At 47.5% G+C, this 72,089-nt stretch overlaps 4 non-coding genes across 4 annotated transcripts; 2 read left to right on the top strand and 2 right to left on the bottom strand.

The window, feature by feature from the left end:
• Positions 1-10,581: 10,581 nt before the first annotated feature.
• Positions 10,582-10,653, bottom strand: trnaq-uug (transfer RNA glutamine (anticodon UUG)). The gene has a single exon. It is a non-coding gene; the product is annotated as a tRNA-Gln (tRNA).
• A 16,272-nt stretch (positions 10,654-26,925) lies between these two features.
• On the top strand, positions 26,926-27,013 carry trnap-cgg (transfer RNA proline (anticodon CGG)). The gene is given in 2 exon segments: positions 26,926-26,961; positions 26,978-27,013. It is a non-coding gene; the product is annotated as a tRNA-Pro (tRNA).
• A 22,439-nt stretch (positions 27,014-49,452) lies between these two features.
• trnai-uau (transfer RNA isoleucine (anticodon UAU)) lies at positions 49,453-49,525 on the bottom strand. The gene has a single exon. It is a non-coding gene; the product is annotated as a tRNA-Ile (tRNA).
• Positions 49,526-55,775: 6,250 nt separating this feature from the next.
• trnaw-cca (transfer RNA tryptophan (anticodon CCA)) lies at positions 55,776-55,847 on the top strand. The gene has a single exon. It is a non-coding gene; the product is annotated as a tRNA-Trp (tRNA).
• The last annotated feature ends 16,242 nt before the right edge of the window (positions 55,848-72,089 follow it).

The raw sequence follows: 72,089 nt of genomic DNA on the forward strand, positions 1-72,089 counted from the left end.
TTCAGTTTACAGTTTTTTCTGGAAGTGTGGGTTCAAATCCCACTTCTTCATTATCGTCATTGAGCAAAACTCATTTGCTTGGCAACACGAATAATGCCTTGAAAGTGGAATTCAGCAGTTCACCTGCTCGCTGAACATTTCCGTCTGACCTGGTGCTGAAAGTGGAGATGTTTCCGCAGTGTTGCGGTAAACACGTTCGCCTCACACGCGAAAGCTCACCGGGTGGGAATATTGAATATTTTCTGGAGCTTTCTCCTCATACATGCTCAGGGACGGGTTTGTTCTCCTGTGGAAGGTCATAAGATCATAAACATGTAAGGATCAGGAGCAGGTAAAAATGCATCTCCTCACCACACATCCCCTGCCCCGGATTATTCCTTTTACCAATTATCTTATGTCTGCATCCTCTGGTTAACGACACTCCTGCCCGTGGAAACAGTTTCCCCATAATTCTGAAAATCTCTATTAAATCTCCCCTTGACTGTGATTACTGGGGTTCAATGTGGGGAAGGGTCAGTTCATCCACTTTGCCCCGATGAAAGATCGACCAGTACATGATCTAAAAACATTATGTTCGAGAAGATTTTTTCTGTGAAATAGTCGGTCCTGTTAATTTTAACAAAAGTTGCAATGGATTCCTGGAGTCACAAGTGATATGTCCTTACATTACAGTATAAATGCACACGAGGCCCATGCTTGAGAGAAGGTCAGTCTGTGACCTGTCCTTTTTTCCTTAGCACACAAGTGATGGAAGTGGGTGGAGCTTCCCCTTTTATACGTGAAGGTCCAGGTTAGGAGTGTCTCCCACAAGTTCACCACCTAGTGGTCATTGTTCTCACAGTGTACAACTTGTCAGTTTATGCATGGGTGACAATGCTGGTTGAATACATGACATCACCTTCTACCCCAAAGTCTTATTGGGATCACAGGTTGAGTCTTTCTGGTGGTTTACGCTCTCTTGTCGAGCGTCTGAGTTGGGGCTCCGGTTGTTGGGCGCTGGCCTGTGTGTCTGCTGTTTGCGGTGCCTCAGGCCGATCCGGACTGCCCACAGTGACTGGGCTCTCCTCCCTTTGGTACCGGTGTTCGGTCACCTGTGCTGGAGTGAACTCTATATCGTGTTCTTCCTCTGCTTCTTCTATGGGGTTACTGAACCTCCTTTTTGTTTGATCCACGTGTTTGCGGCAGATTTGTCCATTGGTAAGTTTAACTGCCAGAATCCTATGGCCCTCTTTGGCAATCACAGTGCCTGCGAGCCATTTAGGCCCTGCAGTGTAGTTATGGACAACAACAGGGTCGTTTACACCAATATATCGAGCCCTCGCATTCCTGCCATGGTAGTTATATTGTGATTGGCGCCTGCTCTCAAAAATTTATTTCATGGTGGGGTGTATAAGGAATAACGGGTTTTGAGCGTCCTTATCATTAGCAGCCCTGCGGGTGGAACCCCTGTGAGCGAGTGTGGTCGGGATCTATTGGCCAACAGGAGGCGTGATAAGTGGCTTTGTAGGGAACCCCCTTGGATTCTGAGCATCCTCTGTTTGATTATCAGCACTTTTTGCTCTGCTTGGCCGTTTGAAGCTGGCTTGAACGGTGCCTTTCTGACATGGTTAATTCTATGGCCTGCCATGTAGTCCTGGAATTCAGTGCTTGTGAAGCACGGGCCATTGTCGCTGACCAAGATGTCCGGTAGACCGTGGGCGGCGAACATTGCCCGTAGACTTTCTACCGTAACAGAGGATATGCTTGAATTTAAAATGTCACACTCGATCCATTTGGAATGGGTGTCTACTGCAACCAAAAACATTTTTCCGATGAAAGGACCTGCGTAGTCATCATGGATGCGTGACCAAGGCTTGGTGGGCCATGACCAGGGGCTAATGGGGACTTCCCTGGGCGCATTGCCCAGCTGGGCACACGTGTTGCACCTGCGAACACAAATTTCCACATCTGCATCTATCCCTGGCCATCAAACATGTGACCCGGCAATTGCCTTCATCATGACAATGCCCGGATGGTCATTGTGGAGTTCTCTGATGAACACCTCTCTGCCCATCTGGGGCAAGACTACGCGGTTTCCCCATAGTAGGCAATCGGCCTGAATCGAGAGTTCATCCCTGCCCCTGTGAAATGGTTTAAATTCCTCAGGGCATGCCCTGTACGTGGCTGCCCAGTCCCCATTCAGGACATATTTCTTGACTAGGGTCTCTATTTTTCCAGACTTTAATCTGACGGGCTGCCACATGTGAGCCTTCGCTTGTGAAAGCTTAAACAGCCATGACCCTCTCAGCAGCATGCTCGGTAGCCCCCTCAGTGGTGGCTGGTGGGAGCCTGCTGAGTGCATCGGCGCAGTTTTCAGTGCCCCATCTGTGCCGAGTTGTGTAGTCATAGGTGGCTGACGTGAGTGTCCACCTCTGTATGCGGACCGATGCGTTTGCATTTATGGCCTTGTTGTCGGCCAAAAGTGACGTTAGGGGTTTGTGATCTGCCTCCAGCTCAAATGTACTGGTGCATTATCTTTACCGAATATACACATGCGAGCGCCTCCTTTTCTATCATCCCGTAGCCCCTTTCTGCCTGGGACAGATTTCTGGAGGCATAAGCTACCGGCTGTAACTGACCCTTGGCATTGACATGCTGCAACACACACCCGACACCATAGGACGACGCATCGCACGTTAACACAAGTTTCTTACATGGGTCATAACAAATTGTGTGCTCTATTAAAAGCCCTTTCTTGGCTGTCCCCCCAGACCCAGTCGCGACCTTTGCTTAGGAGCACGTGTAGCGGCTCTAGCAGCGTGCTCAATTTGGGAAGAAAGTTACCAAATAGTTGGGGAGCCCCAGGAACAAACGCAGCTCCGTCGTGTTACGGGGTCTGGATGCTCTCTGGATCGCTTCCGTCCTGGACGCACTCGGGCTCATCCCGTCTACTCCTACCCTCATCCCCAGGAATTCTACCTCTGGAGCTAGGAAGATGCACTTCGTCTTTTTCAGTCGCAGCCCTACCCGGTCCAGTCTGCGTAGCACCTCCTCCAGGTTGTGGAAGTGTTCTTCAGTATCGTAACCCGGGATGAGGATGTCGTCCTGAAAAACCACCGTCCCTGGAATCGACTTGAGGAGGCTTTCCATATTTCATTGGAAGATCGCGGCGGCCGAGCGAATCCCGAACGGACATCTGTTGTACGCAAACAACCCCTTGTGTGTCATGATGGTGGTCAGCTTCTTCAACTCACTCGCCAGCTCCTGGGTCATGTAAGCTGAGGTCAATTTTGAAAAAACTTTGCCACCGGATAGTTTCGCAAAGAGGTCCTCCGCTTTCGATAACGGGTACTGGTCTTGGAGTGACACCCGATTGATGGTGGCCTTTGTAATCACCATATATCCTGACCGACCCAACCGCCTTGAGCATCGGAACAATCGGGCTCGCCCAGTCACTGAATTCGACTGGCAAGATGATGCCTTCCCTCAGCAGGCGGTCCAATTCGCCTTCTATTTTTTCCCACATCACGTACGGCACCGCTCTGGTCTTGTGGTTCACTGGCCTGGCGTACCCCAGGTTCCTTGTCTTCTGAGCAATGAACATTTGAAATCAATTTCAAAAATTCAGAGTGTGTTAAGTCATATAGGGTGTAAAATATCATCTATGATGAAAGCTCCTGAAATTATTGCAGTTCAGTTATTGAAGTATTGACTGTAAGTCTGCAAAACAATCTGGGTGGAAATATTGGCCCAAAAATTCCGGTTGGAGGCTTCCCGCGGGCAATTCCTTTCTGATCGGTGATGTTTTAATCACCCCACCTCCCACAGAGTTTAATTAATTGCATGTAATTATTTGAAAAATGTTTGAATTAAAAAGTTACTTTCCGAACTCGGACTCCCTCTGTGAATGCCTAACCACTAAACGAGCAGGACACACATTAAATAATTGAATCCCAGACTTAATATTTTCTTTGCTGTTTCACAATAACCAGACCGATGCTCCAAAATCTGTCTCACCGTTACCCCGGTGTCAGTCAGAGAAGCACATGGGACTGAATCAGTGATTTTGCTTTTTCGTCCTGTCTTCTGAAGCGCCGCACGGTCCCACTCCGACACTCAATGAGCTATTGGGACGTTAGTGTATCCAGGTTTTGGGTGGCCACCCCGAGCGCAGCAGAGGGGTTTCTGCATTAGTTCTGGGTGGGACAGTATTTCCCCTTCTCTCTTCCTCTTGTCTATATCCCTCTGCTTTGTTTTCTGTATTTATTCCCCCGGCCTCATTTTATGTGTTTAAAAGGGAACAAAAGATGAAGTGGGCGACACTCTGGAACAATTTCTCTCACTCAAATATATCTATTTTGTGAAGTGAAATAAAGAGTAATTAAAGAATAAGGGACAAGCCACTGTCGCCCTTTTGACAGGAGAATAAACTCGCCCATGACTGTTCATCCACAGCAAGTTTAAACATAATCTTCCTGCACGGGATCCTTTCACGTGGAAAGCAAACGTGATAACGGCTCCACTGCGGAAACCGCTCTGACCAGAAGTACAGCAGAGGGCAGCTGACCAGTGAATGCCTTCTGTGCTGATCGGGAATGTGTTGGCTCACCTTAAACAACTTCTGTCCCTCACTGACAGCGGTCAATCCTTCTCCTCCGCTGCCCTTTACACAAACATGTCACTGATCCCCACCCACCACCCCACATCCCCATCGTGTTATTTTCCATGTTAGCACAGTGAATCCGCGGTTAGTGAACTCAGTCAGTCTGTAAAATTAAAGGGGAACAAGTGTCCCACAAAGGGCAGGTGAAGGGAGAGAGTCTGTAACTTGGGTTTAATTGTTTGTCAAAGGCTACCCGTCCTGTTGTGTATTTCCAGCAGTTTCCTGCTTTCACAGGTGGAGATACCGGGGCTGGACCATGCTCCAAAAATACAATGAGATCGGGATAAAAGTTTCTCACATACTCAGGGCAAAATAAATGATTGAAGTTCTACAATGGATTAATTAATGATGTTTAAATCAATGAATCTTTTTTTCACATGAGATGCATGTAACTCTTTCATATAAGGTTTTAATTTTAATGGAAGTGCAATTTCCCTGCCCGGAAATTGACCCAGGGCCGCGGTGGTGAGAGCGCCGAATTCTAATCACTGGACCACCAGGGAACGCGGCATTGCTGCATCGCTGCATCGTAATGCTTGGTGTAATTATTGTCCTTTTCAATCCACTTGTTTCACAACGAAACACATCGCAACCTTGATCTGAATTTAACTTCACGTGATTCTTTGAAGTAACCTTTAAATGATTGGGTAAAACCACTCCTTATACCACCGAAAAACAGCTTCGATTCCAGGTCAGGGCGGTAACTTCTGTAACAGCTTTTTTCAATTCAAAACCTTATAAAATTGACGACATGCAGCTTATATGAAAAAATAAGAATTAATTTAATCACCGTTAAATAACCGATACCTTTTTCACGATGAAATAAATATTAATATAGTTACTGAGGGACAGTAGTATCTTTAATCATTCATTTTCTCTTTACATGTGATGAATTATTATCCCTATCTCATGTACATGCTGTATGAGAAATTGTAAGTGTTCATGACTCAGTTGTAAAACCATTGATTGCGTATGTGTCTATTCTTGATAGGAGGAGCACTTGAGACCGAAGTTCCAGTTCGACATATGTATCAATAGAATCAATTTTCACCAGTTCCTTTAAACCCAATAACATAATTTATTTTGAGAGGGCTGGATGGAGGAACATGATCCATGTAAAAAATTGTTATCGTTTTACTTGTGCTGAATGCTCATAAAAGTATTGGAGTGGGAAGTCACTGGATAACAGCACAGCTTGCAATGTTTGCGGAATATATTCGTGCAGCCAAAATGCACAATGACAACCCGGAACTGTGCGGCACCGAATCCTCGGGGAAAAACATTAAAAGGCTTCGCCCGGATATGGGTTTGGATTACCCACCTTTCAGTTACCAGCCGAATGCGCTAAACCATTGCGCCACAGATACACACTGCAAGACATGCAAAACCAGGAAGTCAGTTAGTTAAAGCTTCAGATTGCTCCGACCCGGATGGAACTTATCCACTCTCAGTTTTACTTTTCCCAAGTAAAGGGTGGGACATTCATTGTGGATGTGTGGAAGCAGTCTGGTCCCGCACACTGCAGACACTTCCATGTCACCACCAACCAGCTCTCCCACAACCGGTGTGATCTACTTTCCAGCCTTCCAGTGCCATGTCTGTGACGAAGAATGTTTCAAAAGTTTTGCCACAGTTGGTTCCATGGTGTAATGATGAGCCCTCTTGATTTTAAATCTAGCGATCTGAGTTTAAATCTCGGTGAAACCTAAATTCTTGTTGTCCCAGCTGCTGAAAATTTGGGACAAACATGTGAAAGACACCTGATGCTGGTGGGCAGTTTTGTTGCCTTTGTCATTGATGCTTGATCTACAAGTCTAGTTGTCAAATTGTTTGCTCAACCGTCAGTTATCTGCTACAAATCAGCGGAGGACAAATCACTTTGTTGTCTAATGCTGCCTTTGCCTGCACAATGTGTGCTGAGATTATCTGTGCAATATGCATTCCGCAGGATGAATAAAAGCAATGCTTTTTGAAATGCAGGCACTGCATGTTTTGCACTCGACAAAACGTTGCATTTTCTTTTCATTCATTTTACATTAATGCATTGCAATGCCAACGCACTTTTTACGTGGCAAGATCGATAATTAGCAGAGCAGAATGAAAAGATCGCAAAGTTTCTGTTTAAAGAATGGACTCAGTCGAGAATATTTTGTGGATTTTATTTTTCTGAGGTTATTTTCCCTGTGCTGGGGACACCCTGCTCAGATATGTGAAAAAGCTGCTTTTGTTAAAACTCCAGAGAACGCATGGAAGTTAGCTGGGACAAAAGACCTGTCAGTCATCCATTGACAAAAGAGCTGTCGGCCAGGAAGGGGGGCCACTGACAAAGCCACTCTAATTTGTAAAAGCACTTCTCACTTCCATCTCAGAAGGAGACACAGAATAATGAACCCACCAGCCTGGCCAGCCAAGGAGGAGCTGGGTCTTTCCCAACACAAAGGCTCAGAGAGATGCCCAGACTAAGGGCCATCAGCCCAATGCATGGGTGGGATGGCCCATCACTGACTAAATACCCGTGCTTAGAAACAAAGGGGTTTTAAAGATTGGCGGGAAAGATAGGGGTAGCAAGACTCCCAGAAAGACAGGGTCCTTTCCACTTTATTTTTAGCTTGGAGCTTGGTGTGAAGCTTGGAGCTTGCAGCTTGCAGCTTGTGTCTAGAGAGAGCCCACTCTCCCTCTCGCTCTCGCTCTACCGATCGATGTACCAGAGGAAGGGGCCACAGTACTGCAGAAGAAGCCACCGAGACTGAAGACCAGGCAGTGAGCTGAGCAAGGAAACTGGCTGCGTGTGGTGGTGAAAATGGTCGCGAGTGTCCCAAGCCAGTAACCAGATATCACAGGCCAGCTGGGTAAGGGCTCAGGGTTTTCTCAGAAGTGAAGCATTTCATGGCTATTCTGGGGAAGGGTAATTCATTGGTAGGGGTGGGGTTAGAATCCACCAGGGAATTAATGCGTGTTACTAGGTCTCATTTCTGTACTGTATGTATATTGTTTGTAACCTGGATTTAATTCTCCACAGAGACAGTAATTTCGTTTAGCAGTGTATGTTTTAGCCATTGTATGTTAGACCAAATAAATATACTACGATTTATCACCGAAGCATCCCTTTCCGTGACTTATTTAATTTATACTCAGAATAATAATTCCCGGATCTAGAACTTTCGTAAGGTGGGGGCGATTCAAACCGTCCGTCTGGCAACTGGGCGAGGATCACAAACACTTATAATATTTACTAAAGGATATACTTGCTTTGGAGGCAGTTCAGAGAAGGTTCACTGGGTTGACTCCGGAGATGAGGGGTTGACTTATGAGAAAAGGTTGAAGGAGAATGAGAGGTGATCTTATCGAAACGTATAAGGTAATGAGGGAGCTTGATAAGGTGGATGCAGAGAGGATGGTTCCACTGATAGGGGAGACTAGAACTTGGGGACATAATCTCAGAATAAGGGGCCTCCCATTTAAATCTGTGATGAAAGGAATTTCTTCTCTCAGAGGGTTGTAAATCTGTCGAACTCACTGCCTCAGAGAGCTGAGAAAGCCACGACATTTGATAAATTTAAGACAGATATAGCTTCTTAACTGATAAGGGAATGAGGCTTATGGGGAACGGGCAGGGATGTGGACTTGAGTCCATGATCGGATCAGCCATGACCATATTAAATGGCGGAGCAGGCTCGAAGGGCCATATGGCCTATTCCTGCTCCTAGTTCTTAAGTTCTTATGTTCTGAATAGCGACACACAAAAAAATGCTTTGATCATGGTTACACCTTATCTTCACGTTTGTCAAACAGTTGGCTCATTGGTCTCGGGCTGTGATTTCGCTTCGGAGTTGTTCATTGAAATTTACGAGGGGTCCCAGAGGAGCCCTGATATTGCTCGCATATTTTGAAATTGCATCGAACTTTTGCAAAGAAGGACTTGCACATCTGCAGCGCCTTTCAGGAACTCATGACGCCCCAAAGCGCTTTACAGCCATTGAGTTATGTTTGAAGTGTTGTAGTTTGGGAAAAGATGTGCCCAGATCACCAAATATGAACCTCAACACTTTGCAAAGAGTTTGGTGCAAACATTCAAGCGTCTCAGGGGCTTGGACTTTCTTTGAATAAGTTTTGCTTGTACCTGCATTCAAGCTTGAAACAGCAACTGGGCTTCCATCTCACGGGAGGATGGGGTTGATGTGCGTCGCTTTCAATCTTTGAAATTTCACCAAGCAAAGAAACGGTGAATCCAACTGTCCCTGTAAGCATTTAGTTCCCATTTAATCACAGGAATATCCTCAGCCAGGAGCTGAAAAGGAATTAAAACTTAATACCGGCTTCGGGACAATCAGAATACTTTGTCACAGACAAGGCACCGGAAGGCTGGAAGGGAGATCACACCGGTTGTGGGAGAGCTGGTTGGTGGTGACATGGAAGTATCTGCAGTGTGCGGAACCAGACTTCTTCCACGCATCCACATTGAATGTCCCTTCATTTATTTGGGAAAAGTACAACTGAGAGTGGACAAGTTCCATACCGGTTGGAGCAATCTGAAGCTTTAACTGACTGACACCCTGGTTGTGGATGTGTTGTATCTTATACTTTCATCAGTCTCTGTGGCGCAATGGGTTAGTGCTTTTGGCTGTTAACCAGAAGGTTGGTGGTTCAAAACCACCCAGGTATAAAGTGTTTAAATGTTTTTCCCCGAGTATTCGGTGCCGCACAGTCCCAGGTTGTCATTGTGCGTTTTGGCTGCACGACTATATTCCGCAAATGTTGCCAGCAGTGCTATTATCCAGTTTGTTCCCACTCCAATATTTTATGAGCATTCAGTTCAAGTAAAACGATAACAATTTTTTACATGGATCATGTTCCTCCATCCAGCCCACTAGAAATAAATTATGTGATTGCGTTTAAAGAAACTGGTGGAAATTGATTCCATTGATACATATATGGGGCCCAAGTTTCCACATGATTTGCGCCTGATTTTTAGGAGCAACTGGTGGAGAACAGACTATCTTAGAAACCGCAGTTCTCCACATTATATTTTCTGCAGTTCTAGTCAGGTAGAACAGTTCCACTTTGGAACAGAATTTTTTCTTCAAAAGGGGGCATGTCCGGCCACTGACGCCTGATTTCAAAGTTTCCACAGTGAAAACGTCCTCCAAACTAAGTTAGAATGTAGCAAGTGAAGATTTTTGTAGAACTGAAAAAACCTGTTCTCCACATTAAAAAAGTGAGGCGCAGATTACAAATTAGGCGAACATGCGCAAGAACATAAGAACATAAGGAAAAGGAGCAGGAGTCGGCCATACGCCCCTCGAGCCTGTTCCATCATTTAATACGATCATGGCCGATCCGATCATGGACTCAGGTCAACTTCCCTGCCCGCTCCTCAAAGCACAGGACAAATGATTGAAGTATCGACTGTCCCTCAGTTAGCATTTCTTTTATTGTGCAAAAGAAGGTGAGGGATTAATTTACCGTGAAAGCAACACAAAAGCAATTTACACAGATGCCGTCGAGGCTATGGGTTCTCAAGTGCCTGTTTTTGTTTCACATTGTTCATCACAGCTTGTACTTCAGTCTTGCAAGGTAAAAAGTGCATTGGCATTGCAATGCATTAATGTAAATGCTTGGCATGAAAAGAAAATGCAAATTTTTTCGAGTACAAAACATGCAGTGCCTGCATTTGAAAAAGCGTTGCTTTTATTCATCCTGCTGAAAGCATATTGCACAGATAATCTCAGCACACATTGTGCAGGTAAAGGCAGCATAAGATAAAAAAACTGGTTTCTCCTCCGCTGATTTGTAACAGGTCACTGATGGTTGAACACACGATTTGACAACTCGACTCGCAGATCAAGCATCACTGACAAAGGCAACCCAACTGCCCCGCAACACCAGGTGTCTTTCACTTGTTTGTCCCAAATTTTCAGCCACTGGGACAACAAGAATTGAGGTTCCACTGAGATTTGAACTCAAATCACTGGATTCAAAGTCCAGAGTGCTCACCATTACACCATGGAACGCAACACACAAAAATCTTTGAAACAGTTCTCTAAAACAAAAAAATCATTGCACTTTGGCTCGGCCTTTTCTCATGTTTCATGTCAGTTTCCCTTCTTTGCACTCTGCTAATTATCGACGCAGAGCAATTCACACAGATGCCGTCGAGTAGCTGTTTCTGTTTCGCACTGTTCATCACAGCTTGTACTTCAGTCTTGCCAGGTAAAAAGTGCGTTGGCATTGCAATGCATTAATGTAAAATGCTTGGCATGAAAAGACAACGCAACGTTTTGTCGAGTGCGAAGGTTCACCAGACTGATTCGCGTGATGGCAGGACCGACATATGAGGAGAGACTGGATCGACTGTGCCTTTATTCACTGGAGTTTAGAAGAATGAGAGGGGATCTCATATAAACATATAACATTTTGATGGGACTGGACAGGTTCGATGCAGGAAGAATGTTCCCAATATTGGGGAAGTCCAGAACCATGGAACACAGTCTCGGAATAATGGGTAAGCCATTTAGGACCGAGATGAGGAGAACCTTCTTCACTCAGAAAGTTGTTAACCTGTGCAATTCACTACTGCAGAGAGTTTTTGATAACAGTTCATTGGATATATTCAAGAGGGAGTTAGATGTGGCCCTGACGGCTAAAGGGATCAAGAGGTATGGAGACAAAGCAGGAATTGGGTACTGAGGTGAATGATCAGCCATGATCTTATTGTGTGATGGTGCAGGCTCGAAGGGCTGAATGGCCTACTCCTGCAAGTATTTTCTATGTTTCGATGTTTCTATGAAGTGCCCGCATTTCAAAAAGAGTTGCTTTTATTCATCCTGCTGAAAGCATATTGCACAGATAATCTCAGCACACATTGTGCAGGTAAAGGCAGCATAAGATAAAAAACTGGTTTATCGTCCGCTGATTTGTAACAGGTAACTGATGGTTGAACACACGATTTGACAACTAGACTTGCAGATCAAGTATCACTGACAAAGGCAACAAAACTGCCCACCAACACCAGGTGACTTTCACTTGTTTGTCCCAAATTTTCAGCAGCTGGGACAGCAAGAATTGAGGTTCCACCACAATGTGAACTCAGATCACTGGTTTACTGAGTCCAGAATGCTCACCATTACACCATGGAACCATTCATGCCAAAGTTTTTGAAACATAGAAACATCGAAACATAGAAACATAGAAAATAGGTGCAGGAGTAGGATTGCAAAAATTCGTTGGACAACCCCCCAGTGTGTGGACTCATTGGAAAGGAAATTTAATTTGGAACAATCAACCAGAAAGTTTGGGATCTTAAAGTGCACATGGAAGTAACTACGAGTTTTAATCAAATTTGGGATTTTACAAGGCAGATTGGTTCTGTGTGGAAAGGGCTGAGAACTGAAGGATCGTTCAAAGAAAGCAGTTTGGGTATTGAAGCTGTCGGGGATATTGAAGCTGAACAAATTGTCTGGGGAATTGTGTAAACTCGAAAACCCATCTCCCTGGAGGACATTAACATAGCAACAATCAACCCAGAGATAGCCAGCCATCACTCTGAGCAGGAAACCCATCCAGCGTATACATAATGACAATGGCCCATCCAGCCCGCATGGAAAACCCAGGCCTAGGCAGACATTGCAAACACCAAAAATCTAATTTTCCCGATCAATTAACAAATTCAAAAGATCGACACATCCGAGACAGGTTACCATTAATGGGCCAGCCAAAATATAACAAAGAGATATCAAGCACGCCAAAATTAAAACAAAGAATCGGGGCTCATTTGTCACGCAGATTAGAACGGCTCCCAAAATATAACTGGGTCCCTGTTTTTTAACAAAAGAAGGAGAACGGGAAGGAGGGAAAAAGGAGAGAGATCGCTGCAGCAGTTTGTAACAAGCCTTCCAGAGAGCTTGCTACACAGCCTCCGATACAGCTCTTCTGAGCTCCGACATCTTCAGCCTCGACGACACTCCTGGACCACACTGCCCTGCTACCGAAAGAGAAGGAAGAACATCATCACAGCAGAGAAAGCAGTTCCCAGTAACTTCGGACATCATCATCGTGGCAGCAACTGACCACAGCCAATGTGGTAACATCGAAAACACCGCAATCGACAAATTCTAAGAACAAAAGTCCTCAAGAAGAAACCGAAGCTTCGAAAGTTTCCCCTCTACAATCTGTTCCTCGATACCAACAGGTGAAACATTACCCAAAAGAACTTTAAAACCTACTGCTGACGGAAGAAAGTGGGTACTCACCCCATAAATCCAATACGCACCCTACCGCATCAGCGGACACCACCCAACTGAAGACTACGCAGTAAGAAGTCTTCCACGATGTTCGGGGTACGGCAAGCAGAACTTAAAGAGTCCAGAGAACCTCGAAACTGCAAACCACTGCCAACTGACAATAAGAGGATTGGTGAGCATAATCCCTGTTTGCCCTCGAGTTTCACCGAGTCAGAGTTAGGCATTGGGAGGTGGGAGGTGTATTATTTTTCTGTAACCCCTTTGAAGTGTGAGAAGTGTTTTTTTATTCTAGTAATTACAAGCTCGACATTTTACGTTCTTGCTCTGAATAAAATTGAGGTTCTTTGCACCAAAACCAGTTGTTTCTTGCACTTTGTCACATTCCCAAATAAATCCAAAGTCTTGAACCCAGATAGTGCGAGCGATTCAAACCGCTCAGAAGGTCAGAGGTGAACCTCACCCCACACACCACGCCCGATAGAATGGCGACCACGGCAAGACTTTGGCGTAAAGGATGTGATGCAGAGATTGCTGTTTTGGAGGTAAGAACAAAAATGGAAGAGAGGATTTCCTCCTATGTGTAAAAGAAAGTGAATGTCACTAAGGAATGGGTGCTTGGTCTGTTGCGCGCTGAGCGTTCGGGAGACGCTGCGGCCCAGTGGACAGCCAGCAAGTACCATAAGGAATCAGTAGAAAAGGCAATTTGGTTGTCCTGACGACAGCAACAGGTCCAACCCCTAGATAAGAACATCGAGTCACTGCAGGCAGAACGATGTGAATGTGCAGAAACATCACATGACAGGGCTATGGCAGAAGAAAGGTGTGGGGGGAACTCCGTAAACTAAAACATGGAAAGACACAGTGAATGGAAAGGTTCAAAAACAGCCAGGACTGTTTTCAGTGTCAGGTTACCGAGGCAAAGAATAATGAAAAGATACTGTGGGAGGAAAACACTCGCCTCACCCTTCAAGTAAAAGAGCTGGAGGATAAGTTAAGAGACGTACAGCAGCTTATAAAGTAGCCAGCACTAATGGGTTTGGGTCAGGAGACCACGGTCCCTGCCAGCAACAAACAAAAGTTTAACCCTTGCTCTGTGCAAGGCAAAAGGCAAGGTATTCCTAATAAACCCGGGTATGGCCCGAGTAAACCTGGAAGAGAAGGAGGAAACTGTTCAACCACCACCTGTGGTACCGGTGACTATACCGGTTCGGCAGCAGGAGGGTGAACGAGTTGTGGGGCGTACAGGGATAGCGGACCACCACCACCTGTGGCACCGAGTTTCAGCATGGCTTGGCAGCAGGGAGGAGGGGTAGGCGACCCAGAACAGGAAGGGCCAGAACCAGGGCCAATGTGCCCGGTCCGGCAACAAATGTTTGGCCCGCCCACCGGTGCTGGGGGTCTGGGGCCCCTGGAAAGTCAGTTTGTGGTTCCCCACACGACCCAACATTTCAGGGCTATGATAAGTCACCTGGGAAAGCTCACCCCAAAGGGGGACACCTCGGTCCACTTTATGGAAGTGGAACAGGCAGGGGATATTAACGGGTGTGATGATGCTGAGATAGCAAATATGCACCTCCTCTCACTGGACGGCAAGCTGTACCAGTCCCTCTGTGCCGAGAGCAAAAGGGGGCAAAGCACATGTGCCGCTGTCCAGGAAGATATTCTAGAAGCCATGGACTGTAATGATGGGAATCCCAACAGTGCAGCTCACAGGGAAAACCCGACAGGTTTTCGCAGACAGGCTGTGGCCTGTGTACCAGAGCGTCTGTGGAGGGGACCTCGACCGGAATCACATAAGCCGGGATGAGAGAGCCCGCTGGCTCCGAAGCCTGATGGCAAACAATTTACCACGTATCAGGACAAAGGCTGAGGCCTGGTTTGACCCGAGAAATCCCCAGGCCACCGAACAGGGAGTGGTCAGGGAACTGACCCGAGTCTACTGGAACGGCAGGGGGATGGAAGAGCACCCACCCAAGGGAAGGGTCCTCGAAATCAGACCTAGTCAGCACAAGAGGGAATGGTGCCACGACGGGGGCAAACGCTCCGGTACAAAACGTACCTGATTTGGGTGCGGAAAGTGTGGGCACTGGAGAAAGGATTGTAGAAACCCATGGAAGAGTAGCACAGGGAAGAGTTCTCCTGCCCCTGCCCAAAAGACCGAGACCGAGAAGCCAGCCCCTCCCCACACGTTTGATACCTTTCTGACTGCGCTGCGAACAATGCTGGATGGCTCTGGGAGGGTAGCCACCGCCACCGGTACCGAAATCCCATCCGCCCCATCCAAGCCAAAACAGTGACTAGAACAGACACAGCCTGTTCCCCTGTGTTCCCTCGAGTACGATGCGTGGGGGAGACCGACCGTTCAGATGGAAGTGGAGAAGATGAAAGGGACTGACCTGCTGGATACCGGTGCATCAAGCACCCTTGTCTATGTAAATAACCCCGCCGCCTCACCTCTGTCTAACGGGGTCCCCTAGAGCTTGGTGGGTTTCACAGGCACCGAGCAGGTTGGCTCATTCTCCGTTCCGCTCTCTGTTCATTTAGGAACACTCCACACCAAGTGGACTTGTGTCCTGATGAAGTGGGAACAGGGAGGGAGAGGGATCCTGGGGGCAGACTTTATTCTAGGCCAGGGAACCTAGTTGATTTAAGAAATGACTGTCTTTGGGGGTCAGTCTGTACGGGACAGGAGAGTGAGGTAATGGTTATCCCAGAAAAACGGGGAAAGGGGACAGTGTGCACCATGAAGCCAAAGGAGTGTTACGACCGTGAATCACTGGTCAGTAACACTCCGATGGAGTACCAAGAGTATGTAAGGGCAAACCTTGCAGATTTTGCCACTCACAAACACGACTGTTGGAGGATAAACGTGGTCGAGGTTAGCATTGATGGTGACCCTATGACCCGACCGTAGAAACAGTATAACTTCCCCAGGGAGGCGGAGGCAGACATGGAAATAGCCTTGGGTTCTTTAGTGAAACAGGGGTATTGAGACCAATAGCTACCCATGTGAACTCTCCGTTGTGGCCGGTTAAGAAACAGGACAACACCTGGAGAGCCACGGTGGACTATCGAGTACTCAACCGTAACATCACCGGCTGTGCACCCACTGTTGCTGCTGTCGCCGACCTCATTGGACGTATCCCAGCCTCCGCGACCATCTTCACAGTGCTGGACATTTCCAACCGGTTCTGGTCCATACCTTTAAGAAGAGAAGATCAGTACAAGTTTGCTTTTACCTTTAAAGGACTGCAATACACTTGGAACTGTCTCCATCAGGGCTTCCACAACAGCCCCAGTATTTTCCATCAATGTATGGCCAACTGTTTAAAGAGCTTCAGCAGACCCCAGCAGCTGGTACAGTATGTGGACGACCTGCTCCTATTCACCGATGAGGGGGAGGAGCATGGTCCACTGCTGGCTGAACTGCTGGAGCTGCTGAAAGAAGGAGGGTTTAAAGTGAATGCCACAAAGGCACAGATCGGTCTGAAGGAAGTAAAATTCCTGGGACTGGCTGTGCGCGCTGGGGAAAGGGCCATTGACAAAGCTACAAGGGAAGCAGTGCAGAAGTTACCAGCCCCCAACACAGTAACAGAAGCAAGATCTTTTCTCGGGCTAACCGGGTACAGCAGAGATCTCATTGAGGATTATGCAGCCACAGCAGCCCCTCTGCTCCGACTCCGACACAAGAGGGTGGAGTGGGAATGGGACGAAGGCTGAGAAGCAGCATTTATCCAACTCAATAACGACCTGCAGACCGCACCAGCTCTAGGGGCTATTGATGGGGGTAAAGAGTTTTTCCTGGAGGTAGCAGCCAGTGAAGGGACAGCCTGAGTGCAGTACTGCTCCAAGAGTGGCATGGCCGGCTGAGACCATTGGTCTACTCCTCCAGGATACTCACGGATGTGGAGAAGGGTCACTCCAACTGTGAGCGGCATCTCCTAGCCACTCACTGGGCTGTGAAAAGTTCACTGATCTTCACAGCAGGGTCCCCTATCACACTCCTTACCCACCATACGCCCACCCAAATACTCCTGGACGGTCGGATCAAGGACGGGACAGAGAGCAGTGCCTGCATTTCTCACTGGACCCTACTTCTCTCCCAGATGGACCTGAGGGTAAAGGGTCTCTGCGAGCCAAGACTCACAGCCAACATGATCTATCTAGGGACTGCCCACCGGTGTACGGTGGGAAATTAACATAGGTTTTCGGGCTGGGTTACACCGCAGAGGCCGAGAGATCTTTGTGAACGGTTCAAGCACGGATCTGCGGGTGAACGACTCACAGGCTGCGGAGTTTATGACCCAGAGGCAGGCATTGCCCTGGCCATTAAACTCCCCAGTATGATGAGTGCCCAGCACGCTGAACTGTCTGCGGTGGTATATGTAGTCACACACCCCGAAGAATTCCCCAGCCAACACACGATTTTCTCGGACAGTAAGTTCACATGCAATTCGTTTTTGGAGTACTTGGCTATCTGGTCCCGTCGCGGATACACATCTGCAAACGGGAGATCCCTGGCAATTAAGCCCCAACTGGAAAAGATCATGACAGCCGTGGGGAAGGAAGGGAAGATCTGTACACATAAAGTGAAGGCACATTCCACCACTGAACCCCGTAGCGAGGGAAACCAGCAGGCTGACATGTTGGCCAAGCAAGGTGCGCGCAAGGGCAAGCTCTGGGATCCGTACAACCCAGGCCCCATCGCAGCAGTCAGGGGCAGGATTGGGATGACAGGGAAGGCAGGGGTAGCATTGTACCCGGACCTGAAAACGGTTCAGATCCAAGACCCCGTCCCCAAAACTATCCTGAACACGCTAGAAAAAGGGGATAGGGTAGACGGCCCGTACAGAAGGAATGCTGTTCAGGGGGGAGCAATGGGTAGTACCCCAACAACAGCGGAGAGAATTCCTCCAGCTGGCCCACAAGCGTCCAGGAGCAGGACACCCTGGACCTGAGACCACTTGGCAACAGGTGGAACAGGCAGGGTGCTGGCCCGGATTCAGGGAAGACGTCCGCGAGTTCTGTGCCAGCTGTCTAGTGTGCGCTGACAACAGCCCCGACCTCCAGAAAAGGAAGATGTCTATGGGACATATCAGGAGGGTAGAGGGATCCTGGCAGTCGATCCAGGTCGATTACATTGGTCCCCTACCCACTGCCCAGGGAGGTTACAAGTACTGTCTCGTGTTGGTGGATGTATTCACCAAATGGGGGGAAGCCTTCCCATGCCGAACAGCCACTGCCCTGGGAACAGCCAGGATCCTGGTCAGGGAGGTGTTCTCCCGATGGGGACTACCCCAGTACGTGAAGTCCGACTGGGGGAGCCACTTCACCAGGCAGGTGATGCAGGAGATCCTGAAGGTGCTCAGCATTAAAGATAAATGGCATGTCGCCCACAACCCGCAGTCATCCGAGCCTGTGGAGCGTTTAAACCGCAACATCAAAGAAAGGCTGCGAAAAGAGACAGGGGACTCACCCAAGAGGTGGGTAGAGGTCCGACCACTGGTCCTCATAGGGATCCGGGCCTGCCAGTCAAAGATCACGGGGTACTCCCCGTATGAGCTCATGACCGGCAGAGCCAGGTGAACCCCCACCCACGTATTAGCCCAGGTACTCACGGAAGGTCAGCTGAGGGAAGCGAGCTGGGACAGCTTTGTCAGGAACCTGTTTGAACACATTAAACAGATTCGCTGGCAGGCTGCTGACAATATGGGAAAAGAGCATCGGAGCAACTGACTGCTGCTAGAGCCCCACAAACACCACGAATGGGAGATAGGGGACCAGGTTATGGTCAGCAACTACGCTCGAGTCGGGATTTATGAGGCACTGTACATGGGGCCGTTCCACATTGTCGACATGGCAAGCCCCATGGTCTGTGCCGTGAAAATGCCTCGCCGTACAAAGTGGTTCCACATAAACCAGTGCAAACTTTTCAAACCCGGGACAGCACCGAAACGTAACGGATAGCCAGGAACAGAGAACCGTGCTAAAGGCATGGACCCTCAGCCAGCAGCCCCCGACTGTGGAAATCCCACAGGGGACGTGGCAGACCCACAGACTGTATCCAGAGGGGCGATGGACTGAGTTACTGGAGGAGCTATCCCCCCAATCATTTGGGACTTGGACGCACCCCCAGGGGTCAAAACCCTGAGAAGGACTCTCCGCATACCACGGCCTAAGGCACCGTGGTCACCAGCGCCCCAATTTACGTGGTTCAGACCCGGGAGAGGGACCTGCCGTGAAAGGGTACCTAAGATCAGGGACCAGCCTGCGAGAAGGGACACCCAGCCGGTAGCCCCAGAAGAGATAGTGGTGGACCAGCCACTAATTGGGCGTCCACAGCCCACGGCCCTCAACCAGGCAGAACCCCCAGGGGACAAAATGAACCAGGCAGCCATCCCCAAAGGAGCGGTGTGCTGTATCACGGGAGGGGACATTCCCCCAATAGTGTGGGACTCAGACCCACCTCCGGTCAGGACACTCCAGGTCCTGCGGTACTGTCCGACCTACTACCGGCCCCGCTGGAAACACAGAGGCCAGGGAAGAAAAGAGAAGGACAGGAATTAACCTGGCCACCCGGAGATGGATGGCAGATGTACATAAATAATACGATATGTGTTAAGGTATGTTTAGTAAGAATCTAGCGTAGTGTAGATTATGCATGTAATGATTTCAGGGCACCATAACTGAAAAGAAACCACACGTATGGAAGGTGTGAAACGAGTAGAATAGGATAAGGATGTTTATATGAATATAGAAGTTAAGAGTTTCAGCCGACAGCCGGTGACGAAATAGTGACATATGTATTGGGGAAAGGAAAAGACCCCACCTTGTCGGCAGTAAAAGAGGCACTACAAGAAGGATAACAACATGAACAGGGTCCTGTTCCTGCTCGCCCTTATAAGGATGAGCAGCGACAGCTGAGGAGACGTGGAAGAATCCTCCATTTATGGTCTCAGGAGAGAGATTAACCGATCGTGACTGCAGCGGGTGACACCCCGGGTGTGGAAGAGCTCGCCGTGTACGCCCACGAGGGAAGGTGGCCAGGGTGGATGGGGTCTCATTCCCCGCACTACTCCAGCCAGGAAGGGTTTACCTCTGGGGAGCCCTCCGTTCCATGCCCCCGGATACGGGTCGTTGCTGCGTGGGTCAGTGTCACGGAGGGAAAACGTGTATGTTTGACAGACGCAGACACATCACACTGTGACAGACACACACAGTGGCGGGAGCGGAGAGAGGCAGCGGCCTATAAAAGGCTCAGCAGTCCGGGGAGCGTCGAGAGAGGCGGGAGTCGAGAGAGGCAGCGGCCTATAAAAGGTTCAGCAGTCCGGGGAGCGTCGAGAGAGACGGGAGTCGAGAGAGGCAGCTGCCTATAAAAGGCTCAGCAGTCCGGGGAGCGTCGAGAGAGGCGGGAGTCGAGAGAGGCAGCGGCCTATAAAAGGCTCAGCAGTCCGGGGAGCGTCGAGAAAGGCGGGAGTCGAGAGAGGCAGCGGCGTATAAAAGGCTCAGCAGTCCGGGGAGCGTCGAGAAAGGCGGGAGTCGAGAAAGGCGTACTTGTGCAGCTCCAGCTGAGAGAAGTCAAAAAAGAAGTAGAAAGCAATCAAAAGGTGACGTCACAGCCAACGTGGTAAGTGATTGGCTGCTGATTAGTGAGTAGTTTTTCTTTTTCTTTATTAGTCAGTAACTTTTAACATTGTTGTCCGCAATTTAAGTGTATATAAGGGTTAAGTCATGGCGGGACAGCTCGGTCACGTGATATGCTCCTCCTGTACCATGTGGGAACACGGGGACAACACCAGTGTCCCTGACGACTACATGTGCGGGAAGTGTGTCCACCTCCGGCTACTGACGGTCCGCGTTGCGGAGTTGGAGCTGAAGGTGGATTCACTCTGGAGCATCCACGATGCTGAGAATGACGTGAGTATCACGTGTAGCGAGTTGGTCTTACCGCAGGAGAAGGGTCCACAGCCAGCGAGGAAATGGAAGACCAGCAGGAAGAATAGTGCAAGGAAGGTAGTGCAGGGGTCCCCTGTGGTCATCCCACTGCAAAACAGATACACTGCTTTGAGTGCTGTTGAGAGGGATGACTCATCAGGAGCGGGCAGCAGCAGCCAAGTTCATGGCACCGTGGCTGGCTCTGTTGCACAGGAGGGCAGGAAAAAGAGTGGCCGAGCGATAGTGATAGGGGATTCAATTGTAAGGGGAATAGATAGGCGTTTCTGCGGCCGCAACTGAGACTCCAGGATGGTATGTTGCCTCCCTGGTGCAAGGGTCAAGGATGCCTCGTAGCGGGTGCAGGACATTCTAAAAAGGGAGGGAGAACAGCCAGTTGTCGTGGTGCACGTTGGTACCAATGACATAGGTAAAGAAAGGGATGAGGTCCTACGAAATGAATTTCAGGAGCTAGGAGCTAAATTAAAAAGTAGGACCTTAAAAGTAGTAATCTCGGGATTGCTACCAGTGCCACGTGCTAGTCAGAGTAGGAATCGCAGGATAGCTCAGATGAATACGTGGCTTGAGCAATGGTGCAGCAGGGAGGGATTCAAATTCCTGGGGCATTGGAACCGGTTCTGGGGGAGGTGGGTCCAGTACAATCCGGACGGTCTGCACCTGGGCAGAATCAGAACCAATGTCCTCGGGGGAGTGTTTGCTAGTGCTGTTGGGGAGGAGTTAAACTAATATGGCAGGGGGATGGGAACCAATGCAGGGAGATAGAGGGAAACAAAAAGGAGGCAAAAACAAAAGACAGAAAGTTGATGAGGAAAAGTGGAGGGCAGAGAAACCCAAGGCAAAGAACAAAAAGGGCCATTGTACAGAAAATTCTAAAGGACAGAGGGTGTTAAAAAAACAAGCCTAAAGGCTTTGTGTCTTAATGCAAGGAGCATCCGCAATAAGGTGGATGCATTAACTGTGCAAATAGATGTTAACAAATATGATGTGATTGGGATTACGGAGACGTGGCTCCAGGATGATCAGGGCTGGGAACTCAACATCCAGGGGTATTCAATATTCAGGAAGGATAGAATAAAAGGAAAAGGAAGTGGGGTAGCATTGCTGGTTGAGGAGGAGATTAAGGCAATAGTTAGGAAGGGCATTAGCTTGGATGATGTGGAATCTATATGGGTAGAACTGCAGAACACCAAAGGGCAAAAAACGTTAGTGGGAGTTGTGTACAGACCTCCAAACAGTAGTAGTGATGTTGGGGAGGGCAGCAAACAGGAAATTAGGGGTGCATGCAATAAAGGTGCAGCAGTTATAATGGGTGACTTTAATATGCACATAGATTGGGCTAACCAAACTGGAAGCAATACGGTGGAGGAGGATTTTCTGGAGTGCATAAGGGATGGTTTTTTAGACCAATATGTCGAGGAACTAACTAGGGGGGAGGCCATCTTGGAATGGGTGTTATGTAATGAGAGAGGATTAATTAGCAATCTCGTTGTGCGAGGCCCCTTGGGGAAGAGTGACCATAATATGGTGGAATTCTGCATTGGGATGGAGAATGAAACAGTTAATTCAGAGACCATGGTCCAGAACTGAAAGAAGGCTAACTTTGAAGGTATGAGGCGTGAATTGGCTGGGATGGATTGGCGAATGATACTTAAGGGGTTGACTGTGGATGGGCAATGGCAGACATTTAGAGACCGCATGGATGAACTACAACAATTGTACATTCCTGTCTGGCATAAAAATAAAAAAGGGAAGGTGGCTCAACCGTGGCCATCAAGGGAAATCAGGGATAGTATTAAAGCCAAGGAAGTGGCATACAAATTGGCCAGAAATAGCAGTGTACCTGGGGACTGGGAGAAATTTAGAACTCAGCAGAGGAGGACAAAGGGTTTGATTAGGGCAGGGGAAATGGAGTATGAGAAGAAGCTTGCAGGGAACATTAAGACGGATTGCAAAAGTTTCTATAGATATGTAAAGAGAAAAAGGTTAGTAAAGACAAACGTAGGTCCCCTGCAGTCCGAATCAGGGGAATTCATAACTGGGAACAAAGAAATGGCGGACCAATTGAACAAGTACTTTGGTTCGGTATTCACGAAGGAGGACACGAACAACCTCCCGGTTATAAAAGGGGTCGGGGGGTCTAGTAAGGAGGAGGAACTGAGGGAAATCCTTATTAGCCGGGAAATTGTGTTGGGGAAATTGATGGGATTGAAGGCCGATAAATTCCCAGGGCCCGATGGACTGCATCCCAGAGTACTTAAGGAGGTGGCCTTGGAAATAGTGGATGCGTTGACAGACATTTTCCAACATTCCATTGAATCTGGATCAGTTCCTATAGAGTGGAGGGTAGCCAATGTAACCCCACTTTTTAAAAAAGGAGGGAGAGAGAAAACAGGGAATTATAGACCGGTCAGCCTGACATCGGTCGTGGGTAAAATGATGGAATCAATTATTAAGGATGTCATAGCAGTGCATTTGGAAAGAGGTGACATGATAGTTCCAAGTCAGCATGGATTAGTGAAAGGGAAATCATGCTTGACAAATCTTCTGGAATTTTTTGAGGATGTTTCCAGTAGAGTGGATAAGGGAGAACCAGTTGATGTGGTATATTTGGACTTTAAGAAGGCGTTCGACAAGGTCCCACACAAGACATTGATGTGCAAAGTTAGAGCTCATGGGATTGGGGATAGTGTACTGACATGGATTGAGAACTGGTTGTCAGACAGGAAGCAAAGAGTAGGAGTAAATGGGTACTTTTCAGAATGGCAGGCAATGACTAGTGGGGTACCGCAAGGTTCTGTGCTGGGGCCCCAGCTGTTTACACTGTACATTAATGATTTAGATGAGGGGATTAAATGTAGTATCTCCAAATTTGCGGATGACACTAAGTTGGGTGGCAGTGTGAGCTGCGAGGAGGATGCTGTGAGGCTGCAGAGCGACTTGGATAGGTTAGGTGAGTGGGCAAATGCATGGCAGATGAAGTATAATGTGGATAAATGTGAGGTTATCCACTTTGGTGGTAAAAACAGAGAGACAGACTATTATCTGAATGGTGACAGATTAGGAAAAGGGGAGGTGCAAAGAGACCTGAGTGTCATGGTACATCAGTCATTGAAGGTTGGCATGCAGGTGCAGCAGCCGGTTAAGAAAGCAAATGGCATGTTGGCCTTCATAGCAAGGGGATTTGAATGCAGGGGCAGGGAGGTGTTGCTTCAGTTGTACAGGGCATTGGTGAGGCCACACCTGGAGTATTGTGTACAGTTTTGGTCTCCTAACCTGAGGAAGGACATTCTTGCTATTGAGGGAGTGCAGCGAAGGTTCACCAGACTGATTCCCGGGATGGCGGGACTGACTTATCAAGAAAGACTGGATCAACTGGGCTTGTATTCACTGGAGTTCAGAAGAATGAGAGGGGACCTCATTGAAACATTTAAAATTCTGACGGGGTAAGACATGTTAGATGCAGGAAGAATGTTCCCAATGTTGGGGAAGTCCAGAACCAGAGGTCAGAGTCTAAGGATAAGGGGTAAGCCATTTAGGACCGAGATGCGGAGGAACTTCTTCACCCAGAGAGTGGTGAAGCTGTGGAATTCTCTACCTCAGAAAGTTGTTGAGGCCAATTCATTAAATATATTCAAAAAGGAGTTAGATGAGGTCCTTACTACTAGGGGGATCAAGGGGTATGGCGAGAAAGCAGGAATGGGGTACTGAGGTTGAATGTACAGCCATGAACTCATTGAATGGCGGTGCAGGCTAGAAGGGCCGAATGGCCTACTCCTGCACCTATTTTCTATGTTTCTATGTTTCTATGTAAAGGAAAGATTCCCCTGGGTAGATGGTGCTGGCTCAGGAAGCTGAGCAAGGATGTGGGGGATCAGCACTCTGACTGGGAAAGACTCGGGAATGACACGTACCGTACCATCACGGGGACACGGGGAGGAGTGAAGGTGTGTTAGAACAAGTGGTGGGAGTCTGAACAGGGAATTTACGTCTGCATGTGGTGGTCAGAGGAGATCTGTCCTGCAGGCATATCAATCGCCTTTGCCAGGCAATGGCAAGATGAGGGGAAAGGGATCGGGTGGGATTCCAGCCTACACGGGTGTGTGGTCCCACACTCCCCACTCCCAATTAACACCACCGAAGTTATAGCACGCATTAAGAAACAACTGCCCACGACCCCGCCAGTGAGAACAATAATAGAAAGGTGTCCGACCACCACCAAGTGACTCGGGAACGGATTAGTATTGGTACCAACCGAAAAGGTGTTATACCAGGGGCTACATTCTGCAGTAGCTTCAGTTATTTTAAACTTTACCGAGGTGCATATACCTGACTGGTGCCCGAAGGAAACAGAGCAGCTATACCAGGGCCTACTCAGAGAAATGTTCAAGAACTTTTATGAGTTAGAATTTGAGAATGTAGACAGAACAGATATATACATCCTGTACGCTCGGGACACCATGGGCACGGGAAGACCTAGAACGGGCACCTTGAACGAGATTTTAACTGCATATCTTGCAGAATCCTCTGTGATAAAAAGCCTGGACGATATATTACTACACATGCAGATAGATGGTCGAAAGAACCAACTGAGAAACATCATGAAAGAAGAAAACACAGGAGAAGGCTCAGAGCTACACGAGGACCAGGCTATGATGATCCATTGAAAGGAAATCGTGGCTGAGCTGGAAAAAAATGCACAGACAGGGAATGCACTCATACGGGAGGATAGGAATGCTTCTGACCAGGTTGCACAGAACGAGGTGTGTGTGCTGTACGGGGCATGGTTGTTGGGCGAGGGCCGCAACAACCTGGAGGATTTAAAACAAGGTTTAGTCCCCTACTGGATCAGTAACAAGCACCTTGCAGCCCTCCACCCGTACAGTAACTCACTAAGCCCGTGCCAGCTCGGCCTAGCTTCTGAAACTTACCCTGTCCCAGTCGATCGCGATGTTCTAATCACACCATCATGGGGATAGTACTAAGGATGTCAGTCATGGGTGGGACAGCCCTTCCCACACTGTATACAGGGTGGAGAACATTGGATTCATTCAAGGAGGTGCACATGTTCATTTCACTGCAATCCCACCCTTTGTCATAAAGTGGGAACACGCTGTGATGGGTACTGACCTCTCCGGGTGCACACATAATACTGTGTCCCCAGCACTTGAACACCTATTCTAAACCACAGTGTGGGTTTAAAGCTGCTGGTGCACAGTCTATCAACTTTACCATGGAGGTAATGGCACAAAACCATGTCCCTCCACAGGGAGCATACATCGGGGGTGGGACATATTGTGTCACCACCAGTACGCCCCACTACCAACATGGACACTTCTGGTGTCCGGTCAGTGACAGCAGTTTTTGCTTTAAACCCGAGGCAGAAGTTCAAGTGTCCCAGGAACGGATTGTCCCCATTCCTGAACCCTCCACTGTTCACCTCACTGTGAGAGAAAACATCACAAACCTGCAGGATTATGTTGTACATTTGGCGATTAAATTCCCCCACTACCCGAACAACTTACTGCTCTGCTAGCAGCTGTAGTAATCTCACAAAAACATTTCGATTCTCGAGAACAGAAAACAATTGAGATAGGGAGAAATATTCTAAAGATCACAATTCCACCTGGGTGGGACATTTTCAGAAATATAGAAGTTCCTGCTGGGATCAGAATAGCTTCCCACTTTTTGGTTGTCTGTCAACTCGCGAGTATTCTTTACTTATGGCATCTCACTTGTTGAGTGAAACGCAGAGGCCGTCAGGTCAGGCACCAAAGGTGCTGTACGCTCCCTGGCCAAACTTGGGGATCGCACAGGGAGGAGCAACACCATACTACCATGAACTCATCCTTTTTTGGCGTGGAAGCAAGTCATCCTCGTTTCGAGGGACCGCCTATGATGATGATGATGATGGATACATTAACGTCCCGACAGCTCATTGACTGCAGGAGTGGGACCATGTGGCGCTTCAGAAGACATGTCAAAAAGACAAAGTCACTGATTCCGTCTCATGTGCTCCTCCAATCAGGAATAGCAACAAACTAAAAATGCTTAATAATGGTTACACCTTATTTCCAAATAAAGTACATAGTTGGCTTGTTGGTCTAGAGGTATGATTCTCGCTTCGGGGTTGTTATTTGAAATATGCGAGAGGTCCCGGGTTCAAATCCCGGACGAGCCCTCATTTTGCCGCGAATTTTGAATTTGCATCGAACTTTTGCAAAGAAGGACTTGCATTTCTGCAGCGTCTGTCAGGAACTCATGATGCCCCAAAGTGCTTTACAGTCGTTGAGTTGCCTTTGAAATGTTGTCACGTGAGGAAAGATGTGCCCAAGTCACCTCAACTCTTTGTGAAGGAGATCATAGAATCATAGAAGTTTACAGCACGGAAGGAGGTCATTTCGGCCCATCGTGTCCGCGTCGGCCAACAAGAGGCTATCCAGCCTAATCCCACTTTCCAGCTCTAGGTCCATAACCCTGCAGGTTACGGCACTTCAGGTGCACATCCAAGCACTTTTAAAATGTGGTGAGGGTTTCTTCCTCTACCACCCTTTACGGCAGTGAGTTGCAGACCCCCACAACCCTCTGCGTGAAGAAATTTCCCCTCTAAACATTCTACCAATTACTTTAAATTTATGCCTCCTTGTTGATGACCCCTCTGCTAATGGAAATAGGCCCTTTCTATCCACTATATCTAGGCCCCTCATAATTTTATACACCTCAATGAAGTCTCCCCTCAGGATCTGTTCCATGGAAAACAAATCCAGCCTATCTAATCTGTCCTCATGGCTAAGATTCTCCACTCCCGGCAACAGACACGTAAATTTCCTCTGTATCCTCTTCAGTGCAATCATGTCCTTCCTGTAATATTGCGACCAGAACTGCACGCAGTACTCCAGCAGTGGCCAAACCTGCCCCACCGACCACATCTCTTGCATTCTATTCCTCGGATAATAAAGGCAAGCATTCCATATTGCTTCTTAACCACCTTATCGACCTGGCCTGCTACTTTCAGGGATCTGTGGACATGCACTGCCTGGATTCTGGGGAGGACCCAGCAGATTGGAAAACTGCAAATGTAATGCCCCTATTTAAAAAAGGAGGAAGACAAAAAGCAGGAAACTATAGACCAGTTAGCCTAATGTCTGTGGTTGGGAAAATGTTGGCGTCCATTGTTAAAAAAGCAGTAGCAGGACATAGAAACATAGAAACGTAGAAAATAGGTGCAGGAGAAGGCCATTCGGCCCTTCGAGCTTGCACCACCATTCAAATCGATCATGGCTGATCATTCAGCTCAGTACCCCTTTCCTGCTTTCTATCCATACCTCTTGATCCCTTTAGCCTTAAGGGCCACATCTAACTCCGTCTTGAATATATCTAACGAACTGGCATCAACAACTCTCTGTGGCAAAGAATTCCACAGGTTAACAACTCTCTGAGTGAAGAAGTTTCTCCACATCTCGGTCCTAAATGGCTTCCCCCTTATCCCTTAGACTCTGACCCCTGGTTCTGGACTTCCCCAAACATCGGGAACATTCTTCCTGCCTCTAACCTGCCCAGTACCGTCAGAATTTTATATGTTTCTATGACATCCCCTCTCATTCTTCTAAACTCCAGTGAATGCAGGCCCAGTCGATCCAGTCTCTCCTCATATGTCAGTCCTGCCATCCCGTGAATAAGTCTGGTGAACCTTCGCCGCACTCCCTCAATAGCAAGAACATCCTTCCTCAGATTAGGAGACCAAAACTGATACACAATATTCCAGGTGACGCCTCACCAAGGCCCTTTAAATCTGCAGTAAGACCTCCCTGCTCCAATACTCAAATTCCCCAGCTATGAAGGCCAACATGCCATGTGTCTTCTTCACCGCCTGCTGCACCTGCATGCCAAATTTCAATGATTGATGTACCATGACACCCAGGTCACGTTGCACCTTCCCTTTTCCTAATCTGTCACCATTCAGATAATATTCTGCCTTCACGTTTTTGCCACCAAAGTGGATAACCTCACATTTATCTACAGTATACTGCATCTGCCATGTATTTGCCCACTTACCGAACCTGTGCAAGGCACCCTCCAGCATATTAGCATCCTCCTCACAGCTCACACCGCCACCCAGCTTAGAGTCACCTGCAAACTTGGAGATATTACAATCAATTCCGTTGATTCCATCTAAATCATTGATGTATATTGTAAATAGCTGGGGTCCCAACACTGAGTCCAGTGGCATCCCACTCGTCACTGCCTGCGATACTGAGAAGGACCCATTTATCCCTGCTCCCTGCTACCTGTCTGCCAACCAGTTCTCTACCCACGTCAATACATTACCCCCAATACCATATGCTTTAATTTTGCAATCTAATCTCTTGTGTGGGACCTTGTCAAAAGCCTTTTGAATGTTCAAACACATTACATCCACTGGTTTTCCCTTGTCCACTCTGCTAGTTGCATCCTAAAAAAATTCTCGAAGGTTTGTCAAGCATGATTTCCCTTTCATAAATCCTTGCTGACTTGGACAGATCTTGTCACTGCTTTCCAAATGTGCTGCTATTTCATCTTTAATAATTGATTCCTGCATTTTCCCCACTACTGATGACAGGCTAATCGGTCTATAATTATACATTTTCTCTCTCCCTCCTTTTTTAAAAAGTGTTGTTACATTAGTTCCCCTCCAGTCCATAGGAACTGATCAAAAGTCGATCGACTGTTGGAAAATGATCACCAATGCATCCACTATTTCTAGGGCTACTTCCTTAAATACTCTGGGATGCAGACTATCAGGCCCTGTGGATTTATTGGCCTTCAATCCCATCAATTTGCCTAACACAATTTCCTGACTAATAAAGATTTCCTTCAGTTCCTACTTCTCGCTAGACCCTCGGTTTCCAAGTATTTCTGGAAGGTAATATGTATCTTCCTTCGTGAAAACAGAACTAAAGTATTTGTTCAATTGGTCTGCCATTTCTTTGTTCCCCATTATAAATTCACCTGATTCTGACTGCAAGTGACCTACGTTTGTCTTCACTAATCTTTTTCTCCTCACATATCTACAGAAGCTTTTTCAGTCAGTTTTTATGTTCCCTGCAAGCTTCCTCTTATACTCTATTTTTCCGCTCCTAATTAAATCCTTTGTCCTCCTCGACTGAATTCTAAATTTCTCCCAGTCCTCAGGTTTGCTGCTTTTTCTGGCCAATTTATATGCCTCTCCTTGGAATTAACACTATCCCTAATTTCCCTTCTTAGCCACGGTTGAGCCACATTCCCCGTTTCAGTTTTTTCTACAGACAGGGATGTACAATTGTTGAATTTTATCCATATGATATTTAAACGTTTGCCATTTCCTATCCACCATCAACCCTTTCAGTCTCATTTGCCAGTCTATTCTAGCCAATTCACATCTCATACCATTGAAGTTACCTTTCCTCAAGTTCAGGATTCTCGTCTCTGAATTAACTGTGCCACTCTCCATCTTAATAAAGAATTGTACCATATTGTGGTCACTCTTCCCCAAGAGGCCTCGCACAACAAGATTGCTATTAGTCCTTTCTCATTCCACATCACCGAGTCTAGGATAGTCAGCCCTCTAGTTGGTTCCTCGACATATTGGTCAAGAAAACCATCCCTAATACACTCCAGGTAATCCTCCTCCACTGTATTTAGAAACATAGAAACATAGAAAATAGGTGCAGGAGTAGGCCATTCGGACCTTCTAGCCTGCACCACCATTCAATGAGTTCATGGCTGAACATGCACCTTCAGTACCCCATTCCTGCTTTCTCACCATACCCCTTGATTCCCCTCGTAGTAAGGACTTCATCTAATTCCTTTTTGAATATATTTGGTGAATTGGCCTCAACAACTTTCTGTGGTGAAGAAATTCCTCCTCATCTCGGTCCTAAATGGCTTATCCCTTATCCTTAGACTGTGTCCCCTGGTTCTGGACTTCCCTAACATTGGGAACATTCTTCCTGCATCTAACCTGTCTAACCCCGTCAGAATTTTAAACGTTTCTATGAGGTCCCCTCTCATTCTTCTGAACTCCAGTGAATACAAGCCCAGTTGATCCAGTCTTTCTTGATAGGTCAGTCCCGCCATCCCGGGAATCAGTCTGGTGAACCTTCGCTGCACTCCCTCAATAGCAAGAATGTCCTGCCTCAGGTTAGGAGACCAGAATTGTACACAATACTCCAGGTGTGGCCTCACCAGGGCCCTGTACAACTGTAGCAACACCTCCCTGCCCCTGTACTCAAATCCCCTCGCTATGAAGGCCAACATGCCATTTGCTTTCTTAACCGCCTGCTGTACCTGCATGCCAACCTTCAATGACTGATGTACCATGACACCCAGGTCTCGTTGCACCTCCCCTTTTCCTAATCTGTCACCATTCAGATAATAGTCTGTCTCTCTGTTTTTACCACCAAAGTGGATGACCTCACATTTATCCATATTATACTTCTTCTGCCATGCATTTGCCCACTCACCTAACCTATACAAGTCGCTCTGCAGCCTCATAGCATCCTCCTCGCAGCTCAGACTGCCACCCAACTTAGTGTCATCCGCAAATTTGGAGATACGACATTTAATCCCCTCGTCTAAATCATTAATATACAGTGTAAACAGCTGGGGCCCCAGCACAGAACCTTGCGGTACCCCACTAGTCACTGCCTGCCATTCTGAAAAGTCCCCATTTACTCCTACTCTTTGCTTCCTGTCTGACAACCAGTTCTCAAATCATGTCAGCACACTACCCCCAATCCCATGTGCTTTAACTTTGCACACTAATCTCTTGTGTGGGACCTTGTCGAAAGCCTTCTGAAAGTCCAAATATACCACATCAACTGGTTCTCCCTTGTCCACTCTGCAGGAAACATCCTCAAAAAATTCCAGAAGATTTGTCAAGCATGATTTCCCTTTCACAAATCCATGCTGACTTGGACCTATCATATCACCTCTTTCCAAATGCACTGCTATGACATCCTTAATATTTGATTCCATCATTTTACCCACTACCGATGTCAGGCTAACCGGTCTATAATTCCCTGTTATTTCTGCCTCCTTTTTTAAAAAGTGGGGTTGCATTGGCTGCCCTCCACTCCATAGGAACTGATCCAGATTCAATGGAATATTGGAAAATGACTGTTAATGCATCCACTATTTCCAAGGCCACCTCCTTACGTACTCTGGGATGCAGTCCATCAGGCCCTGGGGATTTATCGGCCTTCAATCCCATCAATTTCCCCAACACAATTTCCCGACTAATAAGGATTTCCCTCAGTTCCTCCACCTTACTAGACCCTCCGATTCCTTTTATATCCGGAAGGTTGTTTGTGTCCTCCTCAGTGAATACCAAACCAAAGTACTTGTTCAATTGGTCTGCCATTTCTTTGTTCCCCAATATGACTGCCCCTGATTCTGACTGCAGGGGACCTACGTTTGTCTTTACTAACCTTTTTCTCTTTACATATCTATAGAAACTTTTGCAATCCGTCTTAATGTTTCCTGCAAGCTTCTTCTCGTATTCCATTTTCCCTGCCCTAATCAAACCCTTTGTCCTCCTCTGCTGAGTTCTAAATATCTCCCAATCCCCAGGTTTTCTGCTATTTCTGGCCAATTTGTATGCCACTTCCTTGGCTTTAATACTATCCCTGATTTCCCTTGATAGCCACGGTTGAGCCACCTTCCCTTTTTTATTTTTACGCCAGACAGGCATGTACAATTGTTGTAGTTCATCCATGCGGTCTCTAAATGTCTGCCATTGCCCATCCACAGTCAACCCCTTCAGTATCATTCGCCAATCTATCCGAGCCAATTCACGCCTCATACCTTCAAAGTTACCCTTCTTTATGTTCTGGACCATAGTCTCTGAATTAACTGTTTCATTCTCCACCCTAATGCAGAATTCCACCATATTATGGTCACTCTTCCCCAAGGGGTCTCGCACAACGAGATTGCTAATTAATCCTCTCTCATTACACAACACCCAGTCTAAGATGGCCTCCCCCCTAGTTGGTTCCTCGACATATTGGTCTAAAAAACCATCCCTTATGTACTCCAGGAAATCCTCCTCCACCGTATTGCTTCCAGTTTGGTTAACCCAATCTATGTGTATATTAAAGTCACCCATTATAACTGCTGCACCTTTATTGCACGCACCCCTAATTTCATGTTTGATGCCCTCAGCAACATCACTACTACCGTTGGAGGTCTGTACACAACTCCCACTAACGTTTGTTGCCCTTTGGTATTCTGCAGCTCTATCCATATAGATTCCACATCATCCAAGCTAATGTCCTTCCAAACTATTGCCTTAATTTCCTCCTTAAACAGCAATGCTACCCCACCTCATTTTCCTTTTATTCTATCCTTCCTGAATGTTGAATACCCCTGGATGTTGAGTTCCCAGCCCTGATCATACTGGAGCCACGTCTCCGTAATACCAATCACATCATATTTGTTAACATCTATTTGCACAGTTAATTCATCCACCTTATTGCGGATACTCCTTGCATTAAGACACAAAACCTTCAGGCTTGTATTCTTAACACCCTTTGTCCTTTTAGAATTTTGCTGTACAGTGGCCCTTTTTGTTCTTTGCCTTGGGTTTCTCTGCCCTCCACTTTTCCTCATCTCCTTTCTGTCTTTTGCTGTTGCCTCCTTTTTGTTTCCCTCTGTCTCCCTGCATTGGTTCCCATCCCCCTGCCATATTAGTTTAAATCCTCCACAACAGCACGAGCAAACACTCGCCCGAGGACATTGGTTCCGGTCCTGCCCAGGTGCAGACCGTCCGGTTTGTACTGGTCCCACCTCCCCCAGAACCGGTTCCAATGTCCCAGGAATTTGAATCCCTCACTGCTCAAGCCACGTATTCATCTGCGCTATCCTGCGACTCCTACTCTGACTATCCCGTGGCACTGTTAGCAATCCCGAGATTACTACTTTTGAGGTCCTACTTTTTAATTTAGCTCCTAGCTCCTTAAATTCGTTTTGTAGGACCTCATCCCTTTTTCTACCTCTGTCGTTGGTACCAATGTGCACCACGACAACTGGCTGATCTCCCTCCCTTTTTAGAATGTCCTGCACCCGCTCCGAGACATCCTTGACCCTTGCACCAGGGAGGCAACATACCATCCTGGAGTCTCGGTTGCTGCCGCAGAAACGCCTATCTATTCCCCTCACCATCGAATCCCCTATCACTATCGCTCTCCCACTCTTTTTCCTGCCCTCTTGTGCAACAGAGCCAGCCACGGTGCCATGAACTTGGCTGCTGCTGCCTTCCCCTGATGAGTCATCCCCTCAACATTACCCAAAGCAGTGCATCTGTTTTGCAGGGGGATGACCACAGGGGACTCCTGCACTACCTTCCTTGCACTACTCTTCCTGCTGGTCTTCCATTCCCCAGCTGGCTATGGACCCTTCTCCTGCGGTAAGACCAACTCGCTACACGTGATACTCACGTCATTCTCAGCATCGTGGATGCTCCAGAGTGAATCCACCCTCAGCTCCAATTCCGCAAAGCGGACCGTCAGGAGCTTGAGGTGGATACACTTTCTGCAGATATAGTCGTCAGGGACACTGGAGACGTCCCTGAGTTCCCACATGGTACAGGAGGAGCATAACACCCGACCGAGCTCTCCTGCCATGACTTAACCCTTAGATACACTGAAATTGGCAACAACAATGTTAAAAGTTACTCACTGATATAGAAGAGAAAAAAGAAAAGAGAAAAACTACTCACCAATCACTTACCCTCTTGGCTGTGACGTCATCTTTTGATTTCTTTCTACTTCTTTTTTGCCTTCTCTCCCCGCTGCAGCTGCACAGGTACGCCTCTCGGACTGCCGCCGCCTCTCGCTGCCGCTGGGTCTTTATAGGCCTCACCAACCATGCACTCCCGCCTCTCGGACTGCCGCCGCCTATCGCTGCCGCTGGGCCTTTTATAGGCCTCACCAACCACGCACTCCCGCCTCTCGGACTGCCGCCGCTTCTCGCTGCCGCTGGGCCTTTTATAGGCCTCACCAAACACGCACTCCCGCCTCTCGGACTGCCGCCGCCTCTCGCTGCCGCTGGGCCTTTTATAGGCCTCACCAACCACGCACTCCCGCCTCTCGGACTGCCGCCGCCTCTCGCTGCCGCTGGGCCTTTTATAGGCCTCACCAACCACGCACTCCCACCTCTCGGTTTGGTTAGCCCAATGTCTATGCAGATTAAAGTTGCCCATGATAACTGCTGTACCATTACACATCCGTAATTTCTTGTTTGATGCTTTCCCCAAACTCACTACTACTGTTTGGTTGTCTGTGCACAACTCCCATGAGTGTTTTCTGCCCGATGGTATTCCGCAGCTCTATCCATACAGATTCCACACCATCCAAGCTAATGTCCTTCCTTACGATTGCGTTAATTTCCTCTTTCACCAGCAACGTTACCCGACCTCCCTTTCCTTTCTGTCTATCCTTCTTGAATGTTGAATAATTCTGGATGTTGAGTTCCCAGTCTTGGTGACCCTGGAGCCATGTCTCTGTAATCCCAATTGTATCATATTTGTTAATTACTGTTGATGCAGTTAATTCGTCCATCTTATTACGAATACTCCTCGCATTGAGGCACAGAGCCAGCAGGCTTGTCTTTTTAACATACATTCTCCCTTTAGAATTTTGCTGTAATGTGGTCCTTTTTGATTTTTGCCTTGTGTTTCTCTGCCCTCCACTTTTATTTTTCTTCTTTCTATCTTTTGCTTCTGCACCCATTTTACTTCCTTCTATCTCCCTGCATAGGTTCCCATCCCCCTGCCATATTAGTTTAACCCCTCCTTAGCAGCACTAGCAAACACTCCCCTCGACATTGGTTCCGGTTCTGACCAGGTGCAGACCGTCCGGTTTGTATTGGTCCCACCTCCCCCAGAACCGGTTCCCATGTCCCAGGAATTTGAATCCCTCCCCCCTGCACTACTCATCAAGCCCCATAGTCATCTGAGCTGTCCTGAAATTTCTACTCCGACTAGCACGTGGCACTGGTTGCAATCCTGAGATTACTACCTTTGAGATCCTACTTTTTAATTTAACTCCTCGCTCCCTAAACTCAGCTTGTAGGACCTCATCCCGTTTTTTCCAATATCGTTGGTACCTATATGTACCACGACAGCTGGCTGTTCACCCTTCCCCTCTAGAATACACTGCAGCCGCTCTGAGACATCCTTGACTTTTGCACCAGGGAGGCAACATACCATTCTGGAGTCTCGATTGCAGCCGCAGAAACATCTATCTTTTCCCCTTACAATAGAATCCCCTATCACTATAGTTCTCCCATTCTTTCTCCTGCCCTCCTGTGCAGCAGAGCCACCCCTGGTGCCATGGACTTGGCTGCTGCTGCCTTCCCCTGATGAGTCATCTCCTCCAACAGTACCCAAGATGGTGAATCTGTTTTGCAGGGGGATGACACCAGGGTACTCCTGCACTATCTTCGTTCCACTGCTCTTCCTGATGGTCACCCATTCCCTATCTGCCTGAGTAACCTTTACCCGCGGAGTGACCAGCTCACTAAACGTGCTATTCACGACATTCTCAGCATCGCGGATGCTCCAGAGTGACACCATGCGCAGCTCCAGTGCCGCAATGCGGCCTGTTAGGTGCTGCAGCTGGATACACTTCCTGCACATGCAGTCATCAGGAACACTGGAAGCGCCCCTGTCTTCCCACATAGCACAGGAGGAGCATGACACGTGTCCGAGCTCTCCTGCCATGACTTAACCATTAGATTACTTAATTTGGCAACATGCCAAAGATTTCTTGCTGCTAAGAACAAGAAGTAAGACAAAGAAACAGAAAACTACTCACCACTCAACCAGCCAATCACTTACCCTCTTGGCTGTGACGTCATCCTTTGATTACTTGTGACTTCTTTCTTACTTTTGACCCGGCACCAGCTGTAGCTCGCTGCTCGCTGCTCCTCCAGCCGCTGCTCCTCCGACTGCCGCCGATCCCCGGACTCCCGCTGGGCCTTTATAGGCCGCTGCTCACACCTCCTCCGGTCACTGCTCCTCCAACTTTTGGAAAAAATTAATTCAGTCAGGCAGAGTCTGCATGGATTTATGAAAGGGAAGTCAATTTGACAAATTTGCTGGAATTCTTTGAGGGTGTAATGAACAGGGTGGATAAAGGGGAACCAGTGGATGTGGTGTATTTGGACTTCCAGAAGGCATTTTGACAAGGTGCCACATAAAACATTACTGCACAAGATAAAAGTTCACGGGGTTGGGGGTAATATATTAGCATGGATAGAGGATTGGCTAACTAACAGAAAACAGAAAGTCGGGATAAATGGTTCATTCTCTGGTTGGTAAACAGTAACTAGTGGGGTGCTGCAGGGATCAGTGCTGGGACCCCAACTATTTATAATCTATATTAACAACTTGGAATAAGGGACCGAGTGTAACGTAGTCAAAGATTGGAGGAAAAGCAATGTGTGAGGAGGACACAACAAATCTGCAAAACAACATAGCCAGGCTTAGTGAGTGGGCAAAAATTTGGCAGATGGAGTATAATGTTGGAAAGTGCAAGGTTATGCCTTTGGCAGAAAAAATCAAAGACAAGTTATTATTTAAATGGAGAAAAATTGCACAGTGCTGCAGTAACAGCGGGACCTGCGGGTACTTGTGCATGAAACACAAAAGGTTAGTATGCAGGTACAGCAATTGATCAGAAGGCCAATGGAATCTTTGCCTTTATTGCAAAGGGGATGGAGTATAAAAGCAGAGAAGTCTTGTTGCAGTTGTAAAGGAGATTGATAAGGCAAGGCCTGGAATACTGCGTGCAGTTTTGATTTCCATATTTAATACTGCTTTACTTGCTTTGGAGATGTAGAATTTACCATTATTTCGCAAAGATTCCTTGTATCTGTTTCCCTGCAGAGGAGAAGAATCCCTTTCTGGACTTTTAAAATGGAAGGACAAACTTCGGGACACAAATGAGTTTAAAGAGGAAGACGAGGCCTGCAGGGAATAAAAGGGGATGCATTCATGGAGCCCCCACAGCGTTTTAACTCATAAGAAAGATAATTTAATTTGTACCTAAATTACAGAAGCCTGAGATCCCCTAAACATCTCTGGGAAGCAGCATATCGATTTTAAGATTCTACAACATTTTGGCTGCGAAAAAAGAGTTACCGAATACATGACATGGGGCTAACCTCTGTGAAGCAAATTCGTGTATTAAGGATCCCAGATTGTCTGGGGGAACTATGCAACACCAACTCACCCCCTAATAGATAATCATATTACCAACCATTATCTAAACGACACAACTCAATCAAATTACTGCTGAACAAGCCCGACAAATTCTGACAAAGAAGAGAGCTCAAAACTAATGAGCAGCTCCCTTGAAACAAAGAGCTGGGCCAGATTTGGTGGGAGATAAGGAAGCCTTTTTGGGATATATCTATTCCCAGTTTTACAAGGAAAAGAACACAAGCAGCCGGAGGTGGTGAGTGAAGAAATGGAGTCGTGGGGAAATGTGTAAGAAATCATCAAGGACCGACCGAGCATGCGAACAGCACGAGGCCCACGAAACGGAAGGTTGTCAGCAACCAAATTGACAATCCGGGCGACCACAACCAGCGAAACTACCAACCGAAACCAACTCAGCAAAAACCGAGGAATCGACATTATTTCCACTCTACAATCTACTTCTGAACAACCAACGGGTGAGATATTACCAAAAAGGACTAATTAAAACTATTCCTAACCAAAGAAAGTGGGGACTTACACCATACATCTAAAACGCAACTTACCGCATCACCCCAACTGAAGACTACGCAGTCTGAAGTCCTCTCCTGCGTCCGGGCTACGGCTTGCCTAGAAGGCCAAGTGCAGTGAACCCCGAAACCGCGATTCACTGGTAACTGTCAAAGCGATTGGTGAGCATAGCTCCTGAACCCCCAGAGCTATAACTTAGTTAGTCAGGGGAATTGAGAGCGGGGGAGGCTAGGATAACTCGTGTAAATGTATCTGCATTCTCCTCTTTACCCCATTTAGAGTTTAAGCTGTATTCTTTTCCCCATAGGCTGTATGTTGACAATTTATTCAACGTGTTGTACCCCTTAGTGTCTATTGCTATTACTATTATGTGTGTGTTATTAAAGATGTGCCTTTTACTTCCTTTTAAACACAATAAAGCCATACCTGCTTCCTATCTTGAAACCAATTGTTTGCCCAAGTCTGTCACAGCCCCTTTATAATTCAAGTGTCTGGAACCAAGGGTGTGGGAGCGATTCATTTAAGGGCAGAAGGGAAAACTGACCCTCCGAATACCACCGCTTACATAATGGTGACCACCAAGGGCCTCTGGGGCAAGGGACGTGATAAGAGAGAGAGTGGTTTCATGAAAAGAAGCAAAAAGGAAGAAGAAATTTACTCTTATGTGTTTAAGAGGGTAAATGTGGCGAAGGAGTGGTGACTCGATCTATTGTCTGATGAGCGTCCAGAAGATGCTGCAGCTCAATGGACCGAGAGCAAGGACCATAAAAAGTCAAAAGAGAAGGCGATTTGGCTAATTTGCCTTCAGCGATAGATCCGGCTTCTCGATGAGGAGAATGAGAAATTAAAGGGAGTATTGAGGCAGGCAGAAGAGAGGTCCAGTGCAAGGGACACAGTCGGGGAAAGGCTGTGGACTGAGGTGGGACAGTGAAAGGAAAGTAGAGAGCTCACTAAAGAAAGGCACAAAACCAACTGGACCTTTTACAGTGTCAGATTATTGAAGCCAAGAATAGCGAACTTGCATTACGGGAATATAATTCCTGCCTCGCCAAGCAAGTTAAAGATTATGGGGAGAGGGTGAAAGACATTCAGGAAGCCTATAAGGTAGCCAGTACCAGGGAATTTGAGGCTGGTGACCATGGCCCCCGCCAGCAGCTGATCCAAGGCTTGAACCTTGCTCTATCCCGGGCTAAAGGCATGGTGTGCCTGATAAACCCGGGTTTAGCCCAGGAATACCTGGTAGAGCAAGGAGAAACCCCGCAGTCACCGCCTGCAGCTCCCGGGAATAGCCCAGAGCAGCGGGGGTGTCAACCAGAGTGCAGGGCAGGTAACAATTGCGAACGACCAACAACGGCGGGCTCGAGTTTTAAATCGGTTTGGTAGCAGGGGGAAGCAGGCAAGCCAATACAAGGAGGGCTGGAGCCAGAGCCAATGCACTCGGTCCGGCAGGAGACGTTTGGCCCACCTGGTGCAAATGGGGCAGCAGGAGCCCTAGTAAGCAATTTCATAGCCCCCATGACACCCAAAAACTGAGCGCTATGATCGGCCACCTAATTAAGCTCACCCAACAGGGGGATCCCTCGGTACACTTCCTGGAAGTGGAACACACAGAGGATATTAACGGGTGCAATGATTCAGAGCAGGCTAAGCTGTTGCTCCTCTCACGAGACACCAAGCTGTGCCATTCCCTCTCGGCGGACAGCAGAAAGGGGCGAAACACGTAAGCTACGTTTGAGGAGGAGGTTCTAGATGCCATGGGTATGAACGACGGGAGTCCTTTCTCCCGAGTGGAGAAGAGAGTGCAGCTCCATGGGGAGACTCCACAGGCTTTCGCCGACAGGTTGTGGCCGGTCTCCGAAAGGGCCTGTAGTGGGGTCTTGACCGGGCCCACCTGGCCCCTAACGAGTTGGCTCACTGGCTCCGCAGCCTGGTGGCAAACAGCTTACCTGGAGTAAAGGCAAAAGCCCAGGTCTGGTTCGATCCAAGAGATCCCAGAACCACCGAGGAGACAGTGGTCAGACAGTTGACCCTGGCTTACCGGAACGGGAAAGTCCATCAGATTAAACCCAGCCAAGGCAAGAGAGAGTGGCATCAGGAAGGTGGGAATCCTCCCCACAAAGGGGGTGAATGTTTTGGGTGTGGGAAAAGTGGGCACTGGAGGAAGGACTGTAGGAACCCATGGAAAGAGACTCAGGGAAAGGCCACTTCAGACCCAGCCAGTAAGGCCGGGGCAGGAACACCCGACTCATATGAGACACTCGTAGCCACCCTACAGACACTTATAAATGGACTGGGAGCAGTAGCTACTGCAACCGGTACAGTAGCCGGTACGGTAAATTCCTCTGCTCCAACCCACCCATGTGTATGACTAGAGCCAGCGCAGCCTGTGTACCTGTGCTCCCTAGAGTACGATGCCTGGAAGAGACCATGCGTTACAATGGAGGTGGAGAAAGTGAACGGGACCTACCTGCTAGATACTGGTGCTTCCTGCACCCTTGTACATGCAGATAAACCGGCTACCTCACCTCTATCGAACGGGGTCCCGTACAGTCTAGTGGGGTTCACAGGCAACGAGCAAACTGGTTCTTTTCCCATCCCGCTCACCATTCAGTTGGGGACACTCAAAACCAAATGCAAGTGTGTCCTGATGAAATGGGAGCAGGAGGGAAAATGTATCCTGGGGCCTGATTTTATCATTAGCCACTTGATCCTTTTGGATCTGAGGAACCACTGTCGATGGGGAGCCATAGAGACAGACATGGAAAGTGAGCTGGCGGTGATCCCAGAAAAAGAGGCCAAGGGAACGTTGTGTACCGTGAAGCCAAAGGAGAGTTATGACTTGGTATTACTGGTCAGTAACACCCCAGTGGAGTACCAGGCATATGTACGGGCACACCTTGCAGTATTCGCCACCCACAAACATGACTGTGGCAGGGTAACGGGGGTGGAACTTAGTATAGAAGGGGACCCCATGACCCAACCACAAAAGCAATATAACTTCCCCAGGGAGGCAGAGGTAGTCCTGACAACGGCGCTGGGATCACTGGTAGAGCAAGTGGTGTTAAGAGCGATAGCAACCCATGTGAACTCTCCACTGTGGCCGGTTAAGAAACCGGACCACTCATGGAGGGCCACCGTGGACTATCGAGTGCTAAATAAGAATATCCCTGCCTGTGCACACACTGTAGCAGCCGTTGCAGACCTCAGAGGGAGTATTCCAGCATCCGCGACCACTTTCATGGTGTTGGACATTTAAAATGGGTTCTGGTGCATTCTTTTAAATTGGGAGGACCAGTACAAGTTCGCCTTTACCTTTAAGGGCCAACAATACACGTGGAAATGTCTTCCCCAAGGCTTCCACAACAGTCCCTGCATTTTTCCCCAATGCATGGCGAACTGTTTAAAGGGCTTTAGCAGACCCCAGCAGTTGGTGCAGTATGTGGATGACCTGCTCCTGTTCACCGATCAGGGGGAGGAGCATGGCCCACTGCTTGCTGAGCTGCTGGAGCTGCTAAAAGAAGGAGGGTTTAAAGTAAACCCGAATAAGGAACAGATCGGCCAGAAGGAAGTCAAATTCCTGGGGCTGACTGTGCGCGGTGGGGAACGGGCCATAGACAAGACTAGAAGGGAGGCAGTACAGGAGTTACCAGCCCCCAACACAGTGACAGGGGTAAGATCCTTTCTAGGGCTCACTGGGCACTGCAGAGACTTCATTGAGGATTATGCAGCCACCGCAGCCCCTCTGCTCAGGCTCCTACACAAGGGGGTAGAGTGGGACTGGGATGAGGGTTTGTGAGGCAGCATTTAATCAGCTCAAGAAGGACTTGCAGACCGCGCCAGCCTAGAGCGATAGATGTAGGAAAGGAGTTTTTCCTGGAGATGGCAGCCAGCGGGGACAGTTTGAGCTCAGTGCTGCTTCAAGAGCGGCACGGCCAGCTGAGACCGGTGGTTTACTCCTCCAGGATCCTCACAGATGTGGAGAAGGGGTACTCCAAATGTGAGAGACACCTCCAAGCCACACATTGGGCTGTGAAAAGATCCTTGATCTTCACGGGAGGGTCTCCTCTTACTCTCCTAACCCACCACACACCTACTCAGATGCTCCTCGATGGGATGATTAAGGATGGGACGGTGAGCAGTGCCCGCATTGCTCGCTGGACCCAGCTCCTCTCCCAGATGGACCACAGAGTAGAAGGCCCCCATGAGCCAAGGCTCGCAGCCAACCTAATCTACCCAGGGAAAGCCCACAGGTGCGCCGTAGAAGGGGTATGGGAGGTGAACATTTGCCTTCGGGCTGGGTTACACCCTACAGGCCGGGACATCTACGTGGACGGGTCCAGCATGGTATCTGCTGGCAAACGACTCACTGAGTGTGGAGCCCATGACCCAAGGTCAGGTATTGCCCGGGTAATCAAGCTCCGCAGCTTCATGAGCACCCAGCATGCTGAACTGTCCGCCGTAATGCACGTGGTGTCCCACCCCGAGGAATTTCCTACCCCGTACACGATTTGCTCGGAGAGTATGTTCACCTGCAATTCGTGTACAGAGGACCTGGCTATATGGTCCCGTCGCGGATACACGTCCGCTGACGGGAGACCCCTGACAATCAAGCCCCTGCTGGAGAAAATCTTGACAGCGGTGGGGGAAGAAGGAAAGGTCTACATACATAAGGTGAAGGACCATTCAAAAACCGAACCCCATGCAGAGGGAAACCAACAGGCTGACAAACTGGCCAAAGAAGGTGCCCGCACGGGAAAGTTCTGGGACCCCTATGACACCGGCCGCATAGCAGCGGTCAAGAATAAGAACAGGGCAGTAGAGAGTACAGGGATAGCTTTGGCCTCGGACTTAAAAACAGTTCAGGCACAGGACCCGGTCCTGAAAGCTGTCCTGAACGCGCTAGCTAGAGGAGAGAGAGTAGAAGGTCCGTACGGCACAGCAGCCATTACCGTTAAGGAAGGCCTGCTGTTTAAAGAGGGACAATGGGTCGTGCCACAGCAGCACCAGAGGGAATTCCTAAAACTGGCCCATGAGGGTCCAGGAGCGGGACACCCCGGGCCTGAGACCACCTGGCAACGTGTGGAACAGGCAGGATGGTGGCCGGGACTCAGGGAGGATGTCCGTGGGTTCTGTGCGAACTGCCTGGTGTGTCTGCGAACAACCCTGACCCCCAGAAAAGGAAGGTGTCCCTAGGACACGTCAGGAGGGTAGAGGGACCATGGCAGTCAATCCAAATTGACTGCATCGGGCCCCTACCCACCGCCCAGGGAGGCTACAAATACTGCCTAGTCCTGGTGGACGTGTTCTGAAAATGGGTTGAAGCCTTCAACTGCCGAACAGCCACCGCACTAGGGACAGCTAAGATTCTAGTGAGGGAAGTATTCTCCCGGTGGGGACTCCCACAGTATGTGGAGTCGGACCAGGGGAGCCATTTCACCGGGCAATTATTGCAGGCAACCCTTAACGTGCTCGGCATTGAGGGGAAATGGCACATTGCCCACAATCTACAGTCATCGGGTAATGTGGAGCTTTTAAACTACACCATTAAAGAAAGGCTGCGGAAGGAGACAGGAGACTCACCCCAAAAGTGGGTGGAGGTCTTACAGTTGGTCCTAATGGGGATCAGAGCCAGCCAGTCAAAGAGCACGGGGTATTCCCCATGCGAGCTCATGACTGGCCGGATCATGCGGACCCCCACCCATGTCCTAGCCCCGGTGCTCACAGAAGGTCAGCTCAGAAAGGTGAACTGGGACTAGTTTCTCAGGAACGTGTTTGAACACCTCAAACAGATTCACTGGCAGGCTGCTAGTAACATGGGCAGACAGCATCAGAGTAACCGATTGCTGCTAGAACCCAGCAAACACCACGAATGGGAGATAGGAGGCCAGGTCATGGTGAGGAACCATGCTCGGGTCGGGGTTTGTGAAGCATTATATATGGGGCCATACAGCATTGTCGACAAGGCAAGCCCGATGGTCTATGCCATAAAGCTGCCCCGCTGTACTAAGTGGTTCCACATCAACCAGTGCAAGCTCTACAACCCAGGGTCAGACAAACTTGGAGGGCATCCGGGAGGGGTGAACCGTCCTCAGGACAGGGACCCTCCGTTGTCCGCCCCCGACGGTGGAGGGCCCACAGGGAATGTGGCAGGCTCAGAAACCGTGCCTATAGGGACGGTGAATTGCAGTACTGGAGGGGCTATCCCACCCATCGTTTGGGATTCGGACGCACCCCCAGTAACCCAAGCCCTGAGAAGGACCCTCCGTACACCACGGCCAAAGATACCGTGGTCACCGGCATCAAAGCCTCAGCGATTCTACCCTAGGAGAAGGGCAGCCTGACAGGAAAGGCCGACGGTCAGAAGTACAGAGGCCACTCAGAGAAGGGACCCCCAGCCAGCCGCCTCCAGCAGTGAGGGTCTCACAGGAGCAGCAGCATCGAGCTGGCCCAGAGACAAGGGTCTCCTGCTCACCGGCTGCGGGGAAACCCTAGCATCCAGGCGGCTATCAGACCGCACCAGGCATGGGCCTGACAGGGACTAACCAGGCCACCCGGAGACGGGTGGCGGATGTACATAGCTCTAATTTTTAGTCTAAGGTAGCTGACTGCACCATTTTACATTTTAAGGTTTAGTTTAGAACTGAGGGTAATGTTGCAGTAATGTTTAGGTGATTGTTTTGAGTTTGTCTTGTGTGTCAGCCAGCCTGAGAGCAGTTCTCAAGGGCAGGATCCAGACATTACCAGGTGATGGACAAACCTCAGGAGACCAATTGATGTTGTTTAATTTTAATCTATGTTCTTCCTTCTGTAATGTGGTTGTACGTTGACTACATGCTGGTGAATATAATGTAATTGAAATGAAATGTAACTGTGCTGAAATGCAATTATAGGGATGGAACCCCCTCCAAGCTGGGAGGGTGTAAACGTAAAAAGTTTGTACCTGTAAAGGGAAAAAAGTGTATCTGTGGTGATGTTGCATAAGTGTAATGCATATTTTGGTATTAGTTTTGTTAATTTACAGCGACGGCTATTTCTTGAGAGCCAGGAACTTTGCTCACCTGTAAGATGATACCATAAATGACATGGTATCACAGGGGGGGAATGTAGAATTTAACAATATCTCGCAAAGATGCCTGGTACCTTTCCCCGGCAGAGGAGAGGAATTCCTTTCTGGGCTTTTAAAATGAGTTTAAAGGGGCAGACGACGCCTGCAGGGGATAAAAGGGAATGCATTCATCGAGACCGCCCCCCCCTACAGTGTTTGGACTCATAGGAAAGAGAATTCAAAATGGACCTAAATTTCAGAAGACTGAGATCCCCTAAACATCGATGGAAAGGAGCAGATCAATTTTAAGATTCCACAACATTTTGGCTGCGAAAAAGAGTGACCGAGTACAGAAGGTGGAGCTAAACTCTGTGAAGCAAATTCATGTATTAAGGATCCCAGACTGTCTGGGGGGAACTATTCACCCCATAAGAGATAATTGAATTACCCAATCAAGCACAATGGAAATCATGGCCAGTAAACTGGACAATCCTCAAACAATGCAAAACCAGTGATAGCACATTCTCACACCCTAATCGAGTTACTGCCGACAAAGGAGACATTTGAAAATCAATGGACAGAACAGTTTAAACAGAGCCCAAGAGATTTGATGGGAGATAACAAAGCCTTTTTTGGGGCATATATCTATCCCCCAGTTTTACAAGGAAAAACTAACAGAACACAGACTGGAACTCGCACTGACTCGAACAAGGACATAGACTGGAACACAGACACAGACGCAAGCAGCCTACTTCCTCTACAGTGAAGAAATGGAACAGTGAAGGAAACTACCAGAATTCATCAAGAACTGACCGAGCACGAGGCCCACGAAACGGAAGGTTGTCAGCAACCAAACTGACAATCACTCTACAATCTATTTCTGAACGACCCAACGGGGGAGAAATTACCAAAAGGGACTAACTAAAACTATTCCTAACCAAAGAAAGTGGGTACTTACCCCATACATCCAAAACGCAACTTAGCGCATCAACGGACGCACCCCAACCGAAGACTACGCAGTCCGAAGTCCTCTCCTCTGTCCGGGGTACGGCTCGCCGAGAAGGCCAAGTGCAGCGAACCCCGAAACCACGAATCACCGGCAACTGTCTAAAGGGATTGGTGAGCATAGCCCCTGAACCCTCAGAGCTATTACTTAGTTAGTGAGGGGAATTGGGAGGGGGGAGGCTGGGATAACTTGTGTAAATGTATCTGCATTTTCCTCTTTACTCCATTTAAAGTTTAAGCTGTATTCTTTTCCCCACAGGCTGTAATTTGACAATGTATTCAATGTGTTGTACCCCTCAGTGTGTATTGGTCTGTGTGTGTTATTAAAGGTGTGCCTTTTACTTCTTTATAAACACAATAAAGCCATACCTTCTTCCTTCCTTGAAACCGATTGTCGGTCCAAGTCTTTTACAGTCCCTTCATAATTCCAGTGTCGAGAATCAAGGGTGTGGGAGCGATTCGGAACCGCTCATATAAGGTCAGAAGGGCAAGCTGACCCACTGAAAACCACCCCTTACACTGCCGGCCACAACTCCTTCATAACCGATCTTATTCCTCTCACTACTTCTTTACCCATGGATTCCTCGTGAGGTTGTGGTGACCTGAAATTTCTAAAATCTTAATTTAAAACTAGAACTCTTCAACATTCTTAAACTCATATCGTGCTATTATATACATCTGCCACCCGTCTCCGACTGGCCAAGTTAATCCCTGTTCTTCTCCTTCCCTTATTCAGCCTCTGGTTTGCCTGTGTGGCCGGCGGTAAGGCGGTCTGTACCGCAGGACCCAGAGTGTTCTGACTGGAGGTGTGCCTGAGTCGCACATTATCGGGGGAATGGCCCCTCTGGGGCAACAACACACTCCACCTTTCGGTGTGGCTGCTGAGTTCATTTCATTAACTGAGGGTTCTGCACAGCCGGGGCCTGTAGGCTGGGGACTCTCAGTTCGTGGCTGGTCCACCACGACCTCTCCTGTGAGTCCCTCACCGCCGAAGGCTGCCGGCTGGGGATCACTGTCCGTAGACTGATCCCTGATCTTGGGTATTCTCTAACGGATGGCCAACCTCCCGGGGCTGACCCACTGAAACTGGGCACTGGTGACCACGGTGTCTCCGGGAAGCGAGCCGGGACAGCTTTGTCAGGAATCTGTTTGAACATCTTAAACAGATTCACTGGCAGGCTGCTAACAACATGGGGAATGAACTCAGCACTTTAGCTCGAGTGTTCAGGACAGAACGCGCCCCTGAACATGTATGAGGAAAAAGCTCCAGAAAATATTCTCGGCCAGGGAGCTTTCGCTTGTGAGGTGAACGTGTTAAGCGCGACACTGCGGAAACATCTCCACTTTCAGCACCAGGTCAGACAGAAATGTGAAGCGAGCAGGTGGACTGCAGAATCCCACTTTTAAGGAGTTGGTCGTGGTGTCAAACAAAGAGTTTCACTGAATGATTAAAAATAAGAAATGTTAAAGTCGAACATGCACCTCCAGAGGAGACTGCAATCTGAACACAGCACTTTAAACCACTCCGCCACCCTGAGTATTCAATGCTAGATGTGGCCACCTGCAGATTGATTTTGAACTTTTGTGTCCTGACACATGAAATAAATGAGGGCAGCAGGCGTATCTCTGCCTGACACCGGGGAAACAGTGAGACAGACCTTCGAGCAAGGGTCTGGTTTTTGCCAAACAGCAAAGAAAATATTTTCTGGAAGAACAATGTTGAAAATAATTGCAACCCCAACTTGATTAGAACACACAACCTTTCGATTTGGAGTCAGGCGTGCTACCATTGCCTGACAAGGTTCACACATGAAGTCTGAGATGTTCGGCGATATGAAGGTTTCACAATACAAGGGGTTTTAAAATCCCCGCCCATTCCCACCAGGTATCAGAAGCCGCGCTCACCTGCCAGTCACCGTATGTTTTTTTCTTAAACTTTTACATTGTTTTCACGGGAAAGCATCGTTAATTAACCCCTCACCTTCTTTTGCACAATGAAAGAAATGCTAACTGAGGGAGAGTCGATACTTCAATCATTTGTCCTGTGCTTTGGGGAGTGGGCAGGGAAGTGGACCTGAGTCCATGATTGCATCGGCCATGATCGTATTAAATGTCGGAGCGGGCTCGAGGGGCGTATGGTCGACTACTGCTCCTATTTCTTATCTTCTTATGTTCTTATGCATGTTGACCCATTTTACTCACTGTATTTTAGGAGTCTGGTTCAAAACCTACATTGCTGATGACACCAGGAATCTGGGGCAACTTTTGTCAAATTTAACAGCACCGGTTATTTCGACCGTGCACAGAAAATAGAATCAGTAGTGAAGATAAAATCTTACGGTGCTCATTTTCAGTTTCAATGCAGCAGGATTTCAAATAAAGTAAATGAATTTTACAGTGAAAAGATTTAGAAGTGTTACTTGTATTTGTGTCTTTAATAAACTTTGTGGCGTCTGATTCCCGTTCATGCCATTGCCGAAGAAGAAAGGAGGGTTTGACGTTGACCAGACTGCACTGCCCCTGATAGTAGTGAGCTCATCCTTTATATTGAGTGGTTTCTCGCCGTTTGATGGGCTGCAGTGTAGCGGATATCACGTTGGCCTCACACGCAAAAGGTCCCTGGTGGATCCGTTTTCTCTCACTGAAAGTTATCTATTTATTGGTTAAATAAAGAGCAATTCAGGAATAAGGGAGCCCTTTTGCCAGGAGAATAAATAGCAAATAAAAACAGCAAATTCTGAAAATCTCAGCAAATCAGGCAGCATTTGCCAGGAGACTCAACTCGCCTTCGATTGTTCGCATTTGACAAGTTTAAAGAAAATGTTTCTGCCTGAGATCGAACCAGGGACCTTTTGCGTATAAAGCAAACATGATAACCACTACTCTACAGAAACCACTGTTGCAACAGCCCCAACAAAGGGGAGCTGACCAGTGAGCTCCCTCTGCGCTGATCGGGAATGAGGAGGATCACCTGAAACAACTTCTGTCCCACACTGAAAGTTCTCAATCCTTCTCCTCCGCTGCCCTTTACAGAAATGTCACGGATCACCCAGCCACCGTGTTCACTTCCACATCCTCACAGTGGGGTCACAGAGGCTCCTACCGTCTCCCCGCGATCAGCGAACTCGCCCAATTTACAAAATTAAACCCGGAACACGTGCCCGGCAAAGGGCAGGAGAAGCCAGATAGTCTGTAAGCTCGGTCTATCACAGAAAGTATTGGTATTCATGGTGCTTACAGCAATTATTAATCGTCTCACAGAACTCAATTATTTTTATGCGATGAATTGATCGCGCATCGTTACCACGTCAGTGCGGCAGATCTTAACCCCTCGACCACCAGGGAACAGTTATGATAGATGTTGATATATTTATATATATTTATATAAGAACCTGAATATCAACGGCTAGCTACCTTGACCTCATGGCGAACAGCAGTGCATCTAACTTTGAGTGAAGTAAATTGTTCCACAATGAAACCCATTTCATCTTTTGTTCCCTTTTAAACACTAGAAACTGAGACAGGGGGAATACATAGAGAAATAAAAGCACAGGGATAGAGACAAGTGGAAGAGAGAAGGGGAAAGATACTGCCCCCACCCAGAACTAATGCAGAAACCCCTCTGCTGCGCTCGGGGTGGCCACCCGCAGCCTGGATACACTAACGGTAGAACACCAGCGGCAGGTCGGGGCCATAAAAGGAACGGCGAGCGGCCCTGGGAGCAGCTTGGAGGTCCCGGGAGACTACTCCAGGGAGCAGTGCGAGCTGGTGCAGGAGGGCGGCGGCAGCGAAGAGTGATGTCATCAAGGTCCAGGTCAGTGATTGGAGCGTGGGCAGATACAGCAGGAGCGGCGAGATCGGGGCGAAGGAGCGGCGAAAGACTGTAGAGGGATGTGATCGGGGCCCAGGGAAGGCGTGAGTTCAGGGCCAGGGGCCCAGGGGCAGCACGGGCCAGCCCACACTGCGATATGTGTGCACACTGGGTCCAAGCAGCAGAGCTGGTCTCCAGTCGTCTTGTTTAACCCTTGCCTCTGGATGAATACCTTGCTCTGTCAAGCCCGTGTGATGGCTGGGGTGCAACGGCTATCACACGTTAAAAAAATCCACGCACAGTCATCTTCCACCCTTCAACATACATTTCAGGACCTGGAATATTGAAACACCTGTGAACTCATCCTTTTTTGGCGAGGAAGCAAGTCATCCTCTCTTTGAGGGACTGCCTGTGATGATGATGAACTGGATTTGCTGCAGTCCGCGGGCAGCAGGTGATGAAAGCGGGCGTGAGAGGGTGAGTGACAGGTGGGCACTGCTTCTGATGCTCTCTGATCCACGCTGGGAGCGGCCGGGGATTCTAAAGCCCTTTCATTTCACCAATGCAGGGTAAATGAAACTGTGTTTCAGGAACCTTCATGTATACAAACATGGGCACTCTGCACTGTAGACCTCGTGGTGCAACGGTAGTGTGTCTGACTCGATCAGAAGGCTGTGTATTCAAATCATGTCGGGATCATTGTTCTTCAAAAGTTGCAAACTTCTTTGCTGTTTGGCAATAACCTGACACTTGCTCCAATGTTTGTCTCACTGTTTCCCTGATGTCAGGCACAGATATGCCAAATGCCCTCATTTACTTCATGTAACAAGACACAAAAGTTCAAAATTTAAATGAACTTGCAGTCTGGATGGCCGTGCCGTCGAAGGTGTTGCGTTCAGTTTGCAGTCTGCTCTTAAAGCGCGGTTTCAAATCCCTTTTCTTATTTTTAGTCATTAAGCAAAACTCATTTGCTTGGCACCACGACCAGCTCCTTAATAGTGGGATTCAGCAGTTCACCTGCTCGCTTAACATTTCCGTCTGACCGGGTGCTGAAAGTGGAGATGTTTCCGCAGTGTGGAAGTTAACACGTTCGCCTCACACGCGAAAGCTCACCGGGTGGGAATATTTTCTGGAACTTTCTCCTCATGCATGCTCAGGGCGAGATTGTTCTCCTGTGAAAGGTCATATGATCATAAACATGTAAGGATTAGGAGCTGGAGTAGGCCATTCGGCCCCTCGAGCCTGGTACACCATTCAAGAAGATCCTGGCAGTTCTTCGACATCAAGTTTAAACATCTGGGGCGGAGCCAACAGGCGCCTGGCTGCAATCAGTGACAAAAACGTTTGCTTTAGCAGAAGCACAGCGAGCTCAGTTAATACAGCGTGAGGTTTTTAATCTCAGATTCTCGGGTTCGAACACCAAGTTTGTTGATTACTTTTTCACTACATTTTATGTTGCTTTCACGGGAATACATCGTTAATTAACCGATGATCTTCTTTTGCACAAATAAAGATATTCTAACTGAAGGAGAGTCCATAATTGGATAATTTATCTATGCTCTGCAAGTTAACTCTTAAACCATAAACCATTTTACACACTGCTTTCGGGGTCTGGTTCAAAATGTTAATTGCTGGTAACATCAACAGGAGACTGGGGAAACAGTGGGACTGACTTTAGAGCAAGGGTCTGGTTATTGTGAAACACCAAAGAAAATATACATTCTGGAAGAATAACATGGAAAGGAAATGTGACCCGACACCGAGAAAGAAGTGTTAAGACAGAAGATGAAATGCTGCATCCCTTTCTGCAAAAAAGTCCTTTCACAAACATTTCTCTGACCGAAGCTGCACAAAACAAAAATGTTCGTTTCAAAGTCATTAAACACCCGAATTTCCGCTTCACCGGAATCTCCTGAATCAGATGCCTCTAGTTTTGCCGACTCAATCCATGTCCCTTTGCAATGTTCTGCTTCCACCCACACTATGAAATGTGCCGCTAACTTATAGAATCATGGAATGGTTACAGCACGGAAGGCCATTCGGCCCGTCGAGCCCGTGCCGACTCTCAGCGAGTCCCACTCCCCCGCCCTTTCCCCGTAGCCCTGCAATTGTTTTTCCTTCAGACACTGATCCAACTTCCGTTTGAAAGATAAGATTGAGTCTGCCTCCACCACCCTTTCAAGCCGTGCATTCCAGATCCTAACCACTCGCTGCTAAATGGTCATCTCCTGTTCCTATGTGTAAAGTCTGGGAAATACGAGATCAATTCCTGCCACACTCACAGACTTCTTAAATATAGCACCGTCTTTCTATTCTCATAAAACCAGCTCCTGAAGTGTAGGCCAGCTGTGTAGGTTAAAGCTCTGGTTATGTTCCGAACATTGCTTCAATTGCAGTGTTTCCGTAGTGTAGTGGTCGTCACATTTTGTTCACCCGCGAATGATCTTTGGTTCGAAACTGGGCGGAAACATTTTGAAAACTCGTTTAATTAAATATTAGAAAAAATGGATTTATTCATATTAATGTTTCAATATTAACAAAACACAATGTCCCACAGCCTTGTTAAATTTTCTGATATCTATGTTCAGTTCTGTATACACTCAAACTCGACACTTGAACTGAATGCTCATATAAGTATTGGAGTGGGAACTCACTGGATAACAGCACAGCTGGCGATTTTTGCAGAATATATTCGTGACACCAAAGCACACAATGACAACCTGGAACTGTGCGGCACAGTATCCTCGGGGAAAACAGTTGAAGTCCCTGAGAGGGCTTAAACTGCCAACTTTTTGGTTAAAAACCGAACACGCTAACCCATTGCGCCACAGAGACTGACACAAGTGTATCCTGCAAGACATCCCAAACCAGGGCGTCCGTCAGTTAAAGCTTCAGATTGCTCCGACAAGTTGGAACTTGTCCACTCTCAGTTGCACTTTTCCCAAATAAAGGGTGGGACATTCATTGTGGATGTGTGGAAGCAGTCTGATCCCGCACACTGCAGACACTTCCATGTCACCGCCAACCAGCTCTCCCACAACCGTTGTGATCGACCTTCCAGCCTTCCGTTGCCTTGTCTGTGACAAAGTATTCTGATTGTCCCGAAGCCTTATTAGGTTTTAATTCCTTTTCAGCTCCTGACTGCGGATATTCCTGTGATTAAACGGGAACTAAATGCTTGCAGGGACAGTTGGATTCACCATTCCTTTGCTTGGTGAAATTTCAAAGATTGAAAGTGACGCACATCAACCCCAAACCTCGTCACCTACTCGCTAACCACTACACGCTGCTCCCGTGAGATGGAAGCCCAGTTGCTGTTTCAAGCTTGAATGCAGGTACAAGCAGAACTCATTCAAAGAAAGTCCAAGTCCCTGAGGCACCTGATTATTTGCACCAAAATCCTTTGTAAAGAGTTGAGGTTCGTGTGGGGTGATTTGGGCACATCTTTTCCCGCACTACAACACTTCAAACATAACTCAACGGCTGTAAAGCGCTTTGGGGCGTCATGAGTTCCTGAAAGGCACTGCAGAAATGCAAGTCTTCCTTTGCAAAATTTCTATGCAATTTCAAAACTCGCCGGCAAAATAATGGATTCGTCCAGGATTGGAACGCAGGACTTCTCACAAATTTCATTTAACTTCGACTCAACTAAAGTCACACCTTTAGATCAATGAACCAACTGCTTCATGGTAATGGTAATGTATAGCCATTATAAAAGCAAGTTTTTGTGTGTGGCTACTCTTGATTAGAGAAGCACGTGAGACCGAATTAGTGACTTTGCTTTTTCGACCTGTCTTCTGAAGCGCCGCACGGTCCCATTCCCACAGTCAATGAGCTGTTCGGACATTAGTGTATCCAGGCTGTGGGTGGCCACCCCGAGCGCAGCAGAGGGGTTTCTGCATTAGTTCTGGTGGGGACAGTATTTCCCCTTCTCTCTTCCTCTTGTCTGTATCACTGTGCTTTTATTTCTCTATTTATTCCCCCTGTCTCAGTTTCTAGTGTTTAAAAGGGAATAAAAGATGAAATGGGTGTCACTGTGGAACAATTTCTCTCGCTCAAAGTTAGATTCACAACCGTTGTGCCATGAGGTCTAGACAGCTTGCCGTTGATATACAGGTTCATATATAAATATATATTTTTATATTGATACAAATTATCGAAGCTGTTCCCTGGTTGAGTGGTTAAGATCCCGAGCATTAACCCTTTCCATTCTCAATCAGTTCATCGCAGAAACATAATTGAGGTGTGTGAGAGGATTAATGATTGCTGTAATCGCCGTTAATAACCCCACTACTCTCTGTTACAGAATAAGCTGACACACTCTCCCGCTTCTCCTGCCCTTTGCCGGACACTTGTCCCGGGTTTAATTTTACAAACTGGGCGAGTTCGCTGATCGCTGGGCGACGGTCGGAGCCTCTGTGGCCCCACTGTGAGGATGTGGAAGTGAACACGTGACATTTCTGTAAAGGACAGCAGAGGAAAAGGATTGAGAACTTTCAGTGTGGGACAGAAGTTGTTTCAGGTGAGCCAACACATTCCTGATCCTCCTCTCTTCTTAGGTAATCCCGGAGTCGAGGATGACTTGCTTCCACATTAAAAATCAGTGGTGATCAGCATAGAGGGAGCTCACTGGTCAGCTCCCGTCTGTTGAGGTCACTGTGCCAGAGGTTTCCCGAGTGTCGCGGTTATCACGTTTGCTTTACACATGCAAGGTCACTGGTTCGATGCCGGGCGAGAACATCGTGTTGAAATTTCCTATAGGGGAACAATCGGAGTCGAGTCTTTTCTCCTGGCAAATGCTAACTGACCTGCTGCGATTTCCAGCATTTGCTGTTTTTATTTGCTATTTATTCTCCTCGCAAAAGGGCTCCCTTATTCCTTAATTGCTCTTTATTTCACCAATAAATAGATAACTTTTAGCGAGAGAAAATGGATCCACCAGGGAACTTTGGCGTGTCGGAATAACCGGTGCTGTTAAATTTGACAAAAGTTGCACCAGATTCCTGGTGTCGCCAGCGATGAGGATTTTGAACCAGACTCCTAAAACACAGTGTGTAAACTGGGATATGGTTTAACAGTTAACATGCAAAGCACAGAATAAATGATTGAAGTATCGACTGTCCCTCAGTCAGCATTTCTTTCATTGTACAAAAGAAGATGACGGGTTAATTAATGATGCTTTTCCGTGAAAACAACACAAAAGTTAAACAAAAAACATACGGTGACTGGCAGGTGAGCGCTTCTTCTGATATCTGGTGGGAATGGGCAGGGATTTTAAAGCCCCTTGTATTGCAGAATCTTCATATAGACGAACATCTCAACCTCCCTGTGTAGACCTTGTGGCGCAACGATAGCGCGTCTGACTCCAGATCAGAAGGTTGTGTGTTCAAATCACATCGAGGTCACTGCTCTTTTGGGTAATCCCGGAATTAATATTTTCTTTGCTGTTTGGCAATAACCAGACCCTTGCTCCAAGGTCTGTCTCACTGTTTCCCCGGTGTCAGTCAGAGAAACACCTGCTGCCCTCATTTATTTCATGTAACAAGACACAAAAGTTCAAAATCAACCTGCAGGTGGCCATATTCAGCACTGGTTAGTCAGGACAGCCGAGCGGTCGAAGCTGTTGTGTTCAGTCTGCTCTGAAAGTGTGGGTTTGAATCCCACTTCTAGCACCTTTTATTTTTAGTCATTAAGCAACACTCATTTGCTTGGCACAACGATCAGCTCCTAAAAAGTGGGATCCTGCAGTTCACCTGCTCGCTCAGCATCTCCGTCTGACCTGGTGCTGAAGGTGGAGATGTTTCCGCAGTGTGGCCGTTCACACGTTCACCTTACTGTCATGTATCTCACACTACTCTACAGTTCTAAGTCGTTTTGAACATTACTTTCAGCCAGTTGTGGGTACCTTCAAAGGGGCTAAAGTTAAAATCTACATCACACAGGATGCCAGACCGGTCCATCACAAGGATAGAGCTGTGCCTTATGTGATGAGGGAAAAGATTGAACACGAACTGGACCTGCGGGAAGGCATTATCTCATCCGTGGAATTTAGCGACTGGTCAAGTCCCATCATCCCCGTCATGAAGCCTGATGGATCCGTACAAATCTGTGGGGATTACAAGTCTACCATAAACAGAGTCTCCCCGCAGGACGAATACCCGCTGCCCAGAGCAGAGGACCTATTTGCCACGTTGGCTAGAGGAAAACTTTTCTCGAAACTAGATCTTACATCTGCGTATATGACACAAGAACTGACCGAAGAGTCTCAGCTACTCACCACCATCAACACACATCGAGGCCTTTTTATGTACAATCGATGCCCATTCGGCATCAGGTCGGCAGCTGCTATATTCCAGCGCAACATGGAGAGTCTGCTCAAGTCCATCCTTGGGACGGTTGTGTTTCAAGATGACATACTCATCACGGGCACGGACACCGACTCCCATCTCCGCAATTTGCAGGAAGTACTAAGTCGATTGGATCGAGTAGGCCTAAGAGTTAAGAAATTCAAGTGTCTGTTTCTCGCGCCTGAGGTTGAATTTTTGGGCAGAAGGATTGCCGCTGATGGAATCTGCCCAACAGAATCAAAAACCGAAGCAATTCGTCTGGCACCCAGGCCCTGGAATATCTCGGAACTGCCTGCCTTTCTCGGGCTATTCAATTACTTTGGGAACTTTATGCAGAACTTGAGCACGCTGCTGGAGCCTCTCCACATGCTACTCAGAAAGGGGTGCGATTGGTTTTGGGGGGACGCCCAAGAACGCGCCTTCAATAAAGAACTCAATCTTCTATGTTCCAACAGTGTTTTAGCCTTTTTTGACCCAGGTAAAAAGTTACTTCTTACATGTGATGCATCAGCATACAGGGTCGGGTGCCTTTTACAGCACGTCAATGATGCGGGTAAATTACAACCTATTGCTTATGCCTCCAGGTCACTTTCGCGGGCCGCGTGCGGGTATGATATGGTTGAGAAGGAGGATCTCGCGTGCGTGTACGATGTCAAAAGGATGCACCAATACCTTTTCCTGGCCAAGTTCGGGTTAGAAACCAACCACAAACCCCTCACGTCCCTGCTATCTGAGTGCAAGGCAATAAACGCCAAAGCCTCGGCACGCATTCAGCGGTGGGCACTCATGCTGGTGTCTTACGACTACACAATAAGGCACAGACAAGGCACAGACAACTGTGCCGATGCGCTTAGCAGGCTACCCCTGGCGACCACAGAAGGTTCGGACGAACAGGACTGTGAGATGGTCAAACAATCAATGCCTTTGAATCCACAGGTTCGCCCATGATGTCGCACCAAATCAGAGCCTGGACGAAAGATGCGTTTCAACTGGTGACTGGGCAGAGACCCGCGATGCCTGCCCCGAGGAGACCAAACCTTTCCATCGGCGCAGGCATGAACTATCACTACAGGCAGACTGCCTGATGTGGGGCAGCCGAGTAGTTATGCCCTTGCGAGGCTGAGAGGCGTTTGTCCGGGAGCTCCACCGCGAGCACCCGGGGATCGTCCTAATGAAGGCCATAGCCAGATCCCACGTCTGGTGGCCTAGCATTGACGCGGACTTGGAGCTCTGCATCCGTCGGTGCACCATTTGTGCCCAACTCAGTAATACCCCCAGGGAGGCCGCCCTAAGCCCCTGGCCCTGGCTCATAAAAACCGTGGTCGCGGGTGCATGTCGACTATGCGGGCCCATTCATGGGCAAAATGTTCCTCGTAGCCGTTGATGCATTTTCAAAATGGATCGAGTTCACCATTTTAAACTCAAGCACTACCTCCACCACTGTGGAGAGCCTGAGAACCAAGTTTGCAATGCACGGAATTCCTGGCATATTGGTCAGTGATAATGATCCGTGCTTCACTGGCGCAGAATTTCAAGAATTTATAGTTGACCACGGCATATATCACGTTAAGACGGCACCGTTAAAGCCGGCCTCCAATGGCCAGGCGGAGCAAGCAGTGCAGATCATTAAACAAGGCATGCTCAGAATCCAAGGTCCCATGCTGCAGAGCCGCCTGTCGCGACTGCTGCTGGCAGACAGATCTCGTCCACATTCGTTGACTGGGGTTCCCCCCGCGCAACTATTGATGAAATGAACCTTAAAGACCAGGCTCTCATTAATCCTCCCAGACATGCATGAAATTGTTGAGGCTAAGCGCCGGAAGCTAACTGAGTACCATGACCTAAAGTTGAGGGGGAGGTGGAATGAGATAGGGGACAAAGTGCTTGTGCTAAACTATGGCAGGGGTCCCAAATGATATACAGGGACAGTAACAGGCAAGGACGGAAACAGGCTACTGGTTGTACAAATGGACAATCGCCAAACCTGTCTGAGGCATGTAGACAAAGTAAAAAGTAGATTCACCAACAATACTGCAGGACGATAGGCAGACTACAGTCTGGAACTCACACCACACCTGGTGGACAGACAGAGGGAACAACCTGAGGAAAGGGCAGTCTCAACAGACAGCCCAGGCGAGATACCAGCAATCACACTGAAAGAAAAACAGGCACCAAGGCAAACAACTGAACCACAACTAATACGCTCCACGCGAGAGCGTAGACCACCTGAGAGTCTGAATCTATAAAGACAATAAGACCTTGGGGGAGTTTGATGTCATGTATCTCACACTACTGTATATAACTGTATCTTACCATGCTATACATGACTGTAACAAGATATGACCTGTAACCACAAGCATACGTTACCACCAGGGGTGCACTTGCAGGAGACACTGCATACCTGTTCCACACAGGTCTATAAAGGCAGGTCTCAGGCAAGTGTGGCACATGAGAGCTGTGAAATAAAGGTGCAGGTCCAGAGTGACCTTGACTTCAGCATGTGCCTCGTCTGAGTCTGCACTGCAGGGTCAGGACTTAACACTTACAAGCGAAAGCTCACCGGGTGGTAATATTTTCTGGAGCTTTCTCCTCATGCATGCTCAGGGGCGAGTTTGTTCTCCTGTGAAAGGTTATAAGATCATAAACATGTAAGGATTCGAAGCCGGAGAAGGCCTTTCGGCCCCTCGAGCCTGGTCCACCATTCAAGAGGATTCTGTCAGTTCCTCGACAGCAAGTTTAAACATCTGGGGCGGAGCCAACAGGCGACTGGCTGCAATCAGCGATAAAAACATGCATTTGGCAGAAGCCCGGCTCGGTCAATCGGTCGAGCATGAGAATCTTAATCTTGAATTCAGGGGTTCGAGCCCCACGTTAATTGTTAAAACATGTCCCATTTTACACACTGTGCTTTAGGGATCTGATTGGAAATGTTCATTGCTGGTAACATCAACATGAGACTGGGGAAACAGTGCGACTGACTTTAGAGCAAGGGTCTGGTTATTGTGAAACAGCAAATGAAATATCAATTCTGGAAGAATGACATCGAAAAGAAATGTGACCCCGACACCCAGAAAGAAGTGTTAAGGCAGAAGATAAAATGCTGCATTCCTCTGTGCAAAAAATTCCTTTCACAAACATTTCTCTGACCAAAACTGCACAAAACAAAAATGTTCCTTTCAAATTCATTAAACTCCTGAATTTCCACACCCCCCGAATCTCCTGAATCAGATGCATCTTGTTTTGCCGACTCAATCCATGTCCCTTTGCAATTTTCTGCTTCCACCCACACTATGAAATGTGCCACTAACTTATAGAATCATGGAATGGTTACTGCACGGAAGGCCATTCGGCCCGTCGAGCCCGTGCCTACTCTCAGCGAGTCCCACTCCCCCGCTCATTCCCCTGAGGCCTGCAATTGTTTTTCCTTCAGACAATTATCCAACTCCTGTTTGAAAGATAAGATTGAGTCTGCCTCCAGTACATTCCAGATCCTAACCACTCACTGCTAAATAGCCAGCTCCTGTTCCTATGTGTAAAGTCTGGGAAACACTGGATCAATTCCTACCACACTCACAGCCTTCCTAAATATAGCACCGTCTTTCTATTCTCGTAAAACCAGCTCCTGAACTATAGTCCAGCTGTGTAGGTTAAAGCTCTGGTTATGTTCCTAACATTACTGCAAATGCAGTGTTTCCGTAGTGTAGTGGTTGTCACATTTGCCTCACACGCGAAAAGTTCCTGGTTCAAAATTGGGTGGAAACATTTTGAAAACTTGCTCAATTAAATATTGGAAAAAATGGATTGATTCATTTTCGTGGTTCAATATTAACAAAACACCATGTCCCACAACCTTGTAAAATTTTCTGATATCACTGTACAGTTCTGTATACACTCAAACTCTACACTTGAACTGAATGCTCATAAAAGTATTGGAATGGGAACTCACTGGATAACAGCACAGCTGGTAATGTTTGCAGAATATGTTTGTGCAGTCAAAACGCGCAATGACAAACTGGAACCGTGCAGCACCGAATCCTCAGGGAAAACACAGTTAAAAACTTCGCTTCTGGGTGGGCTTGAACCACCAACGTTTCGGTTAATAGCCCAACGCGCTAAACCATTACGTCACAGAGACTGACGCAAGTGCACACTGCACGACATCCAAAACCAGGGTGTCAGTCAGTTAAACCTTCAGATTGCTCCTTCCGGGATGGAACTTGTCCACTCTCAGTTGTACTTTTCCCAAATAAAGGGTGGACATTCAGTGTGGATGTATGGAAGCAGTCTGGTCCCGCACACTGCAGACACTTCCATGTCACTGCCAACCAGCTCTCCCACAACCGGTGTTATCAACCTTCCAGCCTTCCGGTGCCTTGTCTGTGACGAAGTATTCTGATTGTCCCGAAGACGGTATTCGGTTTTAATTCCTTTTCTGCTCCCGACTGCAGATATTTCTGTGAATAAACGCGAACAAAGTGCTTACAGTGTCAGTTCGATTGACCGTTTCATTGCTTGGTGAAATTTCAAAGATTGAAAGCGACGCAAATCAACCCCAGAAAATGCTGGAAACACTCAGCAGGTCGGGCAGTATCTGTGGAGGTGGGGAAGTGGGAATAATCGATTGGTTTGTTTGCAGCTTTGACCTGCAGCTGGGAAGTGAGGCAGCGCTGCAGGATGCTTTTTTTCGAGGTGTAAGCAGAGGTTTCCTTCGTGTAACGGTTATCACGTTCGCCACACATGTGAAATATCCTCGGTTTGAGCACGGACAGAAACATTGTTTTGGAGAATATTTTTCTGTGGAATACATTTTTTAAAAGTAGCTCCAGGTTCCTCGTATCATGAGCGATGGTCATTTTAATTCACTCTCCTAAAATACAGTGTGTGTAAAATCAGATAGGGGATAAATCTTCATCAATGATTAAAGTTCCTTAACTCATTAAAGTTCAGTTCTTGAAGTTTCCATCAATTCATTTCATAAACATAATTGAAGTGTGTGAGAGAATTAATAATGGGCTTTAATCGTTAAGGACCCCATTACTTTATGTTATAGACCCAGGTTGCACACTCTCTTGCTTCTGAAAGAGTTGAGGTCCATGTGGGGGTGATTTGGGCACAGCCTTCCCCACATTACAAGTGTGTCAGGAAATCAACCACCCAAAGCCCTTTCATTAACCACAGGGGTTCCCGCAATTGTCTGGTCTCAAAGCGGTTTTCGTCCTTGTCAATATCTCTTGTCCATTTCCCGATGTTTCCCGATTCTGTCGGTCTCCCTGGCTCTCTTCAATCTGTGTGTGGCCACCTACAGATTGGATTTCAATGAATACCTGTGTTTGTGTTTTCAATAACAACAGAAAATGTTTATTATATATTTCTTATGTTCTCTCCAAATCCTCGATATCCTTCCTAAATTGTGGTCCCCAGAACTGTAAACAGGATCCAACTGAGGCCTAAGCAGGGATTTATAAAGCTTTGGTGTAAGTTCCTCACCGGTGTAATCTATTTCACGTTATAAAGCCAAGGGTCCTGTATTCTTTTTTAGTAACCTTATCAACTTGTCTACCCACCTTCAAATATTGCTGTGTGTAAATCTCTCGGTCACTCTGTTTCTGCATCCCCTTTAAAACAACACCATTTAGTTGAAGTTTCCAAAGATCACCACCGTGTGTTTCCCAGACCTTACACAGAGGGACATAGGAACAGGAGGAGGCCATTTAACCCCTCGAGCCTGTTCCACTATTCAGTGAGATCATGGCTGATCTGATCTTGGCCTCAGCTCCACGTCCCTACCATCTCCGCCTAACCCTTGACTCCCATATCGTTCAAAAATCTGTCTACCTCCACCTGAAATATATTCAATGACCGAGCCTTCACAGCTCTCAGGGGTAGAAATACAAAGATTCACGCCCCTCTGAGGGAAGAAATTCCTCCTCATCCCCATTTTAAATGGGCAACCCCTTATTCTGAAACTATGTCCCCTCGTTCTAGATTCCCCCACGAGGGGAAACATCCTCTCTGCATCTACCCTGTCTAGCCCCCTCAGAATCTTACACCTTTCAAAGATATCATCTCTCACTCTGCTAATCTCCAATAGGTAGATCCCAACCTGTTCAACCATTCTTCACAAGACAACCTTGTGAACCTTCTGTGAAATGCCCCCAATGTAAATTTATCCCTCCTGAAATGAGGAGCAAAACTGTACGCAGTACTCCAGGTGTGGTTTCACCTGTGCTCTGTACAGTTGTAGCAGGACTTCCGTACTTTTATATTCCATCCCCCTTGAAATAAAGGCCAACTTTCCATTTGCCTTCCTAATTACTTGCTGTATCTGCATGCTAACTTTTTGTGATCAGGAAGGCCAATGGTATCTTGGCCTTTATTGCAAAGGGGATGGAGTATAAAAGCAAGGAAGTCCTGCGACAGCTGTATAACGTATTGGTGAGGCCACACCTGGAATACTGCATGCAGTTTTGTTTTCCATATTTCGAAAGGCTACACTTGCTTTGGAGGCAGTTCAGAGAAGGTTCACTAGTTTGATTCTGGAGATGAGGGGGTTGACTTATGAGGAAAGGTTGAGTAGGTTGGGCCTCTACTCTTTGGAATTCAGAAGAATGAGAGGTGATCTTATCGAAACATGTAAGATTATGAGGGGGCTTGAGAAGGTGGATGCAGAGAGGATGTTTCCACTGATGGGGAGACTAGAACTAGAGGGCATGATCTTAGAATAAGGGGCCACACATTCAAAACTGAGATGAGGAAACATTTCTTCTCTCAGAGGGTTCTAAAACTGTGGAATGCCCTGCCTCAGTGAGCTGTGGAAGCTGGGACATTGAATAAATTTAAGAGAGAAATTGACAGTTTTTTAAATGATAAGGGGATAAGGGGTTATGGGGAGCGGGCAGTGAAGTGGAGCTGAGTCCATGATCGGATAAGCCATGATCTTATTGAATGGCTGAGCAGGCTCGAGGGGCCGTATGGCCTACTCCTGCTTCTATTTCTTATGTTCTTCTGTAAAAGGACTCCCAGATCCCTCTGCTCCACAGCATTTTGTAATCTCTCCCCATTTAAGTAATTATTAGCTTTTTTTGTTTTACCGACCAAAGTGGATAACCTCATATTTCCCACATTATACTGCAGCTGCCAATTTATTGCTCAATCACTGACCCTATCTATATCGCTTTGCAGATTGTTTGCGTCCTCCTCACAACTTGCTTTCCCACCATATCTTTGTATCAGCAGCAAATTTGTCTACATTACAAACATGCAGAGCCCAGAACAAATTATTTTGCACCCAGGCGATGTTTCCCATTGCCATTGAAGGCGTATATCGCAGATTACCCAGAATGAAACCGTACATTTAAGATTTATACTATGAGGGAAAATTGCACCTTATTTTATGAGTTCGAGGTGTTTCATTAATTGATTTGACATGCTGTATTTGTTTGAGGTGCTGTGGAAAAATGGATCCTTACTCATTGCTGACTCTAAGTTAGAACAAATGAGTGTTCGACAGTAAAATGAGCACTGCACTTTAATTGAGAATTACATATCCAGAGTTATAGTAGGCAGCCGCATACCGCAGTGAAGTAGAGCAGACCCGAGAGACTCAGCTAACATTTGGAAAGTAATCACTGAATTAACACAGAAAAGTGCAAAACATTCATCAGAACAATATACAATCTCTACAATGCGTCTGATTGTGTTTGAAGGAACACGGCCATTGGAGAGAGAGCATCGTTTCCAATTACATTATATAATAAGTCTGATCAACATTTTCCAGTTTTGGGACGTTTAGCTTCAATTACGGAATTTTGCATTTAAATATATTCTATGTCATGAGGGACTCAAATCAGCGGCCGTAATGTGTTTGTTCAAACAACTGAAACTAATTTCAACTCTGTTGCATCTTGACTGTCCCAGTGGGGAGCCCACAGGGTATAATTGAAAGGCTCCGGGAATATTTCAGAGTTTAATTCAGAGAGATTGCCTAAAGCACGAAGAGGCAGCATCGCTTAACACAGAAAATGCCTGATACGTCCTTACTACACAGTATAAATACACACGAGGCCCATGCTTGAGAGAAGGTCAGTCTGTGACCTGTCCTTTATTCCTTCACACTCAAGTGATGAAGGTGGGTGGAGCTTCCACTTTTATACCTGAAGGTCCAGATTAGGAGTATCTCCCACCTAGTGGTCAGTGTTCTCACGGTGTACAACTTAGGTCAGTTTATAAATAGGTTACAATGCTGGTTGAATACATGACATCACCTCCTACCACAAAGTCTTCTTGGGATCACAGGTTGAGTCTCTCTGGTGGTTTACGCTCCCTTGTAGAGCGCCTGAGTTGGGGCTCCAGTTGTTGGGCGCTGGCTTGAGTTTCTGCTGTTTGCAGTGCTCAGTCCTGTCCGGACTGCCCACAGTGACTGGGCTCTCCTCCCTTTGGTTCCGGTGTTCGGTCACCTGTGGTGGAGTGAACTCTATATCGTTCTCTTCCTCTGCTTCTTCTCTGGGGTTGCTGAACCTCCTTTTTGTTTGATCCACATGTTTGGGCAGATTTGTACATTGGTAAGTTTAACTACCAGAAACCTATTTCCCTCTTTGGCAACCACAGTGCCTGCGAGCCATTTGGGCCCTGCAGTGTAGTTGAGGACAAAAACAGGATCATTTACATCAATACATCATGCCCTCGCATTCCTGTCATGGTAGTAATATTGTGACTGGCGCCTGCACTCGACAAATTCTATCATGGTGGGGTGTATAAGGGAAATTCGGGTTTTGAGCGTCCTTTTCATTAGTAGCTTTGCGGGTGGAACCCCTGTGAGCGAGTGTGGTCGGGATCTATAGGCCAACAGGAGGCGTGATAAGCGGGTTTGTAGGGAACCCCCTTGGAATCAGAGCATCCCCTGTTTGATTATCTGCACTGCTCGTTCTGCCTGGCTGTTTGAGGCCGGCTTGAACGGTGCCGTTCTAACATGGTTAATTCCATTGCCTGCCATGAAGTCCTGGAAATCAGTGCTTGTGAAGCACGGGCCATTGTCACTGACCAAGATGTCCGCTAGACTGTGGGCGGCGAACATTGCCCGTACACTTTCTACCTTGTCAGAGGATGTGCTTGAATTTAAAATGTCACACTCGATCCATTCGGAGTAGGCGTCTACTGCAACCAAAAACATTTTCCCCATGAAAGGACCTGCGTAGTCCACATGGATTCGTGACCAAGGCTTGGCCAGGGGCTAAGGGGGGCTTCCCTGGGCGCATGGCCCAGCTGGGCACACGTGTTGCACCTGCGAACACAAAGTTCCAGATCTGCGTCGATCCCTGGCCACCAAACGTGTGACCTACCAATTGCCTTCATCATGACAATGCCCGGATGCCCATTGTGGAGTTCTCTGATGAACACCTCTCTGCCCATCTGGGGCATGACTACGCGGTTTCCCCACAGTAGGCAATCGGCTTGAATCGAGAGTTCATCCCTGCCCCTGTGAAATGGTTTAAATTCCTCAGGGTGTGCCCTGTACGTGGCTGCCCAGTCGCCGTTCAGGACACATTTCTTGACTAGAGACAATAGCGGGTCTCTATTTGTCCAGACTTTAATCTGACGGGCTGTCACTGGTGAGCCTTCGCTTCCGAAAGCTTCAACAGCCATTACCATCTCAGCACCATGCTCGGTAGCCCCCTCAGTGGTGGCTGATGGGAGCCTGCTGAGTGCATCGGCGCAGTTTTCAGTGCCCGGTCTGTGCCGAATTGTGTCGTCATAGGCAGCTAACGTTAGTGCCCACCTCTGTGTGCGGGCCGATGTGTTTGCATTTATGGCCTTGTTGTCGGCCAAAAGGGACGTTAGGGTTTTGTGATCTGTCTCCAGCTCAAATGTTCTGCCAAACAGGTACTGGTGCATTTTCTTTACCATACATACACATGCGAGCGATTCCTTTTCTACCATCCCGTAGCCCCTTTCTGCCTGCGACAGACTTCTGGAGGCATAAGCTACCGGCTGTAACTGACCCTTTGCATTGACATGCTGCAACACACACCAGACACCATAGGACGACAGATCGCACGTTAACACAAGTTTCTTACATGGGTCATATAGCGTTAACAGATTGTTGGAACATAACAAATTGCGTGCTCTATTAAAAGCCCTTTCCTGGCTGTCCCCCCAGACCCATTCACGACCTTTGCATAGGAGCACGTGCAGCGGCTCCAGCAGCGTGCTCAATTTGGGAAGAAAGTTGCCAAAATAATTCAGGAACCCCAGGAACGAACGCAGTTCCGTCATGTTACGGGGACTGGGTGCTCTCTGGATCGCTTCCGTCTTGAATGCAGTTGGGCTGATCCCGTCTGCTGCTACCCTCATCCCCAGGAATTCTACCTCTGGAGCGAGTAAGACGCACTTCGCAGTTTTCAGGCGCAGACCTACCCGGTCCAGTCTGCGTAGCACCTCCTCCAGGTTGTGGAGGTGTTCTTCAGTATCGTAACCCGTAATGAGGATGTCGTCCTGAAAAACCACCCTCCCTGGAATCGACTTGAGGAGGTTTTCCATATTTCGTTGGAAGAGCACGGCGACCGAGCGAATCCCGAACGGACATCTGTTGTAGTCAAACAACCCCTAGTGTGTCGTGATTGTGGTCAGCTTCTTCGACTCACTCGCCAGCTCCTGGGTCATGTAAGCTGAGGTCAGGTCCAATTTTGAAAAAAGTTTGCCATCGGATAGCGTCGCAAAGAGGTCCTCCTCTCTCGGTAGTGGGTACTGGTCTTGGAGTGACACCTGATTGATGGTGGCCTTGTAATCGCCACATATCCTGACTGACCCATCCGCCTTGAGCACCGGTACAATCGGGCTCGCCCAGTCACTGAATTCGACTGGCGAGATGATGCCTTCCCTCAGGAGGCGGTCCAATTCGCCTTCTATCTTTTTCCGCATCACGTACAGCACCGCTCTGGCCTTGTGGTGTACTGGTCTGGCGTCCGGGTTTATGTGAATCACTACCTTGGCCCCCATGAAAGTGCCAATGCCGGGTTGAAATAATGAGTCAAATTTGTCCAGGACCTGTGAGCATGATACTCGCTCCACAGAGGAAATTGCATTGACATCGCCCCATTTCCAGTTCATGACAGCAAGCCAACTCCTCCCCAGTAGTGCGGGACCGTCCCATGGGACAATCCAGAGTGGCAACCTGTTCTCTGAATCTTTGTGGGTCACGACTACCGTGGCGCTGCCTTGCACCGGAATGATCTCCTTGGTGTAAGTCCGTAGCTGTGCGTCAGTCGGCGATAATTTTGGCCTCCTGGCCTTGGATGCCCACAACTTTTTGAACTGTTTGATACCCATCAGGGACTGGCTGGCACTCATGTCTAACTGCATTGATACTGGGATGCCATTGAGGAGCACTTTCATCAATATTGGTGGCGTCCTGGTGTATGAACTGTATACGTGCTCCACATGAACTCGCTGAACTTCAGCTTCCAGCGTTTTCCCCCAGTGTCCATTTCTGCAATTTCTGCAGGCATTTTGCTCATCTCTGCAAACTCCGGCTGAATGTATACCTCCACGCCTCCAGCATGAGTTACGGTTTGAAACAAAAGGTCCCTTGCCAGTCGATCGTCCCTGACTGCCCCTGTTATTATCCTTGAGTGCACCATTAACAGGTGTTGATTGCACCATTACTGGCCGCATTGTCCCTTGCAATGGCGTGAATCGCTGTTTAGCTTTCCATTGTCTCTGTCGAACTCCCCCTCTGGGTTCGACTACATGTTGGGGAATGCCTGACTGCCCTTGTCTGCCTGGAGAACTGTGTGCTGCTTTAACAATGTTGAATCTCTGTCCCAACCATTCCTTAACACAGTACCTCTCGTCTGTTCTGCTAGTGGCCATGCTCGCGTGGTTTAAATCCCAGTTTCTTGTCGCCATTGATACGTCCTTACTTCACAGTATAAATGCACACAAGGCCTATGCTTGAGAGAAGGTAAGTCTGTGACCTGTCCTTTATTCCATAGCACTCAAGTGATGAAGGTGGGTGGAGCTTCCCCTTTTATACCTGAAGGTCCAGGTTAGGAGTGTCTCCCACCTAGTGGTCAGTGTTCTCATGGTGTACAACTCAGGTCAGTTTATACATGGGTTGCAATGCTGGTTGAATACATGACAATGCCTGCAACATTTTCCATCATTGATAAAATATTCTACGTGATCCTTGCAGTCACTGCTCTTCCTGGTCAGTGATTATAGTCATTGACGTTGTGTAACTCTGTGTGTGATCCATATTTGGCCTTGTTCTGTATCTGACAATGTAGTGATGACCATTAAATGATAGGGGCAGTGACATAATTTCAATAAATCGGAAGTCGACATTAGCCAAATTCCCACTGCTCATTTTTGCCGTTCCTTTAACAGAAACCGTAACTGTGTACTCTGCAGACACGCAAATGATGAAGTTATTGCTGTTGTTGGAACACTTTGTCTACTTGCACCTGCCCTCGGCACTAAAAGCTCTCTAAAGCTTGTTTCTTACTGGGATTCGCTGTCACAATAGAGTTGTGAGAACTGAGAGGCACTGGGCAGACTGCAATATCTGACCGGACTGAATATGTATTACTGGGACTATCTTTCATTGTACAACTGTATTGAGTGTCGTTCATTGACTGGGGTCGAACATCTGACCATAGTGGCCATGTAATTACTGGAATTCTTTGAGGATACAACGAGCATGGTGGATAGAGGTGTATCGATGGATGTGGTGTATTTAGATTTCCAAAAGGCATTCGATAACGTGCCACACAAAAGGTTACTGCAGAAGATGAAGGTACGCAGAGTCGGAGGAAATGTATTAGCATGGATAGAGAATTGGCTGGCGAACAGAAAGCAGAGAGTCAGGATAAATGGGTCCTTTTCCGGTTGGATATCAGTGGTTAGTGGTGTGCCACAGGGATCAGTCCTGGGACCACAACTGTTTACAATATACATAGATGACCTAGAAGAGGGGACAGAGTGTAGTGCAACAAAATTTGCAGATGACACTAAGATTAGTGGGAAAGCGGGTTGTGTAGAGGACTCAGAGAGGCTGCAAGGAGATTTGGATAGGTTAAGCAAATGGGCTTAGGTTTGGCAGATGGAATACAATGTCGGAAAGTGTGAGGTCATCCACCTTGGGGAAAAAAAACAGTAAAAGGGAATATTATTTGAATGGGGAAAAATTACAACATGCTGTGGTGCAGAGGGACCTGGGGGTCCTTGTGCATGAATCCCAAAAGGTTAGTTTGCAGGTGCAGCAGGTAATCAGGAAGGCGAATGGAATGTTCGCCTTCATTGCGAGAGGGATGGAGTACAAAAGCAGGGAGGTCTTGCTGCAACTGTATAAGGTATTAGTAAGGCCGCACCTGGAGTACTGCGTGCAGTTTTGGTCACCTCACTTAAGGAAGGATATACTAGCTTTGGAAGGGATACAGAGACGATTCACTAGGCTGATTCCAGAAATGAGGGGGTTACCTTATGATGATTGATTGAGTAGACTGGGTCTTTACTCGTTGGAGTTCAGAAGGATGAGGGGTTATCTTATAGAAACATTTAAAATAATGAAAGGGATAGACAAGATAGAGGCAGAGAGGTTGTTTCCACTGGTAGGGGAGACTTTAACTAGGGGGCACGGCCTCAAAATACGGAGGAGCTAATTTAAAACCAAGTTGAGAATGAATTTCTTCTCCCAGAGGGTTGTGAATCTGTGGAATTCTCTGCCCAAGGAAGCAGTTGAGGCTAGCTCATTGAACGTTTTCAAGTCAAAGATAGATAGATTTTTAACCAATAAGGGAATTAAGAGTTACGGGAAGAGGGCAGGTAAGTGGAGCTGAGTCCACGACCAGATCAGCCATGATCTTATTGAATGGCTGAGCAGGCTCGAGGGGCTAGATGGCCTACTCCTGTTCCTACTTCTTATGTTCTTATGTTCTTATAACACGGCGATGAGAATTGTACAGTGTACTGCAAGTGTGGTCCAAAGAAAGTTTGATACCAGTTCAACAGAACTTCACTACTTTTCAACACTATCCATCTTGAATTAACCCTTGGTGCTCCATTTTCTTTTTATGGATGTATAACCCGCATCACGACCTTTACTGTTTATTTGTATTTCTACTCTGAGATCCCTTTGCTCCTCGACCTCACTTAGATTCTTATTCTCACGTAGTATTTGACCTTATCTTTCTTACCAAAGTACATGACCTCACTCTGTCTGTGTTGGATTGAATTTGCCAATTCAATGTCCAGTCTACAAGATTATTAATGTCTTGTTGTAGTTTGTTGCAGTCCTCCTCAATAATGTCTATCAGCCCCACCCCAATTTGGCCTCATCTGAAAGTGTAGAAATTGTTTTTTTGATTCCAAAGTCTAAATGGACAATTTAAATTGTGAACAGCATTGGTCCCACACTGATCCTCATGGGAGCCCACTTTACACCATCTGCACTCAGAATAACAGTCCTTTACTTCTGCTTTCTGTCTTGGGGTCAGCTCGCTATACATTCCACGACTTGTCCCCTAACACCGCAAGCTCTGACCTTATTCATTATTCTAATATGTGGTACCTCATCAAAGACTTTTTGGAAATTTAAGTATATTATATCGACCACATTACCCTGGTCTAATCTCCCTGTTACTTCTTCAATGAAATCAAAGAAGTTGGTCAAGCAAGACTTTTGCTTTTGAATCCACGCTGATTATACATAATTATATTTTTGGTTTATAGATATTCTTCTATTCTCTACTTTAGAAGGGATTCCATTATTTTCCTACCACCGAAGTTCCACTGACTGGTCTATAGTTCCCCGGACATGTTCTATCTTCCATCTCAAATAAAATATTACGTTAGCTATCCGCCATTCCTCTGACACTACACATTTTTCAAACTAATCATTAAATATTTGTAATAGTGCTCCTGCTATCTCTTCGCTGAATTATTTTAAAGTGTATGGATGTACTCCATCCAGACCAGGGGTTCAATCCTCCTTTCATTTGGTTTGTTCATTTAATATTTCTCCTCTTTACTTATTGCAGTTATATAATTTCCCATACATTATTCCACCGTCATGTCCATCTGCCCTGTGTCCCTGGTAAATACAGAGGCAAAGTAATTATTTCCTATTTTATGTAATTTTTCCATAGCTTCATGTGATTTAATATTGTCTATCGATTTGTGGTCCTATTCCCATCCGACATTCTTTTTTAAATTAATGTGCCTGTAGAAGGTTAGATGAGCGATTATGTTATCGGCCACCTAAGAGTGGGAAGGACAAAGAGGTGTAAATTTAGGTAAAATGCA

This window comes from Pristiophorus japonicus, unplaced genomic scaffold (assembly GCF_044704955.1).
Source record: "Pristiophorus japonicus isolate sPriJap1 unplaced genomic scaffold, sPriJap1.hap1 HAP1_SCAFFOLD_219, whole genome shotgun sequence".
Lineage (NCBI taxonomy): Eukaryota > Metazoa > Chordata > Chondrichthyes > Pristiophoridae > Pristiophorus > Pristiophorus japonicus.